The 70,244-nt window shown below is 46.5% G+C and overlaps 6 protein-coding genes across 6 annotated transcripts; 2 read left to right on the forward strand and 4 right to left on the reverse strand.

Annotated features, from left to right (window-relative positions):
• Positions 1-6,437: 6,437 nt before the first annotated feature.
• On the reverse strand, positions 6,438-11,786 carry LOC119236741 (L-amino-acid oxidase-like). Its single transcript, XM_037500722.1, has 9 exons — positions 11,737-11,786; positions 11,504-11,561; positions 11,303-11,369; positions 9,504-9,718; positions 9,213-9,325; positions 8,571-8,772; positions 8,149-8,217; positions 7,801-7,937; positions 6,438-7,287 (listed from the first exon to the last, which is right to left on the reverse strand). Exons 1-9 carry the CDS (start codon positions 11,784-11,786, stop codon positions 6,438-6,440), a joined length of 1,761 nt encoding a protein of 586 aa, XP_037356619.1.
• Positions 11,787-21,585: 9,799 nt separating this feature from the next.
• Positions 21,586-22,533, forward strand: LOC119236742 (olfactory receptor 2D2-like). The gene has a single exon (XM_037500723.1). The coding sequence runs from the start codon at positions 21,586-21,588 to the stop codon at positions 22,531-22,533; it is 948 nt and encodes a 315-aa protein (XP_037356620.1).
• Positions 22,534-26,376: 3,843 nt separating this feature from the next.
• Positions 26,377-27,324, reverse strand: LOC119236643 (olfactory receptor 13-like). Its single transcript, XM_037500587.1, has one exon. The coding sequence runs from the start codon at positions 27,322-27,324 to the stop codon at positions 26,377-26,379; it is 948 nt and encodes a 315-aa protein (XP_037356484.1).
• Positions 27,325-35,309: 7,985 nt separating this feature from the next.
• LOC119236614 (olfactory receptor 2A5-like) lies at positions 35,310-36,257 on the reverse strand. The gene has a single exon (XM_037500552.1). The coding sequence runs from the start codon at positions 36,255-36,257 to the stop codon at positions 35,310-35,312; it is 948 nt and encodes a 315-aa protein (XP_037356449.1).
• A 10,765-nt stretch (positions 36,258-47,022) lies between these two features.
• LOC119237064 (olfactory receptor 2A12-like) lies at positions 47,023-47,961 on the reverse strand. Its single transcript, XM_037501043.1, has one exon. It carries the CDS (start codon positions 47,959-47,961, stop codon positions 47,023-47,025), a length of 939 nt encoding a protein of 312 aa, XP_037356940.1.
• Positions 47,962-56,685: 8,724 nt separating this feature from the next.
• LOC119236995 (olfactory receptor 2A12-like) lies at positions 56,686-57,633 on the forward strand. Its single transcript, XM_037500928.1, has one exon. The coding sequence runs from the start codon at positions 56,686-56,688 to the stop codon at positions 57,631-57,633; it is 948 nt and encodes a 315-aa protein (XP_037356825.1).
• Positions 57,634-70,244: the final 12,611 nt, after the last annotated feature.

The raw sequence follows: 70,244 nt of genomic DNA on the forward strand, positions 1-70,244 counted from the left end.
TTAAAGCAAAGAAGTAACATTCAGTTTCCTGTTTTAAGAAGATTAATTTGTGTTGAAAATAGATTGGAGCAGGGAGACCAATAAGTCGTGAGGTTACGGCAGCTGCCCAGGAGGGAGATGACGATGACGATGCCCTGACAAGGGTAACTGCTATAGACTCCTGCGACTTGGTGACTGATGGGATGTGGGGAGGGGTGACTGATGGGGTTAAGGATGCTTCCCAGATATCCAACTCGAGCAGCATTTACCAAGGATAAAAACTAGAGGAGAGGCTGGTTTGTTAGAAAGATGTCAGTTTTTGATATTCTGAGTTAAGGGTCAGGAGGCACTTGAATGGAATGTCAAGCAGCTGGGTATTGTCTTTGGGGCTGGGAAGAAAGTTTGGGAGTGACATAGCCTGGGAAGTTAAAGCTGCAGGAACAATGAGATTGTCCAAAGTGTGGAGGGAGAAGAGCACCTCAGACTGATTCCCTAGAAATTCCAACATGGAAAGTTCTCAGTGAATCAGGAGAGCTGACGTGAGGCGCATTATTTAGGGTGGAGGGTCTTGTCTTGGGTTCACCCAGTCTGTGTAAGGTGGAGCTCATAGGTCTGCATTGTGGAAGTTCCGAGCTGGCACAACCCAAGTCAGACAGTCCCTCTCTGCTCACAGCTCCACTAGGGACACCTGTCTCCCCCTCTCCGCAGGAGAAAAACAGGCAGCCAGCAGAGGGCAACTGCAGGGGTTATGGCCCGTCCCAGGAGAGCCAGAATCCTCTTGTCTAATGTGGTTATTCTTTTTGTAACGTGGTTCTTTCCTTCATTTTCCAGGTATTTCTGTCTGTAATGAATTTCCTGAGATGGGCAAAAAGTCCTTAGAGCTTAAGGCAGTTTATGCTTTGAAGAGCTTTCCACTCACTTCTGCTGTTTTGAAAAATTGGCCACTAGGTGGCAGCAAATTCCTTGAGCACATGATTTGAGCTATAAAGTCTGATTGTTTATGGCCATAAATATTCCATTCATTTAGAAAAATAAAATTATAAAAAAGCCCTCTGTTAAATAGCCAAATATAAATAAAAAACATTGCCTGTCATATATAAATATGTTATTTTCAGAGCAAACATTTCAAATAAGTGACTAAATTATAATGATTTACTTATTGAGGTATATTATAATGGTAAGGATTTTGCTAAATACTGTATTTATATTTGTTGTTTTATTTTATAATTATAATATCATTGTCTCTATTTTATTGATGTGGATTTTGAGGCTTAGATTTTATATATTATTTTTGTATCAGGCGAGCTCACTAAATACTCAGTTTCAATATTTGTCCTGAATTTTTTATGTTAATGCTAATCGTTTTCCCAGTTTATTGTCCTACCTTAGATTCTCAGACTATTCAGATTATCTGCAAATAAGAGACAGTTTTTCCTACTATGTATACCTCTTGTTCTGGACTTACTGCATAGGCAAGGACATTCAGAAAAATACTGAATAAAACAGAGATTAAAAAACCTACGTAGACTTCTAGAAGGCTAAGTATTTTTATTTTTATTTATTTATTTTTTTTAAAGAAATGAATACTTTAAAGATTTATTTATTTATTTATTTATACAAGCACTGGGTACAGTCAGAAGCGCGGGAGGGTGAGAGAATTCACCAGAGCCAGAGCAGGGAGCAGAGCAGGCAGAAGGACCGAAGTACACTGCTGAGGGGAGCAGTGGGCGGCAGGAGAGGTCTGCGCGCCATGTGGGACCCTCCTCCGGTGGCTGGGGAGCAGCCGGGGATCGAACCTGCGCTGCAGGTTCGCGACCCAGCACTCAACCGCTGTGCCACCGGAGAGGCCCAGGCTAAGTATTTTTAAAAAATGGTATATAGTTTTATGGAGTGCTTTTTCAACAACTAAGGTAATCATAGTTTTTCTTTTTTCTTAAAGTTGAACAATCTTTGCAGTCCAGTAGTGGTAGCATGGTGATGATTATAATCTTGATAACTGACTATAAAGGTCAGGAAGACCACAGGGCAGGTTTTCTGATCCCATGCAGACCCGGTAAAGGAGGAGTCAGAGTCCTCAGTGGTTTTGCAGGTTTTTATTGGGATTACCAGGTACACGGCAGGCAGGAGTACTGAGGGGCTGAGGGGCTGGGAGGCTGGCAGGCCTCCCAGGCCCCAGCAGGTCTTCACTCTATGGGCTCTCCGGCCTTCTCTTGGCTTCTGCTTCTCTTGCTTTTCTCTAGGCTTCTGCTTCGGCTTCTGCTGGCGTCCCCGTGACGCCGCCCTTGAAAGTTCAGTCTCAGCCCAGGTGAATCCCATCTACCTATGCCCACACCCTCTTCCAGGTGCCCGCCATCAGGCATGCATTCGGGACCGCAAGGATCCGTCATCTATCCTGATGGCGGGAGGGCAGAAAAGCCTGACATTTTTCCTTACCTTACACTGACATTAAAGGTTTACTCTACATTAACAAATGTTCTCAAGTCTCTATGTTCTGCTCAGCACCGTGACATATGGTATAGCTGCTGCTGTATTATCACCATGTGGCTTTACACGTGAGGAAAATGTTTCTGCAAATGTGACCGCAAGACCAGAGTTCAGGCCACCTGTCATCAATGAATACCAATAAAGTAGAGACAGGAAATGAATCATTAAAGTGCACTTTAATGAGACAGCTGGCAATTGGAAAGATGGAGGTTAACACCCTAAAGACACCACCTTAACTTTTCATTTCCGGCTGCCTTTTTATAGTGAGTTGAGCAAAGACAGTTTAGCAGTAAGCAGCCTTCACCGCTGCCGGGAGATTGTGACGTCCGGCCCCGGGAACCCCTTATATATCGATAATTGTTATGCCACTGTTATAACGATCCATTTATCATTAACTGTTTTAAATTATAACTCCACAATGTTCTTGCTAAATTGGTAAAATTAACTACTCTCTTCTCTGTGTTTCAGTTTGTCCATTAGCAAGATGAGGCACAAAACAGTACCACCTGGTAGAATTATTGTGAGACTTAATTCATAAACACATATCGCTAGACATGATTTAGAAAATTGACTGAAAAATAGCACACTCAATAAAGCCTACTTGCAAAAATATATATTTATATTTGGTCCAGTGATTTCCTTGTGTTTTGGATTGCTCAGAGGGAACTGACTTAGTCTGAACTCAGTCACTTTCCATAACCTGAAGATCCTGGTGCCTTGAAGTGAATACTGAGAAAGGCAGACTCGGATCTGAACAGTGGATTCTGTTGTTAAATAAATGTGAATTTCCTTTCTCTTCTCTTTCTTTATTGTACTACTATAGCAGCTTGAATACAGAGTGTTCCATGTCAGTGTTTTTTTATTGATCTAATCATTGGCTCAATTTACAGAAACCTCTAAAGTCTTCTTTGTTTAAATGTTTCCTGGGGGCAAAACTCATTGCTTTGTTTAACATTTCCTAGAATTTAAATTGACCTCTGTGCTCAGTTCCTCTTAGAATTTTGATTAAAATAATGATCCTAGCTTTGGGATTAGATTTTGGAAGGCTCGAGGCAGGAAGTGAATTTGACGAGAATTGATTCCTTTCAACTGGGTGGTTCTTTGCATGTGGGTTTAATTTCAAATATTTCTGGAATGTATTTAAAACAGAGCAAAATACAGTAATGAATATAACAAGAGCATATCATCCTCAGCCAAACAACCAATTTTAATTTTCTGGCATATTTGTTTCAACCCAGGCATCCCCAGATGTAAGCACTATTTTGAAGCTGGAGTAGTTGTTCTGTTCCTGTTTAGTTTTTTATCCGATATGTATATCTGATAAAATATATCTATACAGATATGTATATTAAGAATAGTATATAGTATTCTTTTGTTCTTAAATTTAAAATATAATAATGTATATTTCATTTTTCCTATTTGCATTATTTGCTATTATTTTCAAAATGGCTTGTGATGATTTATGGGTCATTCTGCTGCTCCCATTTTCATTTCTGACATAGCTGTATCAGGAGTAGCGTCTCTCTATTCTCGTGCCCTTCACCTGCGTGCACATCCTGTCATTCCCTGGCGTCATGCCAGGAGCTGAGATAGCGGGGTTGGGAGCATGAACTTCAGAAAAAGACAGACGTAGGGTGAATCTTGGTCTCTGAAATGATGAGCAAATTTATTACCCCTTCCCGGCTTGGCCCATCCCTTTACCTTGACTGGCAGCACCAACACGATTGGGACACTGCTTTCTGCTTTCTGTGCCTGGGGAATCCTCCACAGCAGGCTTGATAGAAGCCAAAGTGCTGTGTGGTTACTAGCTTTCCCAGCTCCTGCAGCCAAGGGTGGGCACACACCTAGACTGCTCCACCTGGGGCTGAGTTGGGCAAATGACACAAAGAAGCAGTGCACAGCTGAGTGCTCATTCTGGTTGTCGTGGGTGCACCTCGTGGCCAGAGGTGGTGGGCCCAACAGCCACCCCCAGGACTCAGTGGCCACAGCACCATCTCAGGCTGCTCCTCTGGCAGGACCCTGGCTGTGGTTCAGCCCACTTCCCTTCCAGTTGTGGGGAAGGGTCAGGTGCTGGCCAGAGGCATGGGGTGAAAGATTTCACCAGAGACAGTAGAGAATAGAAAAGGTGGATTTATTGAAATACACTGCTAAGGGGAGCAGTGGGTGAGATGGGAGAGGTCTGTGCGGGAAGAAGAATTTGGGGCTCGCTTTTACGACCTGTTTTGGTGGACTTTTCATGACTGGGGTTGTTGGTCCCTGCTGGTTGTTATCTGCTGGGCCATCGGGTGTAGGTGGGCCTTCTGCACAGAAGGTGTCCTGCTGGGTTCCGTTTGCTCAGAATTCTTGCTAGCCACACATTGGTCAGGTGGACCCATGACCAGGTTCCCATGGCAATGCTATCAGTTCCTCTTCCTTATTTATTTTGTGTCTCCCAGCATTGTTCAGTTGAGCAAAGTACAAAGACTAAGTTTTAACTTTACTAAATGATACCTCCACACTTTCTGTCAGCTTTGTGAGCTCCTTGATATTCTTCCTTTATGTTCTCTTTGACTTAAGGTCATTTGGTTCCTATTACTTGTATTCAAGAACATGGAGACCCGAGTCCCCAGCAGTGTCCTCTGAATCTTCTTCTGCCCAATACTCCCACCCCAGTGTTGGAGTTATTTCCCTCCAATCACAGGTTGAGCCCAGCCTCTACCAACCCATCCTCCTTTCACCCTGTCCCTCCTCTCTGCTCAGTTGACTCCCTGCCCCTAATTTTGTATCCAGTGGACAGGGATGGGCAAAGAGCTGTTATTTCTGCTGGGCCTGTACATCTTTCTGAGCAGGAAAGGTCCTTAGTGTCCAAGAATTTGGGATAAAAAAACGAGCCAGATTTGGGACATGGGCCTTAGAAGTGTGAGGACACAGGTGGGTGCGGGTGCTTGATTCATTCAAATAATGCATCTCTCTCTTCATATCTGGATTTAGCACAGCACCCAACACAGGTAGATGCATGACAAATATTTATTAACAGACTGAAGGAATGGCGTATATTTAGTGGCTATTGAAGAAAACACAAAAAGGCAGGCGCACAAAATAAGATCCCAGCTCTTGTGCACTGTCAGTGTAATTGGGTAAAAGCTACAGCCACCAAGGAATGACACAACAGCAGAAGACCTGAAGTCTAAATGTCTGGGACTCCGGGGAGGATGGATGTTGAGTCAAAGAAGGGAGGCCCCTGGGGTTTGGGTATGTCCACTAAGGATTTGGGGAGGGAGAATAACTGAAGTTGGGCCTAGAAGGGCAGTTGAAGTTTTAAGAGCAGAGTTCAGAGGGGGCGTGTAGAATGAATGAGTATGGTGTCCCCTTGGGGTTGGGAGGGGGCCTGAGGACTGAATAGGCAGAGGTGGGGAGGGCGTTTCTGGTTGGGATGGGGAGGTGAGCGTGGGGAGGAAAGGCCTGCGGGTCATGAGACTATCGAGGAAGCCAGGGTTCTGCTCATACAAGTTCAAAGAAGTGCAGGCAAGAGCCCTGACCTCCTGTTCACCTGGTCTCCATCTGGGGCCAAGATGTGAGATTCCTGGCCCAGCAATTTGGGGTTGTCTGCTCCTTTGGGAGCGTTTGCTTGTAGATGATAGAAATTAGGGAGTGTTGACACTTTTCTCTTTGCCTCTCACTATTATGCAGAATGAAAGAGCCTGGTGACAACTGAGCAGGAGACAATTTCTTCCAAGCTAAAAACTGATTCTAGCATTTTCCCTCCTTGATTTTTGTTCGTATCCCTCCATATGCCCACCCTGCTGCTTCCTCCCTCAAGGGCTGACAGGGGAGAGAAGCAGGAAAGGGGTGGGGGTCGTTTCTTGTGGACTTGCTATGTGGATTCTTTGGCATTTGGGGGTTCCTGACTGTGTGCCAGGGACACTAATAGTGACCTCGCTCCTCAGTGTCTGCCCGCCACTTCCGCCTCCCAGCCCACTTGCTGGTATATTCTCTCAGGGATTTCTCTCCAGGGCTTTAGAAAGGATTGTGGGTGTTGGTGACGGTCTCTGTCTCCCGACAGCCTCCTGGTCTACAGTCGCCTGGATGTTTCTGGCTGCCCGGAGGCCAGACTTGATGGCAGTGTCTAACCAGGCATGGGGCAGGCAGGTGTGCTCGCCAGCAAAGTGGACCCGGCCCTCTGGCTGGAAGAGCTGCCTGGAATAGTCTGAAAACTGGTAGGGGGTGAACTCGGTGAAGGCGCCCATGGCCTGGGGGTCCAGAGCCCAGTGCTTGACCACCGAGGACGGGCACATGCGCTGCAGCTCCTCCTTGGGGATCTGGTGCACCGCCGCCAGGTCCTCCAGGACTACGTCCACCACCTGCTCGTGCTTCATGGACAGGAAGAAGAGGGAGTCGTCGTCCACGGTGTAGGAGGCCAGCAGGACGCCCTTGCCGCTGGGGAGGCGGTGGCTGGGGTAGTGGATGTAGCGCGAGGGCCGGTCGGTGACGGAGAAGCCGCCCCGGATGCCATCCCGCTCCCAGAAGGACTCGTTACAGGCCAGGACCACCTTGGTGGCGCTGGTGTAGTGCACGGAGCGCAGCCCGCGCAGCTTGGCCGCGGGGAGCGGGGGCTGGAAGGTGATGAGGCGCGTGGCCTTGGCGGAGGCGGAGATGACCACAAAGTCCGCGGCGAGGGTGCGCAGGCTTGAGTTAGTTTCGTTGTCCCTCCGGTAGGAAATCTGGACCTCAGGCCCAGCCCTCGCTACCGTGGTCACCTTGGAGCCCAGGTGGATGGTGCCGGGCTTCAAGCTGGCGCCCAGGGCTTGCGGGAGCTGGTCAAAGCCGCCGGTGATCTCGGAGAAGCTGCAGGGGTGAAGAGCGGGAGGGGGTGAGTGTGGGAGACAGCAGGCCAGCTCCTCCTGGTCTGAGGGAGGAAGCCAGCATCACGCAGCCTGCGCCGGGTACGCCCTATTCATCACCTTGACCAGTCTCTCTGAGGCAGGGGCCGCTTAGTGTTATAGTTTGGAAACGCACACGGGAGAAAAGGGACTCGCCCAGGATGATCTGTGTAGACGGCTCCAGAGCCCATGAATTTGGCTGCCTTCCCGGAGGAGTGTGCAGACCTGAGTCGGGGTTCAGGCGCCATCCTTGCCACATGGTGTGCTCTTGGGTAAGAGCCTTACCAGACTCACCTGTAAAATGGCTCTGAATGACAGTGCCTGCCTTCCTGCTGGCGGTAGGATTAGGTAGGACAATTCTTGGAAGGTGCTCAGCACAGTGCTTGGCACACAGTCACTACTCCTCGGTCAACTTCCCTCTCTCCCCTGCGAGTGTCGGTGGAGGGGCAGACTGAGTCCTGCCCAGGACCAGCCTTACCTGTCACTTTGGGAGAGGATGATGTCTATCCGCAGGGACTCCAGGAGGGACTTATAGTATCCAGCATCCTCGTTCATCACATCCCCAATCATCTCTACTGCCCCCCCGCTCAGCTGCCCTTCCTTCAGCAGGTAAGCCTGTGGGGAAGGCGGAAGGCCAGGTGAAGGGGCCTACCTTGTAGGAAGGGCTTCAGCAGGGGCCTGGGGCAGGCAAGGGATGGGACTTTCCAGGCAGGTGGAGGCTTTGACAGTGGGAAGAGAGGGTCCTGGGAGGCAGGGGGAAACCCCAGGGAGATAAGCTGAGCACAGACCCTCCCACCCTATTCTGGGTCTTCTTTGTCTCACGCACCTTGGTGGAGTAAGAATCATAAAACGACATCAGGTGGCTGCAGTTGAAGTTTTTCAGACTTTGTTTGAGCTGCAGAAGGGGAGGAACGAGGAACATCTTTAGATGAAAACCAAAGAGCCAGAGGCAGGACTCCTGGGTTCTCTGCTGTCCCGTTGAAGAGGGTGAGGGATGGAAGGACCAGGGTAAGGGTGCTTCCAGGTGCTCCACTGTTCAAACCACTGGCCCACTAGGGAGAGGGCAGGGAAGGGTTGGACATTAGGGTTGGGTGGCAGCGTTCTTAGGGGGTGTTATGTGGAAAGCAGACTAATCACAAGGGGACTGGCGAGGAGTTAGGTGATCTGAGTCGATCCACTAATTTGCCAGGTGACCTTAGGCCAGACTTGGCTCTTTCCCAGCCCTGAGAGGGGTAAAGCAGGAGGCACCTTGGCAATGGCCTGTTTGAAGAGATTCATGGCATTCTGGCCCTTCTCCCTGGAGTTCAGGGAATAGCCCAGGAGCTCTGGGTTGGCCTTGACCTCTCTGGCACGATTGCGTTGTCCATTGATGAGATACCAGGTGTTGCCATCGTATTGGACGAACTTGTTCAGCTTCAGGCCCAGCTTCTTGACATAGGCGTGGACCAGCCTGGAGCAGATACAGGCATAACATGTCACCCGACTCAGTGGGGCCTGCTAGCACCTTGTTCCTGTTGCTTTACAAGGGAAACCACTTCCAAGAAAGCCAGTTTCTTCATGTGCCCATGGAGCTCGAATGGGCTGCTTCCTCATTAATACTCTCATATTATTTACAGCTTAATATGGTATGAGAAAGTGCCCCTGTCTCAAGTACGGGGTTTGATGAGTTAATGGCAACTGTGACCTTTATTAGTTTGGGATCTACCTCTTTCGGTTTGACCTGGGCCATGAGCCTTTGTCCTCTGTGTCAGGCAGGACTCCTGTGTCAGTCCTGACCAGCAGGAAGGCATCTCATAGGACAGTAAGTCCTAAAGGACTACGACAAGGTCACAGAGGGGCCCCTCTCACCTCTTCCTTAGTCCTCAGCCTCTGTCTCTCACCAGGACTTACCTGTGGGACTTGGGGATTCGCATGGGCCCCAGATCATAGTACCAGCCCTCCTCCTCGTTCCTGAATGTAACCACTCTCCCCCCGATGTGGTCGCTGGCTTCCAGCACGGTTACCTGGGGGTTGGGAGGAGCTGCTGTTATTCCCAGGGCCATGCTCTCCTGTCCCCCACCCTCCACTCTCACCCCCACCTGGTCACAGGCTCTCGCTGGGATGCCCAGCAGGAAGTGTCTGAGAAGTGGTGGAGGGTCAAACTGGAGGCAAGTGATCGAAGTCCCTCCTGGCCCTGCTTACCTGGTGGCCAGCATCTTGGAGGGCCTTGGCCGCCGCCAGGCCTGACATGCCGGCTCCCACCACCACCACGCGCTTGGGCAGCGGGGAGATGTGGAGCCCCTTCTGGGCCGTGACAAGGATGGACTCGTATTCAGGGTCCTTGAAGCACTTGACCAGGTCCTCAAAGTAGCCAAAACAACTGGGGGTAGCCAAGAGCAGCCCCAAGATCAGGATCCCTGAGGAATAGTAAGCACCTGAGGGACTATGTCTGGGGCCTCGGCTCCCTGTGTACCCTGCTCTACTAGAGTGAGCTTGGCTGAATGAGCGAGTGGGTGGTCTGCATGGTGGGTGTTAAAGGTGTGGTTGTAAACATGCGAGCCTGAGGCTATGTCTGTGTGGGGGGCTTGAATTACGTGTGAGCTGTGCTAGAGTTTGTTGTGTGACTAGTGTAGGGTTGTGATGGCAAGTTCACATGCACGCCCATGATTGGACAACCAGGCTCGTGTGCAACTTTGTATTTGACTGTAAATGTGCTGCTTCTGCTGGTGAGTGTATGCTTGCTGTACCTCCCATGGCTGTGCGTGTGTGTGTGTGTGCTTGTTGCCATGTAGGCCCATGCATTTGTTGTGGTCGTATGTGAGGGGGTGTGCTTGGGGGACAGAGCGGGGTGTCCGAGCGAATGTGTGTGTGAGCCTGTATGGGAAGGCGAGAAGGGTGCAGAATGGGGTGTGTTGGTCTGGGTTTTGGGAGAGTGAGGATGATGTGTGTGCCTAAGCGACAGAGACTGGCTGCTGTGTTCTTGTGCGAGAACCTGTGTGTGCCTTCGAGCCTGGGGCTGGGCGGGAGAGCCTGAGGGTGTTTATACTCAGGAATGTGTGCATTTGCATGAGAGAGAGAGAGGGAGAGAGAGAGAGAGAGAGAGAGAGAGAGAGAAAGAGAGAGCGCTTCCTGTGGAGGAGACATGTGTGGGTACGGTAACTGGCTTCTCTGTGGCATTACTAGTGCCCTGTGAAACTTGGCCTTCCTGTCACTCTTCCCCAGCCTCATGGCATTTTTTTCAAGCCTCCAGGCTCTCTAGTGTACAGCCAAGGTTGGGGCCCATAGTTAATACCCAAGCAGTGACTTGTTTTTCTTTTCCATCACTAACAGGGCCCGAGACACGAGCCCATGCATTCTCCTTGTGGCTGGCTCTACAGGGACCAGCCACGCGCTGCGGCCTCTGTGCTCCCATAAATTAGCCGTTGGTTTTACAGGCAGGTGAGAAGCCCCTGAGTTCTGTCTTTGTGCAGCAGGACAACCAAAGACTGCAGAAGGCCAGGGGTCTTCAGGGCCACCCACTGAGGAGGGACAGGAGGCCCAGCTGGCTCCCAGTGCAGACCCTTCCCAATGTCAGGAGGCCCTTCTACAGGGGTAGCTCCTCAGAAGAGGATGGGGAACATGTCAGTGGGAGAGAGTCCCAAGCCACACCCATGGCCCATCCCCAGAGAATCCCTCCCCCCCCATCCATTCTCCACCCCTGACAAATGCTGCCTCTCCCATCTCACTACCCCCCACCCCTGTCCTTCCCTTGCTGGCCCTCAACCCACAGACTCATTCTCCAGACCCACATCCATTCTCTTGACTCACTTTCAACATGCCTGCCTAGCTGTAGCCCCTCATCAGTCCCTACCCCTCTTCCTTGCATGCCTCCCTAATCCCCACCACCCATTTCAACCTCCTTGGTCCATCCCCATCCCCTCAATCTAGCACTTCCTCCTATTTTAGGATCTAGCACCTCTGTCCTCAGGTTCTCTCAGACCTGGAGGGGGGACCCCACTTACCCCTCATCTTGGACATGGTCCTGTAGCTCAGGCTGAGCCCTGGGTGAGTCTCGCTTTTTATAAGGACCTGCCGGGGAGGAGCCTGGCCCGGGGCCCTGCAGCCGGGCCTAAGCACAGAAGCCCTGCCCTCTAGGATGGCTGTCAGGTGAGATGGTCGCTCTGATGCAGGTCCCTCCGTGGCCTCATCCCCTGTATTCTCACCTTCCCCGACCTGTCTTCCCTCCTTGTGAAAGCCTCCTCCCAGCTGAGAATCTGGGATCTGGGGGCCAATGAGGAAGAGGGGTTGGGGGAACCAGAGAGTTGTCCCCAACCAGCTGACCATGTCCCCAGAAGGGCGAGGACTGGGCCCAAGCCCCTGGCAACTCCAGTGTCTGGCCTCCCAGGAGCAGCAGGGCTCCTGCCTGCCCCCTCTAGGGAACATCCTGCTCTCTTGCTGTCCCTCCAGCAGCCCCTGCTCCACTGTGAGTCTGTCCACGCTGGGCATTTTGTCCTGAAGCTCCCATGGAGGGGTTTGCCCTCTCCATCCCCTTAGGGGCTCCCCGAGTAGTCTGTGTAGTGGTCTCTGGCCTGGTCATTTTCAGTGGGGAGTGATTTTCCCCCTTCCTCTGGGACCCCTGGTGCTGCCTGAGACCCAAGAGGGTTCTCTGGAATTCCTTCCCCGGGGAACAGGCCAGCTGGTTGTGGTGCCAAGTCAGCTCTTTGTTCTCTATGTACAGTGCAGGCAGAGGCAGGCTGGCTGGCTGGGCAGAGAAGTGGGCAGGAAGTGTGCACTGAGCTTGCTTATGGGGCCCTGGAGGGGGCAGGAGTAGAGGCAGGCTGTGGCACTCAGCAGTGGGGGCACAGAACTCATATTCTGGGTGCCAGGATGGCACAGGGAAAGGGCACCAGCAATGGAATCCAATGGAACTGGATTCGAATCCTGCCATGTCGTGTCATAGCTGTGGACATAGGGCTTCTACCTGTCTGGGCCTCAGTCAGATGATCTATAAAATGGGTCAATAATACTTTCTTCATATGGTATCTCGAGGATTATATGAGATGCTGTGTGCAAGAGCCTAGCATAGCACCTTACACTTGGTAGCCACCTCAGCCACATTTTTCTTTCCTTGTGGAGATAGAGTTTGAGTTGAGATATCTAATAGTTTTAAAACAGGTAATTCCTACATCACAGGGTTGCTGGTAGGATCGGATGGGTTTCATAGGGTTTCACTTGCAAGATCTTAACCTGCAAATAGAGATCATTTTATTTTCTTTGTAATTTTCTTTGTAATTTTATATCATTTTCTTGCCTCATTCCACTGGATAGAACATCTTGGTTGAATAGTAGTGGTTAGAATAGACAACTTTGTCTGTTCTGATCTTAGTGGGGAAGTACTCAGCCTCTTGCCATTAAGGATGCTAATTGTGGTGTTTTCAGATGCCATTATCAGATTAAAGAAATGCCTGTCTACTTGAATTTACAGTTTTGTTTTTATCACAAAGGGCTGTTTGCTTTTGTAAAATGCCTTTTCTCCATCTATTGTGTCAATCATGTGGTTTTTGTTCTTTATTCTGTTGATATGGTGCATTATATGAATTGATTTTCAAATGCTTAACTGTTCTTGTATTCCTGGGAGGTTGGTGACTCTTGTAGTTGTTATTGCTACTGACAAGGAGAAGAGGCTTCCCCACAGTTTGACAATGTCCAGGTAGGGAACCCTGGGCAGAGCCCAAGGTTACTCTGGGTCTCCTGTACCTGCTTTGTATACTTTCTGGATAACACAATCAGTGGGTAAATTAGGTTTATGCCAATAAGCTTACTGGGACCCTAACAGAATAGGAAAGGCCTTGGGGAGGAGGCTACTTGGGAGTCTCTGCCTGAAAAATGACTTCCCAAAGATATCTACTCCCTAATTCCTGGAATCCATGAATGTTACCTTACATGACAATAGGATTTTGCAGATGTGATTAAGTTAAGCATCTTGAGATGGGGATGTGATTCTGGATTATCCAACTGGGCTCTAAATATAGTCACAAGTATTCTTATAAGAAAGAAGCAAGCCAATCAAGGGGGAGATAGTGATGTGAACATAGAAGCAGAGACTGGAGTGATGTGACTACCAGCCAAGGAATGCTATAGCAGCCTCTAGACGCTGGAAGGTGCAAGGAACAGACCTTCCCCTGAAGACTCCAGGTAGACCTTAAGACTCATTTTGGATGTCTTAACTCTAGAATGATTAGAGATACATTCATGTTGTTTCAAGCCACAAAAATTGTGACTACTTGTTCCAGCAGCAACAAGAAGCTACCCCTTGGTTTTCAGGCAGCACAGGCCTGAGCATCAGAGAACTTCCTCAAACCCAGTTACAGCCAACTCCCCAGTGCTCTTGTCTCCCTGTTCATTCTGGTGCTACCTCTTGAGTCTCAACACAGTCCTGGTATGCTCCTGGTTGTCACCAACTGCTTTACAGGCATCCAGCCTGCTACAACAGGGACACAGCGACTATGCAGTCAGAGCTAAACCTTGTATCTGCTTCTCCGGAGCTGTGTGGGGAGAAAGTCACATCACTTTTTTGAGGCTCTGTTTCCCTAGGCATGAAGCTGAGCCTTCAATAAATGTGGGCTTCCTACTATTCTGTTAGGACACTGTGATTCAGCTGGGATGGTCCCTTCATTTGGAATCAGGAAACCTGGGTGCTATTTCTGGCTTATTTTCTGTGTGATGCAGGGTACGTTCTCTCCAGTCTTTCCCCAGCCACCCTGCCATCACCCAGGGGCTTGTGAACAAGGCAGCTTTGGTAGCAGAGGTAGAGGCTATACGTGAGCTCAGCAACTTGGATTTTGACTCACTGAACCTGGACTGGCTGCAAATAAGTCTTGATTTATTCATTGGTTGTTAAATTTTTAACATCAAATCATTTGTTAACTCTTAGACTGTCAGTTAGGACTTAGGATATTTGGCACATAACCAAATCTCTGACTCAGTTCCTGCATCTGCAAGGATAAAACCATCTATTTCATAGGGATAGTTTCACAGGGATTTGACAGTTTGACTATCAAATGGGTTGTTGTAAGTAAGGACTTAGTTAAATACCAGGGATAAGAAAACAATGCCCTGTAAAGTTTTGCTAGTATTAGTATTGGGTTGTCGGTAAAGTCATGACGTATTTTTCTATGTTTTTTAAAAAAATTTATTTATATATGCATACAAGAGCTGGGGTACAGGCCAGAGATGTGGGGGTGGGGGTGAGACGATTCACCAGAGACAGAGCGGGGAACAGAACAGGCAGACTGACTGAAATACACTGCTGAGGGGAGCAGCAGGCGAGGCAGAAGAGGTCTGCTGTGCCATGTGGGTTGCTCCCTGGCCAGCCAGGGATTGAACTCGTGCTGCAGAGGCTGCGGATTGCTTCATAGTGTGGTGCTTAACCCCTTGCGCCACCAGAGAGGCCCGGTTTTTCTTTGTTTTCTATGCAAAATTGCATCATGACTTTCCAACAACCCAATATTACCATCATCATTATTATTCTTGCTATTATCAGTTATTACTATCCTATTAGCTTGTCTGATCTATGTCTCCTTCATTGGCTCAGGCAGCATTTGCAGCCTGGGGAGATACAGACCCTCAGGACTGGTTGTGTTGAGGATGTGTGTGGTAAGAAAGCAGAGGGAGCCTGTGGACAACAGAAAGGGCCCATGGCTGGGAGACATGGTATGTAAGTTCTAGTCTCCTACGTTGACTCCTATAGGCCAGTGATTTTTCTTCTTTGCAGCTTATTTTTCATGGCTGTAGAAGATGAGTAGAGAGCTGGGCCTGCTGGTCTTGAAGGTCCCTTCGGATTCAGTATCAGTGTCTCCCCCAGGCTCTTGGAAATGCTCAGTAAGACTCTGTCATCATTGTTGACATCAGCTCTAAAATGAGGCCATATCACCTCCCTCCCAGGGGTTCTGGGAGGACCTGATGAGAAAATACACACAAAAGTGCTTGGTAAACCATCAAGTTTTATGACGAAGTCCCAAAGGACCATTAAGATGAACTTGATCATTAGTATTGTCACCACCTCCTGGAATTCCCTCAGTTCCCTCCCCAGACACAAACCCAGAAAACTTTCTCGGGCACCTCTGTAATCAAATGGGAGCCAGTCCCCACAGGGGCCCTCCCGGAGGTGTTCTGAGCCAGGGGCCAATTAGAGAGTCCCAGGCTGTTAGGACTGCAGTCCCAGCTCTCCTCTCCTCACGGGCCACCTTCTTGCCTTGAGGTCCATGCAGCTCAGAATGAAGCATCTGGTGTCCAGTCTTCCTCTTGCAACCCTCAGTGTGGCCTCCGTACCTCTGGCGATAATGACAGGTCTAGGGGCGGCAGGAGGGATTTCAGGTCCAGCCATTTAGCCTGGAACACATACTGATGTTCAGTTCCAGCCCAAGAGGCAAATGCAGAGTCTCTGCTGGCCCTACCGTTGTCCAGCTGCCTGGTCTTGACGAAACCCCTTCGCTCTTCCCAGTCACTTTTCATTTATCTGAGAGATAGAGGTTAGAATGATGGTTGGCAGCTTTTAAGTAATTTTGTCATTTAAAAGTCAGGATGGGGCCTTCCCGGTGGCACAGCAGTTGAGCGCTGGGTTGTGAAGCTGCCTGCAGCCTCTGCAGCGCTGGTTTGATCCCGGGCTACCAGGCGAGGGTCCCACATGGCGCGCAGACCTCTCCTGCTGTGCCCGCTGCTCCCTCAGCAGTGTACTTCATCTGTGTGCCCGTTCTGCTCGCCACTCTGGCTCTGGTGAATTCTCTCACTCTCCTACGCTTCTGACTGTACCCAGTGCTTGTATAAATAAATAAATAAATAAAAGAAGTAGAAAAGATAAATCTTATTAAAATTAAAAATAAATAAATAAATAAAAGTCAGGATGGCTTGACTATCATCCCATCTATGAGCCCAGAGTGCTCCTGACCTTGGACAAGCCACTGTGCCTCCCTGGGCCTCAGTTTCCTCATCCACCCAATGGGAGATTGATCCTGCCTTGCACTAGCTCTTCAGAGCTGGTGAAGGTCAATGACATGTGTGAGGGGAGTTAGGACTGCGCTCAAGGCAAGGGGGATGTCATTTGCTTTAAGGTTCTGCAAAGAGGATTCACAAGGTGAGATTTAACCTTCCCTGAGTTCAGGGCCCAAACTCCTGCCTCCCCCTGAATCTCTGGCCCATCAGGCTGTGTGTGTGAAGGAGGGGAGGAGTTGGGGTACAGAGGACGTCTCCGACAGGGCGTTCCTCTAAGACTATAGTTGAGTCTGAATAAGAGCTGAGGATTCAGGGAGTCGGGGCCACAGCTCCGTCCCCCTCACCTGCCCCTTACAAGGAACCATGAAGTACGAGATGGATCCTCTGGCACACCTGGGATGCATCCCCTTCCTGTCAGGTGGCACTAGAAACAGGGCATGGGAGAAAGGAGGTCAGAAGTAGCTATGGAGATGGGGTAGACACACAGGAAATCATTATGTGTCCAGTTTTAACAGCATGTTTGTCATCTCTAGCTCAGCCTCTAACGCTGGGAGAGACCAACCCCCAACCCCCCATTTTAGAGCAGTGAAGCTGAAGTTTGCTTCTGAAGACACACTGGATGTCTGGGCTCCCCCACTTTTCAGTCACGTGACCTTGGGCAAGTCTTCACTCTTTCTAGCACTGCTGGCCCATCTCACACATCCCTTCCTACCAAGGTTTGGTGCCACAGGTGCCGGGGCCTTTGCCCCTAAGCTGAGAGCCAGTGGGCCTGGGAGGTGGTCTGCACCCTGAAGAGCCAATCAGCAGAGTCTGGTCTGATCTCGTGCCTCACCTGTGGCTGGCCTTGCTGAGGCACGAGGGGCTAGCAAGGGTCCAGAGGAAAGGGGAGCAAGCCAGGGGTTGAACCAGGCTGTTAGGGAGCCTCCTTCTGGATCGGGCAGGGAGGCCTGGTCCAGGGATTAAGCTGCTGACTGTGCCCCTTCTGGGCCAGGGCTGCTCTCCAAGGGTCCTCCCAACCCCTGCCAACAGCAGAGGTGGCTGCCTCGGTGTCTGGATTCCTAGGACTCTCCACTGTTCCGTGGAGCGTGACAAATGCGAGTCAGCTCTGGAAGGAGAGGCAGGTGCTCTGCTGTTAGCCTTTGTGCGTGGTGCACACACACCCATGGAGTCACTTTAAGCTAAAATCACTACATCACGGAGCCTGAGGGGGACGGGTTGCACAGGGCCCAGCACGGGGAGGATTCCCCACACAAATCCAGTGGATGTGACCCCAGAACACAAGTAACAGAGTCTATATTTAGGAGTAATTAGGATGTAGGAGTCTTGAGCTTTTGTTTTTGGATTTTGCTTCCTTTTTAATTTTCTAAAAAGGATTTTTCTTTTCTTCTTCCCTATATTATTGAGGTACAACCGATATAAAACATGTCGGAAGCGTAAGGTGTGGCATGTGGTGACTGATAGCTCCATGTGGTGAGGTTTGCAGTCAGGCGACTCATCCTTCCATCACACTTGCAGGGCCGTGTGGGGTCAGGACACCTGCGTGCGCCTCTCAGAGCAGCGAGTGTCCACACCACCCTGTCAGTGGTGGCGGCTGGATGCTTGGTCCGCACCCCCCCCCTTCATCATGGGACCGGAAGTCTGCTCTGTGGACCGGCATCTCTCCCACCCGCTGCCCTCAGGCCGTGGCAACCACACTGGGTGCTCATGTCTACGAGCCTGACGTTTTCAGATTCCACCTTGTGGAGACCATCATCTTTGCCTTTCTCTGACTTGTTTGATTTAGCATAATGTGTGCAAGATTCATTGAGTTTTTGGAATGTAATTGATTTAAGTGTAGATTATGTCATTTAACCTCAATCATGTTGTCTAACACCCAGCTCACAACACTTCTGAAGAGTGAGGAATCAGCTCTGGTGGCATGTGTCTGACTAGGGAGGGCCTGGAGCCCCACCATCCTATTCTGAATAGACAGGGAATTGAGGTCCAGAAGGGAGGTGGGATGGGAGCCCACAGGCAGGTGGGCCTGGCCAGGACTTGGGTCAGGCCACTCAGCACATGATCTTCTTTAATTCTCCCAGCAAGTCAGAAGATTGGGGATATTAAGAGCTTATTATGATCATTTTATAGTGGAGAAAACTGAGGCAGAATAACAGTGAGGGTATGAGAACAAGCACTAGAATTTGATGGGTCCCAACTGACATGCTGGTTCTGCACTTCAAAGATGTAAGCCCTTGGGTAAGTCCCTCACTCATGAGCCTCGGCTCCCCTTTTGTAACAGGGGCTGATACTACTTAACTCTCCAGATGTTCTTCGCTGGGACCTGGCTCAAGACCTGCTATAAGGTAGATGCTCCATGGTCAACACTCATATATCATCAAAGAGGTTGAGTGACTTGTCCAATGGATTGTCCTGTTCTTGTCCAATGTTCTTGCCCAAGATCATTCAATAAGGACTAGAGATGTGACTCAAACATGATGTGATTGACAAGGTGAAAAACAGGGGGTTGGAAGAAAGAGGGGAATCAGAATGAACCTTCAGTTCTTGACATATCTACATGTGACCAAGTGCCAACCCTATCCCCACCCTGGGTTGGTCATGTTCCCTAGAAGGCGGAAAAAGGAAATTAGTCCCCCACTTCCGCCCCACATAGGTGTGTTTGATCCTGCTCTGTCCCCAAGGTTTTCTTCCTTGTGGGGTTTTTGTTAGCAATGCTCAGGGACTGCATCTGGCATCCCCACTAGGGACAGGGATGGTGGGGGCAGGCGGCAAGGGGATGTCCCTTCCACATTGCCCCCAGGACTTCTGGAAGAGAGGCAGGATCATAAAGCCTCATGTTGGCCCATAGGAGGAGCTTGGGATGACTGAGACTCCCTCCACCTGCACCCCAGGACCCTCCAGGAAGGCCTCCAGGAGCCAGGGCCGGGCTGGCTGCTGCAGAGGGCTGTGCGGTGGAGACAAGGCAGGGGCCTCCACCTCCCCATTCTAAGAATCTTCAGATTTTCCTGGAAACTAAATTGCTTGGAGTCCAGACTTGCTGGCTTCTGCTTCACAGGGGGCTTCTCACTGAATCCTTTTCCCTTAAGAGCAAGTAACCGCTTCTCTGAGAGTTGCTTCTGTGGATCTGAGGTGAGATGGTCTGGGATTTGGGGAGAAGGTGGACCTGGGCTTCTGTGGAGACCAGAGGTCATCAGAAGCCAGGTCACCCAGACCCTGGGTCCTCTGTGCCTGCACCCAACACCCTTCTTGCCCTCTTTCTTCATTTCTCAGTGTTCTTTCCTCACCCTGACCCCATATCTCAATTCCTTCCATTCCTACCTCCTTCCTAGAGTGCCACCCCTCTTTCATCTACTTCTTTAGTAATATTCACTCAGAGTTTCTCTGTGTCAGGCTATGTTCAAGGTGCTGGAGACTGAGAAGTGAATAATATAGTTTCCTGAATTTAAGGATCTCCAAGCCCAGTGAAGACGTATCCATGAAAGGACAATGCTCGTTGTCTTGGGGGTGCTCGGCTATGGTGCTGTGACCATTAGGTCCCATCGTCATGCTCTCTAGGGACCCAGGGCTTGTAAATTAGGGGGAAACTTCTGGGCTGAGAGAATTTTTGAAGATATGTATTTTTAACATAAGTGATGTCCACATCACGTGGATTTCAAGTTTATTGTTCTATTTAAGAAATCATTCCCTGCCCAAGGTGATATAGATATTTTTCTGTTTGAGCCTAAAATTTATTGTTTTATCTTTACCATTTACCATCTGAGACTACAAATATCTGGAATGGATTTTTTGTACCATGTGAGGTAGCAGTCAAGATTTTTGCCCATGTGAATATGTGTGATTCATCAGAAGATATTCCCCAGAAATGCAGAAGAGCATCCCTTCCCCATTTAATTGTAGGATCAACTTAGTCATGTGTCAGTTGGCAAAATAACATCCATGGCTCTCTCCTGGGCTTTTTTTCTGTTACATGGATTTATTTGTCTTTCTGCCAGCGTCATAGTTGCTTAATTTTTTTGCTTGCATAAGTCCTAATTGACCAGACCCTGTTTTTTTTTTTTCCAATATCCTTCAAAATTTCTATGTAAAATCATAACTGGTTTAAATATCTGCAGATAAATTTGACTGTAATTTGGGGATTTGACTGAAACTTAATTGAATATAATAGGCAATTTCACATCTTTATAATTCTAATTATGCAATCCATAAATGTGGTTTATTTCCCCATTTTCTTGGTTTCCTTAATTTCTTTTTCCTTAATTAATTTCCCTTCCTTAATTTATCTCAATGTTTTTCTATACATTATTTCATTAGCTTTATCACTAAACATTTGACTTTTAATTCTGGCCTTAAGATTTTATTTTCGGGTGTTGGTGTAGGGAAGTGCGTTTGATTTTTGTATACTTGCTTATTAATTTCAATTTCAGAAGAAAGTGAGAAAAAAACAGCTACAATCTCAGGGCTGAAGAGAGTACAAAGTGCAGGCACTAAGGATTTAGGGGTTCCCTCCTGCTGCAGTCATGCCGCAGCGCCCTCTACTGACAGACCTCGTATTGCCAGCTTGCCGGAGGGGTATCTCTGGGATGAAGAGAGACATCAGGAAAATGCTCTCTAATAAAAAAAAAAAAATTAACAGGCAACTAACTGTAAATCAGAGACATTCTGCAAGGGAGGGGAGGTAGAGGAATCAAAACAGGGGAGAGACGAGCACAAGGGACTATGGTGATGGTTCATGGGTGAACCGGTGGTGGGAATTTTACGGGGAATACACCTGAGAGGAGAAAGCATACAAGCATGCATTGTACAAAAAGGAACAATGATGTAAATACACATATATAATATTTATAAATATATAAATAAATATATTTGTATATATAAATAAAAAATAAAATGATGTCTAAGATGAAAGGCATCTTCACATATATCACGTGCTTATCTTGTCTCTTAATTGCATCATTTTTCCTGCTTTAATCTCATAGAGCTTTGTTCATCAAGGCTCCTAAGTATAAAATCCATTGCTGATACCTTCACAGAATGATGTCACTTACTGATGCTTTTCTGAAAGTGTCCCTGTCATTATGTGATAGGTCGTGGTACATTGCCCCTAATTCTCATAAAGCCTGAAGTGTGAGTATTAGTCACATTTCAAAATGAGGAGACTGAGGCCCCAAGAGTTTGTGTGACTTGTTCAAGATTACACAGCAGAGCAGTGGGGCCAGAATTACAATCCTCGGCTGCTGGCCCCTGGGGTAGACTATCTTGCTCGACAACTATACTTCAGATGACAGGTAATAAGTGTGATTCTCTTCTAGGCCCCACCATGTGGATGTCTCCACGGCAGAATCAAAGCGGGGTTTCTGAGTTCATCCTAGTTGGCTTCTCTGGTGACCCCATGTCCAGCTGGATCTTCTTTATTGTCTTCCTCATCCTCTACCTGAGCTCAGTCCTGGGGAATGGGCTCATCATCACTCTGATCTGCCTAGACACGCATCTCCACACTCCCATGTATTTCTTCCTCTGTATCCTCTCCCTGCTGGATATGGGATACGTCACCACTGCCACACCCCAGATGTTGGTGCATCTTCTTTCTCACTCTCAGACCATCTCTTTTGCTTGCTGTTGGCTGCAGATGTATGTGTTTAGTGCCCTGGGCATTACTGAATGCATATTTTTTGTAGTCATGGCTTATGATCGCTATGTGGCCATTTGTTACCCACTGCGCTATACTGTCATCCTTAGCTGGAGCCTGTGCATTAAGATGGCATCTGGGTGCTGGGTTTGTGGTTTTTTCTTCTCTCTCATCCATACCTACTTCACCATGAGGCTGCCATACTGTGGACCCAACATTGTCAACCACTATTTCTGTGATGGCCCTGCAGTTCGATGCTTGGCTTGCATGGACACCCACCTCATTGAATTGGTGGACCTGGTCATCAGCTTCTTTGTGAACGTTGTCCCAATCTCTCTCATTGTGGCTTCCTACACCCGTATTGCCCTGGCCATTCTCAAGATCAAGTCCACACGAGGCCGCTGCAAAGCTTTCTCCACCTGTGCTTCCCACCTGACCGTAGTCACCTTCTTCTATGTTCCAGCCACCTACATCTACTTGAGGCCTAACTCCAGCTATTCCCCTGAGCAGGACAAGCTGGTTGCACTGTTTTATAATGTTTTCACGGCCCTGCTCAATCCTGTGGTCTACAGTCTGCGGAACAAGGACATCAAGGAGGCTTTTCTTAAAGTGATGGGGTGGGGCAGGGTGGTCTTGTGAACTGGGAGGATCTGGGGTAGAAGGTCCAATGCCAACATAGTGCTTGGCTAGCACCACCAATGTGGACTATGAAAGCAACCTGGCTGTCTTGATCAACTTGCTCCATTGTTGTGGAAGTGGCAACCAACTTTATAATCTCAGTGGCTTACAAAGCAAAATTCACTTATTGTTACATTCCATGTCAGTTGTAAGTGGATTGTGGTTTTTGCCAATGGATTCTCAGATTCCACTTGGAGGAATAAGTCCTATCTAGAATATGCCATTCTTCTGATCATAATAAAGGAACAAGGGCCAAAAGACATGATGACTCTAAAAAAAAATGTTCATAATAACACAAATCTCTTCCTTCTAATCCTGTTGGTCAAAGGAAGTCATGTAGTCAACCCTGATGACAAAGGAGCAAGAGATCCTTCCCTCTCATAGAAAAGTAATGCAGACCACATGGTAACTGATAATGGTGTACAATACACACACACACACACACACACACACAGGAGAATAGCACACAATGTGGATGGTGATATAATCTACAATAATGGCTCTGAAACCAAGAGAATGCATGTGGCCAGCATGAAATATGGTAACTGTGATCCAGTCCATGGAATTAGCAGAGGATCAAGGTGGTGTTTGCAAAGTAAACAATATCTGTAGCCAATGGTGTACAGCACCAGTTTAGCCCACAGACCTGAGTTAGTGCTTGGAACCCATGTGGGTTGTGGGATTAACATGTGGATACTCTGCGCAATGGTATCGCAGGGCACACAGCTGAGTAGTGAGATACTTAGTAGTGTCTCGATTTCTAGTTCCCATCTTGTAACTAGTTCCCATCTTGTATGACTTTGGGCAATTTGTTATCCTTCTCTGGACATCACTCATCTATAAAATGATCACCTTAAATTTAATGGTCTCCAAGAACTCGTTGTGTCTAACATTCTATATCACAGTAGATGGAGTATGTAAAACTCAAGTGCTATGAACTTGTGACCAATCTGTGAACCAGAAAGTGATAAGGACGCCATAGAAGATGAAAAGTTGCTGCGTGCAAGTGGGCTCCTGCAGCCACAATAGGCAACACCCAAAAGTAACTCATACTCTTCTGAGAGACCTCAATGAAAAATGAGGTCTCTAGGAATCCTGGTACCGCAGAATTTACACAGCCTTCACTGGGGCTGCAGAGTTTACACATCCTTCCTTCAGGTGTCACCAGTGACCCAGTGATCGTAGAAATGAGTCAAGTAAGTTCTAATAGTTCTGGAGATCCACTGTGGCTAACCAGCATCAGGCCCAGCTATAGGGGATGTGATATCCCCAGAGGAATTTCAGGTTGAGGTTATTGGGAGAGATGGTGCTGACCATTGGACTGAAGTTGGCATAACACAGAGAGGGGTGCTGGGAGATAGGATAGCAGGGGGTTGGGGGCAATGATGATGTGAATGAAGAGATTACTGAGCAACCAACCTGGGGATGATGAATGACTATAGAGTTTAAAACTTTTGGTGGAGGGCCTCCCCGGTGGTGCAGCGGTTGAGCGCTGGGTTGTGAAGCTGCCCTCAGCCTCTGCAGCGCCGGTTCGATCCCCAGCTGCTCCCTGGCTACCAGAGGAGGGTCCCACATGGCGCGCAGCCCTCTCCTGCCGCCCGCTGCTCCCCTCAGCAGTGTACTTCGGTCCTTCTGCCTGCTCTGCTCCCCGCTCTGGCTCTGGTGAATTCTCTCACCCTCCCGCACTTCTGACTGTCCAGTGCTTGTATAAATAAATAAATAAATAAATAAATAAATAAATAAAAAAAAAATAAAAAAAAAATAAATCTTTAAAAAAAAATAAAACTTTTGGTGGAATAGATATTTTATCCCTATTACTTAGGTACAAAGTTCAGTATTGGTTTTGTCCTAAGGTATTTACTCAGACATGGAACAGGGCTGGGGAAGGCAGGAGATATGGTGGGTGGCACAGGTTCACCAATGGACTCTAATTCCAGGCAGCCATTCCAGAGGATTTTAGGGAGAAAGTGAAGGGTTCCATGGCTATTGGTGTGTTCCCTTCTTCATCTGTGCGAGGGTAGGACAGTGTGGCTGGTGGAGGGGACTTGCCAACTGATGAGCATTTCCTGCTTCTGATTTTGTGGGGAAGGGGCTGTCTGGATAATGTGGGGGTGGTCTTCCCAGCTATCGGTGTCTGTATTGAATCAGTGATACCCATTTGATGGTTCATTGGAACCATCGCTACCTTAATGAGGACTTTTAGTTATTGAAATTGTTATAATTTTGATGCAGAGGCGGCTAATACTAACCACAGGAGGCCTATTAGATTTAAATTACCTTGATGTTCAAAGCCAGAACCTGCCAGTGTTGCCCCATGGCCGCATTTCCTTGAGTAACCTGTCATGTGACATTGATAAAAGATCAATGGTGACTTTGATTTTAAAATTCAAAGTCCAGTTTGAAGCAGGAAGATCTGGAATGGGTCTGTGGACTGAGGGTTGTCAGAATGATGAGAAGGATAAAATGAATGCCAGAAATTCCTGTCTCTTTTTCCCTTGATGATGAAAGAGTGAAGGCAAAACTTGGAGGTGTTTCTGCGAAGGTGAGTAGGTGCCCCTGATGAAAACTTGCCTCTCTGACTTAGTGTTGCTGCATTTCTTGGTATGACAGGTGTCATGAAGGCACACTTCATGAGATTCTTGGAGCTACTTGTCTGTGCCTTCTCCAAGGTCCTGGGGACCTTACACCCAGGGGCAAAATGTTCTGAGCGTGGTGAGAAGAGCCAGCACCAGCATGATCAGCTGAACCCGCCATGCTCGTCTGTATCTTTTGAACTAAGTACTGTATTAACACCACTATTACTCAACTGAGATTTGTTTATTCAAAATTCTCATATGTGGGATTATTGATAAAGGTATCTTTGAAGAGTGTTGACTTATTGTAATTAGAATCTGTTCATTTGATAACTTGAGAAGAGTCATACTTTTTTAATGTTTTGCGAACATAATATTTTTATGTTCATGAGCTTCTTGGTGACAGACCCAGGCTTGCTAACTCCACTCTACTTTTCATGATCATGTTCTCTCTTTTCAGAGAGCAGAGCTTTTCTAAGCTGAAGTGATCTCAGTTGTTTTCTTGTTGATTGTAGTGGTAGGAAAGAGAAGGAGAATGTAATAAGAGGAACGGCAGTGTTTAGCTATAACATGCAAAATGTCAAACACTGTTTTGAGAACTTTACCTACTTAACCTCCAGTAACATTCCTGTGAGGTGTTCACTTGCTGCAAAGTGTCATCTCTGACCCACTATAGTTTATCATAGCGGCTCACCTCGCTAAGGACAAGATGGACTGTGTACCCTGGGATCCACCCTGCCAGGGCAGTGTTTGTGGGGCGTGATGAGCAGTCCCTGAACCCTAGTCCTAAAATCACCTTTCCTTTCTCCCAGACTGTGTGTCTTTAGATCTGTCCATGTTCCTGACTGAGATGAAATAAAGTAGCTAATCTGGGTGCTGTGAGTCATCGGTCTCAACCATCCTGAGTTGATTTAATCCTGAATCCTCTTGCATTTAATCACTCAACTAGCAAAGGTTAATGAAGCTTTGTTTGTGCCAGATCCTTTGCTGTGCCTTGGGAAACAAAAATTTAATCAGACAGAGGTCCTGCCTTGGTACTCTCTCTACAGTTGGGTCTTTAAATGTCTGAACATAGGCCAGCTGTTGGAACCATTAACAAGTCCCACCCAGGTACCAATCTTCACATATCATACTCCTTAACTATCAGTCAGTGGTTCCTGCCTTTCCATTGGGTGATAGGAGATAAAGTGGAAGGACCACAGAACCTATAGTTTTGGGTTTGGTGCTGACTTCACTCAGGGGCCTTGCCCCAGCCTGTTAACTTAAGGAATGCCCTCTTCACATCTTTGTTCCTGAGGCTGTAGATGATGGGGTTGAGAAAGGCAGAGATGACATTGTAGAACAGGGCCAGCTTCTTGTCCCGCTCTGGAGAGGCATTGGCCCCTGGGTTCATGTACATAAACATGGCAGGTCCACAGAACATGGTGACGACAGTGATGTGGGAGGCACAAGTGGAAAAGGCCTTGAGTCGACCTTGAGCTGAGCGGATTTTCAAGATGGTGGCAAAGATGCACACATAAGAGGCCAGGATGAAGGATAGGGGTACCAGCAGAAGGATGAAGCCCAGGATGAAATCTACTCGGTCATTGAGAGATGTGTCCGCACAAGCCAGCTTCAGAACAGCAGGGACTTCACAGAAGAAGTGGTTGATTTCATTGGGGCCACAGTAAGGCAGACGCATTGTGAAGACAGTGTAGACGAGGGAACAGCTGACACCCCACAATCCACAAAATATCACCATTGCCCCACACAGCCACGGGCTCATGATAACCTTGTACCTGAGTGGGTGACAGATGGCTACATATCTATCATAGGCCATGATGGAGAATAGCCAGCCCTCAGTGATGCCCAACACCAGGAAGATGTACATCTGGGCCACGCACCCAGCATAAGAGATAGTTTTCTTCTGGGACACCAGATGCACCAACATCTGAGGTACCGTGGTAGTAACATAGCTCATGTCCAACATGGAGAGAACGCTGAGAAAGAAGTACATGGGTGTATGGAGGCGGGAGTCCAGGAATATCAAGGTGACAATGAGCCCATTGCCTGCAAGCGTGGAGAGGTAGAGGAGCAGGAAGACATTGAAGAGGATGACATTCACCTGGGAATCTCTGGAGAAACCCAGAAGGATGAATTCAGACACAAAGCTGTGGTTGTTCCAAGGGACGCCCGGCATCTTCCTTCAGCTGCAGGGAGAGAAATTGATCCATGAGTGGCCCGGCATGGGCTACATACTCACATACTATGACTATTCATGGGCTAGAAAGGCCAGTGGTTATTGGGGTACTATTTGGCACTAATAGGTTGGAGACTGAGGTCTCGCTGGAATGAGGCTAAATTTGGGGGAAGGGAGGAAAATCTACTTTGAGTTTTTTGTGCCTGTGGCCCAGATCTTTTCTCAAGACCTCCAGGGCCTCACTTCATTCCTTCTCTCAGCCCCAGCAAGGCCACCTGCTTTCCTCTCCTCCAGGGGCCATCACACATGACGTGTTGCTGAGGCTTTTCTCCTCTCATCCTGGCTGGAGAATGGGTTGATGGAAAATTGAAGATCTCCCCTCTTATTACTCCCAAAGCAATCACTCAAACCCTTTCCTTTGGTACTTTAAACTTCTGAGGTTTATATATACATGCACACACATATATAGGGCAAATTAGAAATGTGGGGAGACATACCACCCCAGAAATGTTAAACATTTAAAAAAATTTATCCATGCCTGTACTTCTTGAATTTGTCAGGAAGCATCCTCACATCTGATTTTATTTTAGATTGAGTTGCTCGTCAATGCCTCTTCTGGGTTCCTCCAGGGAAGGCTCTTCCAGTGTGATCCTAAAAGTATGATTGAGGCAAAAATGCTTTTTGGGTTGTTGTTTAAAAGCAGGTTTGGCATCTTTGGATCCCACCAGTTAGCAGCATTATCCTTACCAATGCTGACCTGCCCCTTGGCATCTCTTTCTCTGCTGGAATTGATATTTTTGATGGATTGATTCCTCGTAGTGCTCTGGGAGGTGGTGTGTTCTTGTGGAGGAGCATAGGATTTGGAATCAGAAGACCTGAGTCCAAGTCTTGGTACTTCTACTGGGTCCTGATCAAGTAGTTTAATCTGTCTGAGCCTCAGTGTTGTTCTCTGCAAAATGGTCTTAATACCTACCAGGAAGAGATTGTTTGAGAAGTAACCTATGATATGAGTGAAGTGCACTGTGAACAGCAGAGAGCAGGAGCCCAATGTTAGTCCCCATCAAATCCTCTTCTTCATAATGTCATTCATCGGTCAACAATGATTGCGCACCTATCACCTCTGTACTAGAGCTGGTGTTCTAGGCTCTGTACCAGGGGCTGGAACTACAAGGACAAAGTATATTCCCAATTCTCAAGGACCATACAGTCCCACTGGGGAAACAGGAAGAGACACAAGTGGCATTGCAATGCATTTAGCACTATATGAAAATATATACTGGCTGTCAAAACTCTGGATTAAGCACTAGGGATCCAGAAAGAAAATTCTACCTCCTAGCAGCACACACAGGGAGGAGACAGATAGTAATGAGTGGCAGTCAAGTGATAAAAACTGTGACAGGAGCAGAGCTAGGTGTCACAGGAGCTCATTAAAGGAGCACTTGGACCAGCCTTTGGGAGCTAGACTTCTTCAAGAGGACATGTGATATGAAAAGATGAGCAGGAATTAACAGAAAAAGACTCAAGGATGAATTTTACTTGCCAATGGAGTAGCAGGTGCAAATGAGCATCACCAAGGGAAAGCTTCTTGTAACCAGGGAGCCACGACAAAAAAGTCTGAGTGCAAGTTAATTTGCACAGAGTAGGAAGGAAACAATTATAAAGGCTTTGGCAGTCCTTGACAAGGAGCATGGACTTGGTCATATAGGTCATGGCAAATCACAGAGGAGTTTTAAGCTAAGAAGTAACTTTTTCAGGGTTAGGTTTTAGAAACATCAATACTTGGGTGGAAATTAGGAGAAGGCATTAGAAATTAGGAAGACCAGTTGAAGAGCATGGAGAAAAGATAGAAAGCTAGTTGAAGACAATGAAGAGAGATTAGAAAAAGGTGCAGGAAATTGAATCAACAGGACCTGGTAACAGAGATGCAGGAGGTGAGAAAGAGGACTTGAAGTATCAGGCTTGGGAGCCTAAGATGACAGCAGGACCACTTCAAGACAAAATGTGTGAAGGTGGAGGAGGAAGAGATGGGTGGGGTAGGAAATGCCTTCTAGGTGATAATAATTCTATATATGGGGTCTCCACGAGGAGCTGAAATATGGGGTCTCCACGAGGAGCTGAAATATGGGGTCTCCACGAGAAGCTGAACACCAGAGAGCTGGACATGTAGCCATAGAGCTCAGAAACATCAAAATTTGGAGAGTAATTAAGGCACTGAATGGATGAGAACTCTCAGGGACAGTTCAGAAAGCAAACAGATCCTCCAAAAATGCATCTTGGGCACATGAGTGGGGAGAGATGGAGCTTGAACAGCACCTCCCCAGAGGCAGAAGAGGGTGTGTTGCCCACCCAGGCAGCACAGCAGGGAGGAGTGCCAGAGGGTTAAACACTACAGAGAGGGCAAGAGGAATAAAAACTGCTCCCAAAATGTCACGGTGCAGAAGCTATTCTCGGCTTGGAGGTAGGAAATTTCTGTTGAGTGATGAGGGCAGAAATCAGATGTGAGTGGGTGATAAGGAGTGAAGTGGGCTGCAAAGAGGAGCGACAGCAGGGGAGGGGCGGGAGAGGGATCAAAACAGGGGAGCGGAAAAACAAAACAAAACAAAACAAAACAGGGGAGGGAATGTGTTCTTACACAAGGGGCTGTGGTGATGGTGCACGGGTGAATTGGTGACGGGAATTTTGCAGGGACTATACCTGACAGGAGAAAGCATGCACTGTGCAACAAGGAAGAAGGATGTATTCTCCTTCCAGCTCCACCTGGACCTGAAGCCTGGGCTGTTGCACGAGTCTCTTAGAAGACACCCACTCCCAGCCCCTGTTCCTTACCAGCCGCCAGAATATGGTGTAGAATTGAGGAGAGGAGGGAAGTGCAGAGGCAAGAGGGAGAGAAGAGGCAAATGAATGGGGGTTCTAGGCCCACTATGAGCTTCCTCTCTGGTCTCCCAGGGCCTGGCGAGGACTGAGCCAGAGAGGAATGCCATGACCTGAGTGGAGGCAGCTACTCTTCCCAGATGAAGGATCACAGTGGTCCCCAGTTCTAACCTCTCCTTCCAGGTCTCTGAATCCCCTGAACCTTCAAGGCTCTCCCCCCTATAACTTGTCACCCCTCCCTTATCTCTCCTGCCAGTGCCTGGCCCTGTATCCTCAGGGGCTGCAGAGAGCCAGCTCAGCTGCCTGGGCATCTTGGTGACAGCCTTCACTTCCTCCATCCACTGTTGTCCCCCTTAGCATGGAGCACACACGCAAAAGACAAGGAGGCTCGAGAGGCAGGCAAAGAGGCAGATCAATCGCGAAATAGAGAAAAACCAATGACAGAGGACAGAGGTCTGAGAGCAGAGTAGGCAGCCAGGTGTGGAGGCCCTGGTGTGGATGGGAGGAGGTGAAGGCAGCAGGGGCCCAGAAGCCAGCCAGGACAGGTGGGGAGCCTTCAGCAGGGGTGCTCTGGCGGGAGTGCCCTTCAGGCTCCCGCCTCTGCCCGTCCTCCCCTTACCTGGCACGGGGTTCAGTGAGGCATAAGCCAGCAGTCCACTGGGTCCTGCTTTAATATTCTGCTCCAGATCCTCAGGGGCCAGAAATCAGACAGCTTCTTAATGAGCCTCTGCGCAGTGGGCTTCTCCAGGCCCCAGAGCAGCTCCCCTGAGCACACATTTCACCATCCGGGCTGCCTCCCTGTGCCACACACCCAGCCCCCCTAGCCTCCCAGCCGCGCCCCTCCCCCCAGGCCTCTCCCTACCCTCTCCCAGTTCAAGGGGACAGTGTGTGGACATCAATTGGAGCAAAGGCATGGACTGGGAACTGCAAGGGCCAAGGCTGGGTGGGCATATCAAGGAAGGGTCCATGGACCATACAGAATGAACGGGTTTGGGGGAGTTAGGGTGGCAGGGAAACACTGCCCTCTGATCTCAGCACCCAGGCCCCTGCCCCACTCCCTCCATCATACTCTGCTGGGTTCTCCCTTGCACGCGTCTTGCATGTGTCCTGACGTCTTGTGACCCCAAAGATGGTGACTTCCGGCAGGGAAGGGAATGTCCCCAAGCAACTGTGAGACCCTTCATGGAACCTGGCTCAGGAGGAAGCAACTGATGAACCTCCACCTGGAATCAAGCCCCGAGCCATCAGAAGGTCTGATGTCAAGTCCGGCTCTGCCGCTTACCAGTGGGGAGGACTGTGCAGATCAGCCTCCCTGAACTTCAGTTTTCTTTGTCCTTAAAATGGGGCCGTAACATACAGGGTGCCTGTGGGGTTAAATATGACGGGCTACAGAGTAGAGGTAGCAAAGTGTGATATAGCTCATTTTATGCTCTACCTGACTCCCCAGTGTATGCCAGATGGTTGATCTGTTTTGTTTGTCCCATGAATGTTTATTTTCAAAATAAGACTCAGAGCACTGATAGTACAGCAGTGAGCATAGCTGACTTCCTAAGACTCAGAGGGATCAGGAAATACAGCTTCTTTGCCCCCCCCTTCCCACCGCCCCGCACAGGGCAGACAGCATCAGTCCCAAGGATAGAGGAGGGACAGAACCCCTGGGCTGGTAGGATGTGAGAAGTGTGAAGTAGCTTTCCTTGACTTGAAGCTTCCGTCCCTGGGGGCAAGTATGTTATTTAGAGATGGCGAATAGAGTTCTCTTATTTTTAAACTTTGGTTGGTAGTGACTGCCTGGAGGCCGAGTTGTGACAGGTTGAGCCCTGCTTTTTTTTTTTTTTTTTTTTAAAGATTTATTTATTTATTTATACAAGCACTGGGTACAGTCAGAAGCGCGGGAGGGCGAGACAATTCACCAGAGCCAGAGCGGGGAGCAGAGCAGGCAGAAGGACCGAAGTCCACTGCTGAGGGGAGCAGCGGGCAGCAGGAGAGGTCTGCGCGCCATGCGGGACCCTCCTCCGGTGGCCGGGGAGCAGCCGGGGAGCAGCCGGGGATTGAACCAGCGCCGCAGAGACTGCGGGAAGCTTCGCAACCCAGCGCTCAACCGCTGCGCCACCGGGGAGGCCTGAGCCCTGCTCTTAATTCAGTTCAATCCAACATTCACTGATGCCTACTCCGTATCACATTTTATGCAGGGATCATTGGTACAAGGGCTGTGCCCGCTATGAGCTCATCATCGGCTGAGGACTAGTGAGAACAGGTACACAGTGGTGAAGGCTGAATTGGGGCAAGCTAGGAGGACTGATAAGCTGTGGCTGGGGGCTTTTTGTAAGGGAAGCTAGATCTTGTTAAATGGAATGTATGCTAAGTTTCATCAATTGTTTTTTCAATATCCACAATATATCAAAATATATAGGCCCTTTAATCTGCTAACATAGCAAAACGGCGTGCACATCTGAGACATTTATTTCTTTCGTTAATAGGCAACACTTTAGTTAATTGATGTAAATGATGTTTTTCCATGGTTTTAGCTTGTTGAAAAAACTGTTCTTTCCCCCACTGATTTACCTCTTTTGAAGATCAGTTTATTGATAGCATATGTAAGGACTTAGCTCTAGACTTTTAATTCTACGGCAATGCTTCCTTTGTACTATTTTTACAATGCTGACCATGGAAGTGTGTATTTATTTCCGGATTCACAATTCCATATATTCTAGATACTGATTGTTTGTCAGATATGTAATTTGCAAATATTTTCTCTATCTGTGGCTTGTTTTTTAATCTCTTAACAGGGTTTTTTTAGAAAGTTCATTATATTAGTTTTTGATTTTGTGGATTTTTTTTAGTATAATGTGTAAAAAGTTGTCTTCTGGCCCTAGTTCACAAAGATTTTCTCCTATGCTTTCCCAAAAGTTTGGTAGTTTTACACTTTGCCCTTAGACATGTGATCCAGTTTTAGCCAGCATTTGGATAAGATGTATTTTTTTCTTATGTATGTTCAAAGGTTCCATCACATGTGTTGAAAACACTATCATTTCTTCATTCATTGCTTTTTCAGTTTGGCCATGCTTCTGTGACCTATTTTTGAACTATTTTAATTTATTGATATATATGTATGTCTGTTCACCAATACCATGCTGTCTTGGTATTGCTTATAATAGCCATATATCTTACAATTGGATAATGATTCTTGCAGCTTCATGTCTTTTTTCTCAAAATTACTTTAGTTCATCTAGTTACTTTACCTTTTTTTTTTGCAAACATTTTCAGGTCAGCTTATCCACATCAACAAAAATTCCTGCTGGAATTTTGACAGGAATTGCATTAAATAGTCGAAAATTTTGAGAGAACTGGCATCTTTACTATGTGGGTGTTTCAACCCAAGAACACAAAATGTCTCTTTATTTATTAACTTCTTTGACTCCTTTTATCAGTGTCTTGCAGTTCAGCACACAGATACTGTACTTGTTTTGTTGATTTATACCCAAGTTTTCATTTTTAACGGAGCTATTGCAAATAATATTATAGATAATATTAACTTCTTTTTTTAAATTTTTGTGTAGAAGAACTGGGGTGGGGTGTGTGTGTGAGAGAATTCACAAAGACAGAGAGGGTAGCAAAACAGACAGATCTACTGAAATATACTGCTGAGGAGAGCAGTGGGCAAGACAGGAGAAGTCTGCTGCACCATGTGGGTATCTGCCTGGCCGGGGATCGAACTTGTGCTGCAGTGACTGACAAAAACTTGATAGCTGAGACTTTAACTCCTGTGCCACCAGTGAGGCCCACATTTTGTTTTGTTTTTTAACATACACAGTTATGTTACCTGAAAATAGAACAGTTTTAATCCTTTCTTTGCTGTCTTCTCATTCCTTGCCGCATTGCACTGGCTAGAATGTCCAGTGCTGTTCTGAGTAGGAGCACTGGAAGAAAGCATGCTTATTTTGGTCTGATTTTAGGGGAAGACAATCTTTCACCACTCTGTGTGATTTCAGCCAGAGATTTTTTTTTTTGGTCAATGTGTTTGGTCAGAGTAAAGAAATTTCTTTTTTTCCTAGTGTGCTGAGGTTTTTTCCCCTCAAATCATGAATGAGAGAAAGAACATTCCAAACCACATGCATTTGTGCTGTACGCTAATATATTTGAAGTGACATGTGAGTCATTCTTGGTATCAGAGTCACTCAAGGTCAAGATAAGTGTTGCACTCTAAGAACTCTTTCCACGCGGTGCTTCTGAGGCCAGAGTCAAGGCTTAGTTGGTGGTGCTAAGAGTTCCAGGAGAAGAGAAATCTCACCCACCTGAAAGAATTTGGGGAACTTCCTGAAGAAGAGATCTGTGTGAGGCCTTCAAGGATGAGAAAGGAGATATTGCAACCAGTCCCAGCTCCTCAGGCCCTTGCAGGGGCTGCTCACCTGGAGAGCCTGGTACCCACCTGCCTACAGACCCCTTCCTGCTGTGGTCTCCGCTGCTCTGAGGGCTCTAAGGAGGAGCCCCATTTGTTCCAGCAGATGATCCTCACAAAATCCCAATAATGACCCCAGAGCAATTTTCCTAACAAGCCCCCAAGAAACACAATCAACACTTCTTGCTGACAATTCATTTTTCTCTGGAAAAATCAAGGCTTCTCTATTTCTCCAGGGGTCCCCTCCTCAGAGACTGCGGCCTTCAGGCAGGAAACCCTGGTGCTCAGATCCTCCTCACAGTTCCACATCACTTAGACTCATATTCTTCCAATGCTTGGAGAAGGCTGAAAGTTCTCTAGGCTGCCAACTGCCAGAATTTATCTTCTTCATATGTCTCTGTTCCAGTGTCTCCTCCAGTATTTCTCCCTCCAGCCTTCTTTCCCAAGTCCTTTTTAGCTCCCTGCTCAACTCTATCCTTCCTTAAGGCGGGCAGGGAACCAGGCAATTACACTTTTCTATGGGGATTACACTGTTGAAAACCTCGAAAGCAGTTCTCTCTGCATCCTTTCCTAATATTTCCAGTGGTCAAATTAATGCAGAAGTGTTTTGTTCTAGATGTCACCTTCATTCTAGGCTCCTATTAAGTCCAAAAACTTCAGTGAAAGTGTGCATGGGCAGACAGAGACCGGAGATCTTGTAGACCGTGCTAATCCATGGCTATTGAGTGTCCTCACTCTTTCCAATGAACTTAAGGAAAGCCCTCTTCACATCCTTGTTCCGAAGACTGTAAATGATGGGGTTAAGAAAGGCAGAGATGACATTGTAGAACAGCGCCAATTTCTTGTCCTCCTCAGGTGAGGCCTCCGAGCCAGGCCTCATGTACATGATCATGCATGGAATACAGAACATGGTGACCACAGTGATGTGGGAGGCACAGGTAGAGAAGGCCTTGATTCGTCCCTGCGTGGAGCGAATCTTTAGAATGGCCATAAAGATGCGAACATATGATGCTAAGATGAGGGATAATGGGATCAGGAGCAAGATGAAGCCCAAAATAAAGTCCACTTGATCATTAAGGGATGTGTCTGCACAGGCCAACTTCAAGACAGCAGGAATTTCACAAAAGAAGTGGTTGATCTCATTGGGACCACAGTAGGGAAGTTTCATTGCAAAGACTGTATAGATAAGGGCACAGGTGAGACCACAAAGGGCTGAACTGACTACCAGGAGTACGCACAAGGTTTGACTCATCTTGACCCCATAGTGGAGTGGAAAGCATATAGCGACATATCTGTCATAGGCCATGGCTGCAAAAATCCAGGTCTCAGTGATGCCTAAAGTCAGGAAAATGAACATCTGGACCACACACCCAACATAGGAGATGGACTTGTTCTTGCTTACTAGATGGACCAGCATCTGGGGCACTGTGGTGGTGGCATAGCTGAGGTCCAGCAGAGAGAGGATGCTGAGGAAGAAGTACATGGGCGTGTGGAGACGCGCATCTGCTCTGATCAGGGTGATGATGCACCCATTTCCTAGGACTGTAAATAAGTAGAGGAAGAAGAAGAGAAAGAAAAGGATCCAGTTGGTCCTGGGGTTTCTGGAGAAGCCCAAGAGGATAAATTCAGTTACTGAGCTGTGATTTCTCCAGCCTTGACTATGCATGGCCTTCCTTCTGAGGAAAGAAGAGAACATATGTATTCTGGAACTCTTTGCAGGCTCACTGAGAGAATGCCTCTGAGATCCACAGTTGCAGGGACCAAAGGCATCTCAGAGCTAAACAATCAAATCAACATATCTACCTCCACACCCAGGGAACATTCTATGTAAATGGGCTTATCATTTATCCAGGCAGTTAGTTGAGATTCTGTAAATACTTGTCTGCCTAACAAACTAGTTCTGTTAAAATTCAAGGACTCTGTGGGAGGAGTTGTGCATGGCAAAAGCCTTATTTTGAAAACATACACACCATAAACCCAAGTGAGGAGGGTAGGGAAATACACAGTTTTCCAGTAAATCAAAAAGTTCAAGAGCTCTCTGCAGTTTCTCAAGCCATTTCCCCCCCCCCAAACATCAAGACTCACAGGTGTTGCAAAGGACGGTATAAATGTGAAACAAAAACCCTAGCTGATCTTCAACCTTCTTCCTCTCTGATGCTGTACCTTTGAAAACCCACACACCATAAATTTCCATGAAAAGAAGGAATTTCAAACAAACTTTTTAGGGGAGAAAACTCTTTTCCTTAGAGTCATTATCCCCCTCACCCCCATCTTTCCTTCCCTCCCCAAAGTGGTTTCAACTGTAAAGAACAACTGTCATGTAAAGATGGCCAGAGACTCCACCACTGCAACCTAGAGAAAATGTAAGTGCATTTCTCATGAAAAGGAAGTATAGTTATTCAGGTGTTAGGTGCTTTGTGACTGCAAGATTTCCAGACCAGTAGGGGTTTCTCCACAGTTGTGCTACTCACAGAAGAAACTTGAGCAGTGGGTGGCAAAGACCATCAGTTCTGGATTCAGTCCTCCGCCCTGCCTTGGACAAAGTCTGAATATCTTTTCTCTTAATCCCAGTGTGAATGACTATGACAGAACATTATCACCTGGATATGTACCGTTTCCAGACCCCAAAGAAGGAAATAGTCATTTATAAAATGGCAGTCTGTAAAATGTTCTAGTAAATGTGATCTCAATAGGTTATCACCACAGTCCACAGAGGTCAGTATCACTATGGTCATTTCATAAAATCAGCCATCCACGGTAAGACAGAGAGTAAGTCGTGGAGCCAGGACTCAGCTTCCAAGCTATGTGCTCTTACCACCACCATCAGCTGAACTGTGCCCTCAGACAGCTAAGCCCCATGCATGGTTTAACAAGTCACAGAACATAAAATAGGTCCACTTTTGGTTCATTGTGAGACAAAACTGACCTGTGTATTAACACAGAAGAGAGAAATTTCATATTGCACAGCATTGCAAATTGCCAGGTTTTTTAATAGAAAATCCCAAAACCATGGAATATAAATATCAATACCTACAAGATTGTGTTGTAGTGAAAATAGTTATCCATTTGGATTAAAATAACACCACATAAGCGCATGAATGGGACTCAAGCTGAGGTGAATGAGGAAGAAATGATATTAATACTCAAGTTAATGTTAGAGCAGTTTGCATTGGTATAGGAATTAGCAGAATCTGAAGTTGATCTTCATTGTGCTGTGTCCTGAGTCTAAAATATTAGTATATGCTGATAACCCAAAGTATTTACTTAAGCTGGATCTCACATCTTCATCTATCCAATTGCTTACTTGAAGTTTATCTTCATTTGGTAGACATGTTAAACTTAACGTTTGCTAAAATCAAACTTCCAATCCCCTGTAAATTTGCTCTACTGACAACATCCTCAGTTCAGCTCATGGCACATCCATCCTTTGAATCTGGGCAGGCTAAGGAAAAAGAAACCCAGTCTTTCTAATTTTTCTCCCACACCCCATGTGCAATACATTATAGAAAATACCGCCAGTTCCCTCTAAAAGATGGATTTTCCCCAAAGATTTACTTCTTCTCCATTACTACTCTGGTCCAAATCATCATCTTTTCTTGCAATATCCCCTAACTCGTTCTACCACTCCCACTCTCCCCACAGTCCACTTTTAGCATAGTAACTAGAGTGATCCTAATAAATTGTAGGGTGGATCATTTAAACATTATGTAAACCCTCTTATCAAAACCCTCCAGTGGTTTCTTGTAGCAATTGGAAGAAAAACCAAAATCCTGATGAGGGCTCCAAGGGCCCTCCATCACCTCCCTGGCCTCATCTCCTACCTCTCACTTCTCATTCTGTCTTCTCCAGCCATACAGCCTTTTGCTGCTTCTCATTCAAGACATTTTCCTACCTCAGAGCTTTTGCATTTACTGTACCCACTACTAAAAACTCTCTTTCCAGATCTTTGTGATCCATGCCCTCACCTCCTTCAAGGATGTGTTCAAATGTCATATTCTCTAGGAGTACTTGAGTCTTTCCTGACCACCCTATTTAAAACTGAGGCCCGCATCCCACTCTCCAGGTCAAAATTTCTTCTTAGTAGTTAGCATTTTCTAATGTACTATGTAATTTTTAATTGTCATTTTCCTTCACAAGAATTTAAGGATATTTATCTCCTTGTTTCATTGTATATCATCTGATTATAGAGCAGTGTCTGGCATGTAGTAGGCATTATAAACGTTGGTTGCATGAGTGGAATGAATCTGAGCTGGACGGCTGAGGGAGAAGCCACTGCTTTTAACCTGTGATGGAGCTATCCTTGGTGCTGAAGTTTGCCTAACCATTGTGCGGACGTCATTCTGGAACTCTGGGATTTTTTATCAGATGCTATTATTACCAGTATTGTTAAATCACTCCTTAGTTGAAATGCCATTCTTTGCTTTCTTCTCTTAGTAAAATAATAATCATGGAAGTCTTCTGTGATTCCCATTATACTCCTCCTTCTCCCATTTTACTCTCCTTTTGATAACACCTTTAATGTCATTACTCTCCATACCTATGCTGGTACAGACACTGGAGGAGTTTCTGAAAGATGAAGAACCATGCCTTACCCCTGTATCTCCAAATTTAGTAGAAGACATGGGTATTGGTTAATGCATATTGTATTAATGACTTTATGGAGTTATGACAATGGTTTTAAAGAGTTTGTTGCAAAAAAAAAAAAAATAGATTCCCAGTCCAGTTCTTCTATTACTTTCTCTCTCAAAACAACTATCAAGGTTTTCTTCCTTGAGGAATTCTACCCAGGTTATCCACTCCCAGAATAAACAAATTTCTTTTCTTGGCAATTTTTTTAACTGAAAAGAGCAAAGTCAAATAGAAAGCAGGATAAATGAAACCAAGCACACGTGGATAGACATTGTATTATATTCCTCAAAGACACTTCTATTCTATTCTGTGCAACTTGAAATGGCATTAAAGTGAGTAATAAGGAAGGTATAGAAAATATTTTTATGTAGCACTTAACATGGATCGGTGACTTTACATCTAAGATAGGATGGATGTAAGAACATGGATGTTAAGAGCATGGGAACTAGAATCTGGCCTGGGTTCTAGCCCTCACTCCATCTCTAAATAAAAGTAACCTTGGGAAAGTTGCCTAAACTTTGTGTATCTATGTCTTCTTCTAGAAACCAGTGATAAAAGAAGTAATTTATACTGATGATTAATTAGGATATTACATGCAAACTTACTTAACACTGTGCCTTCAGAGCAGTCAGCCCTCAAAAACCAGTACTATTATTGCTATATTATTTTATCCTCATAGTCCTTTTTCAAAAATTCTGAATTTCTAAAAAAAAAAATTGGGACCTGATGTTGCATAGTATTAAAGGATACAACCCAAATCTGTCTTTCTCCAAGGACTTCTTCACTGGACTCATTGCTTCTGCACCATCCATAGATAGCAATGCCCCAGAGCTGGACTAACAGCAATTTGGTGGGGGTATCCTTCCTAGGCTCCTGGACTAGCCCTTCATGCTCCTTTCTGATCCTTCCATTGGACCCTTCTGATCCAATGCCCAGTACTCACCCCTCATCCACACCTATGTCTCACAATTGCCTTGGGCACCTCCAGCATACATACAGTGGTCTCTAAGAAGGTCTTATTTCAGCTATTCTCCAGAAGCCACTGCATTTCAGCAATTCCCTGGGGGAAAACAGATTGGTGCTTTAATGAGGCCCCTGGGTGTCATGGATCAAGAAGTACTTCCTCGGGGTACAAAGAGATCCCGGTCACCTCAGGAACCTTCCTGTCCTGAGGGATCCCATTATTCTAGAGAAGGTTAAGCAATGGGAAGAAATCAGGATTGAGAGAAGAGCTGTATGTATCCCAAAGGAATCCTAGGGTTATAGCAAATACTGTTGGTTCCCTTTAAAAGATGGATTCTCCCAAAAGATTGACTTCTCCTCCATTACTACTCTGGTTCACATCATCATCTTTTCTTGCAATATACCCTAACTAGTTCTACCACTTCCATTCTCCCCATAGTCATAGTCATAATACAATGTCCATCTCTGTCTCTTACTACCTTTTTTAACTGGAAAATATTTTATCTGATATAAGTATAGTTATTCCTCTGGTATCCCTGCTTTTGCTCACCTGGTTTTTTTTGTTTGTTTGTTTGTTTTTGCTTTTTTACAAGAATGATTATAACTTTTACCTTCAATTCTCCATCATGCAGTTTGTGCAATTCTGCTAGATTGAGATTTCTTTCAGGATTTTTTGTTCCATCATTTGTGGAATGTTCCTCTGTCTCTTCTTTTTTAGTTTTTGGGGGTTAAGGGTTAGTTTTCTTTTCTTGTCTTGATGAATTGGCTTTATATTATGTTCACGATTGCAGGATACAATCCTAGGTTATTTACCCGGTATACTTAAGTGTTTATCACTTCACAGAGTGAAGCCTCTGTCCCTGCTCAGATGACCAGAGCACTGGCACCAGCAGGGGGTAGGAGCCAGGAGCCAGTGAAGCAGGATACCAGGAGGTTGTTACCAGTAAATATCAAGAGTTCAAGCCTCCTAAGACGCTGTGGGTACTGGAGTTGGGGACATACACTCACCCCCATCTCTTAAGCCAATTCTTCGGTTAAAATACCCCAAATAATTGCCTGTTAGCTTTAACATCTTAACTGTGGTTCATCTCTGGTGCATGTGGCCAGCTAATAGATGTAGCATTTGGAGGAGGCATGGGTACTGTAGAATCATGGGCTAGGGTTTGTTCCCTTCACCTGAGCCTTATGTCTGTTGCCAGTGCCTAGATGCTTTGAATTCTGGCTACTGGCACTACACCATTTAGTCATTATCTTGGCTTTGGCCTTGTAGAGGTAAGGCAGGTGTTTCACACAACATAGTCTACAGCTGATGATAACTGCCTTGTCTATGGGGAGACAGAGGTGAGTCTATTTAGCTCTTCCCACTAGTTCAGATTCTAGATATTTGTGTCTGAGTAGTTACCCCAAGTTCAACTGACATTCACCACCTTATAAGACCCCATGCTGGCAGTCCACTGTCCTTGAGCTCCCCTATTCAGGGATGCCTAATTGCTCTCTGGCAGTATAACATCTGCATTTGTAGTCGTCAGTCTACTGTTCCAGAGTTCTACTAAGGGTCTCTTCACCCCTACTCCTACAGTCCTCCCGAGGCTGGCCTGTCCTGCACACAGACTCCATGAGCCCCTCTCTCTGCCATAGCCCCCATGTTCTGAAGTTCCATATTTGGGTGTGAATCTTTTATTCAACAATGGCAGAGAGACTTTACATAATTATCACTCTTCCTTCTCTTGAAAAAGGAGTCCTAGTACATTGTTGGTGGGCATATAAAATGGCCCAGCCATTATGGAAAATTTAACAAAATACAGAGATACCATGTGATCCAGCATTCCCACTTTTAGGTATCTATATGAAGAATATGAACTCATCAACTAAAAAAAATAATGTTTACTACAGCGTTATTTACATAGCTAGAATTTGGAAACAACCTAAGTGCCCAAGGACAGAGTATTGGATAACAATGTGGTACGTATATACAATGAAATACTGCGCAGGTATAAGGAAAGATGAAAAGTTACTATTTACAGCAAAAATGGAAGGAATTCAAGGAAACTATGTGTAGAAAAGTAAGTCAGAAGCTAAAGTCATAAAGATAAATATTGGATGATTTCACATACAAGAGTAAAGTAAGGACTCAAAGCAGATGAAATGAAAAATAATTATAAACTAGCAGACGTTGATAACCAAAGTAAAGTTTCTGAGGCTGAGAGGGAGGGTGCAGGAGAAAGGGCCAAAAAGATAGATGGAGGGAGGGGGGATATAAAATACAATATAGATTCTTAAAATATTAAGTCATTCAACACAACTAGGCTTTATTAAAACAAAAATGAAAATGGGATAGAAGTTAAAAAATATAACATAAGGTTTATGGGCAGATTAATAAAGAATTCCCACAAACAATTTTCATGTTCTTCACATGTGCTCTTAAATAACTCCTTCATTGCTCAGAACCTCCTCTTACTCATAAAACTAATAACAGGATTGTAACTGGATTTGGGGGGGTACCTTCTTTTTTTTTAAGATTTATGTATTTATTTATACAAGCACTGGGGTACAGTCAGAAGCGGGGGGGGGGGGTGACAGAGTTCACCAGAGCCAGAGTGGAGAGCAGAACAGGCAGACTGAAGAAGTACACTGCTGAGGGGAGCAGAGGGCGGCAGGATCGAACTGGCGCTGCAGAGGCTGCGGGCCGCTTTGCAACCCAGCGCTCAACCGCTGTGCCACTGGGGAGGCCCATACCTTGATTCTTGACTGTGGCCAGGAAAGTACACTTTTCAAGTGATTCTACTGGCAGAGTCCATGGAAAAACAACTGCACAGAATGGTGGCAGTGTTCTGGCTTAAATGGGGTGCAGGGGGCTGCCCATCTACTCCTTATCTGGAGTTTACTGTGAAGGTATTCCTAGGTTTACTGGTTTCTTGGTCTTGGCAGGAGTTTCTAAATCATTCCCCCTTCTACTGCACTCCCGTGGTGTGCTTTTATCAGCCTCTGCAGCAGGTAGGGGTGTGGGACTGCCTTCCCCGCTCTGGGCATTTCTTGCCTCTCCCCTAACTTAATCAGCTCTGACAAGTGTTTCCAGGAGCCCTGGATATATTGGCCATTAATTTTCTTTAGGTATTGCTCTCTCTGCCCTAACTGCCTAAGAGAATCTCCTTCATGATTGTGAGAATTAAGTGAGTTATGAGTTAATTTACTACAAAGCTCTGAGCACAGGCACTCCATAAATGTTAGTTATTACTATAATATCCATCACAGTTATTGCTGAATAGATTTGGAAAGTGACCGGGAGCGACACCCCTGAGTACTGAGCCCTAGGTGATCTGGGCCAGCTGCAGCAGGGGCGCTTTGTGCTGGGGTTCCTGTGGGCCTGTGACTTGTTGTGTTGAAAATGGACCCAAATTTGTACCTGAAACTACCAGAACAGCACAGGTCATTCTCGGGTGGCCTTAGAGAAACCTTTCTAAGAGTTTCTCTGCCGAACTAGGAAATCTGATGTGAGAATTCTGCTAGGTCTGAGTAGAAAACAAGTCTTCCATTGAGTTAAGCTAAATAATTTCTAGCCTGCCCTGCCCCTGGCTTATCTCTTAAGTCTGGATTTTCTTTTTCTTTTTTTTTAAGATTTATTAATGTAATATGCATACAAGAATTGGGGTATAGGCTGGTGGTGTGGGGGGTGAGAAGATTCACCAGAGACAGACTGGGGAGCAGAACAGGCAAATCTACTGAAATCCACTGCTAAGGGGAGCAGCTAGCGAGACAGGAGAGGTCTGCTGCACCATGTGGGTCACCTCCCTGGCCGGGGATTGAACTCATGTTGCAGTAGCTGTGGATAGCTTCATAGTGCTGACACTTAACACCTTGCGCCACCAGGGAGGCCCCTTAAGTCTGCATTTTCTTTTCCAGCACTGAAACTGTCCTGTTTGCTGAACAATATTTAAATTTTTTAATCCCCTCTCCTTTTTATACCTGTTTTTTTTTTAAGAGGCATGTATTTTTATTTATTTATTTGTTTGTTTTGGTTTTTTTTTTTGTTTATTTGTCTGTTTATACATGCACTGGGTACAGTCAGAAGCGCGGGAGGGTGAGAGAATTCACCAGAGCCAGAGTGGGGAGCAGAACAGGCAGAAGGACCGAAGTACACTGCTGAGGGGAGCAGCGGGCGGCAGGAGAGGTCTGCGTGCCATGTGGGACCCTCCTCTGGTGGCCGGGGAGCAGCCGGGGATCGAACCGGTGCCGCAGAGGCTGCGGGCAGCTTCGCAACCCAGCGCTCAACCACCGTGCCACCGGGGAGGCCCCTCCTTTTTATACCTGTTAATCCTAATTCACTAACTCCCCACTCCCATGTCCCTTTCTAACTTTTCCCACGGAATGTGTATTTCTTCACCAGAGTGTGTATTTCAGGCCAGTATGTAGGCAGCATGGCTATATCCTAAGGACACAGCTATCAACTGCATAGTTATGTTCCTTGCCTTTTGGGACTTGCTATCTAGCAGTGATCTCAAACGTTTCGCCACATACCTTTGACATTGTAAGACTGGAGTATAAGGTGGTTGGAGGCTAAGAAGTTGCAATATAAGGCAAAACTCACAGATGAACAAGAGTTAATAGCTACATGAGGAAGGATGGAGGTGTTGTAGGGATAAGAGCGAGGACAGAAGGAATAACACATGTGGGAACCCTGAATAGGAGGGATTATGGCATATTGAAGGCAAAGCATGAGAAGGAAGAGCAGAGTGACTGGAGCCTCTGGGAAGGTGAGTGGGGTCAGATCATACCTGTCCTCCAGCCATCCCACCTTGTCTTGGATCTGCTTTCTGAAACAAGCACTCAAGCTTACAATGCCTTGTAAGCTCAGTCCCCCTTGTCCAGCCAGGATTCTCCAAGGTCAGTTCTCTTACCCTCTCTTCAGCTAACCTAATACCAGGTGTGTGGTTTCCAGGGTAATGACCTTTCTCAAGATTTACCCACAAGGAATGCGCCTTAGCCCATTCTCAGTGTTACAAAGATTTTAATGGCTCAGACATCTCTTTGTTAACCACTGAGACTCTAGAACAAAAGGCTAATAAAAGAAAAATGTGTCCAGAGGCATTTCTTTTTTTAGTTTCAAATTTTATTTTGATAACTTAAAAGGTGAACAAAACTTGTAATTAAAATCTTATCAAACTCATTGATTTGAAATATGTTTACATAGAGGACAGATACAGGAATTAAGTAACTTATGGTAGAGTCCATGTTCATTTAAAAATATTCTTCTTTCTTCCACCAAAAAAAACCTCTGTATTGGAATGCAATTAGCATTTTCTTTTATACTGCACTTCCCCTTTTTTTTAGTTTAGGTATCATTTCTGTTGCATACATTACTGACTTAAATGATGGGAACTGTACAAGATGGAGGCTGAACCTTCTTGCTTGAGCTGAACCCACAATCTGCCCCTGTACTGAACATCATGATTGCGTTCTCTAAAGTACATTTTATTTTTCTTAAGAAATACATGAAGTCCACAATAACAAAAACAAAGAGAAACCCCACCAACTGGGAGAACATTTTTGCACCCAACACTAATGATAAAGGACTGATCACAAAAATCTGCAAAGAGCTGATGAGACTCAGCAACAACAAAGAAAATAATCCAGTCAAAAAATGGGCAGAAGAGCTAAAAAGAAACTTCTCTGAAGAGGAAATGCAAATGGCCAACAGACATATGAAAAAATGTTCAACATCACTTGTAATCAGGGAAATGCAAATCAAAACTACCATGAGATACCATCTCACACCAGTGAGAATGGCACATATTAAAAAAACTAGCAACAACAAATGTTGGCGAGGATGTGGAGAAAAAGGAACTCTTGTGCACTGTTGGTGGGAGTGCAAACTGGTCCAACCACTATGGAGAGCTGTGTGGAGATTTCTGGACCTACTAAACATAGAGCTTCCATATGATCCAGCAATTCCACTCCTAGGTATTTACCCAAAGGACACAGAAACATCAATTCCAAAGAGCACCTGCACTCCTATGTTTATAGCAGCACTGTTTACAATAGCTAAGCTTTGGAAACAACCCAAATGCCCAAAAATAGATGACTGGATCAAGAAGATGTGGTACATATATACCATGGAATATTACTCAGCATTCAAAAAAGATAAACACATGCAATTTGCAGCAACATGGATGGCACTGGAAGGGATCATGCTCAGCGAAATAAGCCAAAAAGAAAAAGAAAAATACCGGATGGTCTCACTCATAGCAGGAATCTAGAAAACTTAAATAAGGGACCAGGAAAATGAATATAAGAAAGTGAAAATCAAAATCAACAAAAAAACTATGAACCAGAGACACTTTTTGGGGGGTGGGGGGGCGGGAGGGGAAGGATTGGGGTCAGAATGGGGCGTTTGCAATTGTATGGGGGAATATAAAAATAAAATTTAATATTTAAAAAAAAAAAAAAAAAAAGAAATACATGAAGTCCAACTGCTGAACATACCTCTTGAATCTCTGTGGCTGTAGACTTCATAACAGACTTATTTATGGGAATTTGCCTCCCTTCCAGATGGTCTTCTTGTTACAGCATATGTGGGAACCCTTAAGTAAGCAGGATATATACAAATGAATCCATCCTGGTGGACTGGAGTGCAGGTCCTCTTTCTTGGGGCGCTCACTGCTCACCAATCCATGTAGGTCGTACCTGGAGACATTTCAAGGCAACAGATCTGTCAGTCAATCCGGTGCTGTCCCCCACTGGCCTGTGTATAGGTGAGACTCGGGAGCATGTCCAGGTCCTGCTGGGTCATGTGAATGAGTGTTTAGGCCACTTTATGTGTCCCCAGCTATCCTTCCAGGGCCTTATTCTGGGGCCTTGCCCCAGCCTGTCACCTTGACAAAAGCTTTCTTCACATCCTTATTCCGGAGACTGTAGATGATGGGATTAAAGAACGCAGAGATGACGTTATAGAACAGCGCCAACTTCTTGTCCTCCTCTGGGGAAGACTCAGAGCCAGGCTTCATATACATGATCATGGCCGGCACGCAGAACATGGTGACCACAGTGATGTGGGAAGCACACGTGGAAAAGGCCTTGAGTCGCCCTTGAGTCGAACGGATCCTCAAGATGGCAATGAAGATGTTGATGTAAATGACAAAGATGAGGGAAAGTGGGACCAGGATGACACAAAAACCGAGAACGAAGTCTACCCGGTCATTGATTGAGGTGTCTGCACAAGCCAGCTTTAAGACGGCAGGGATTTCACAGAAGAAGTGGTTGATCTTGTTGGGGCCACAGTAGGGCAGACGCATGGCAAAATAAGTGTAGACAATAGCAGAGACGACACCCCAGAGTCCACAGAAAATGGCCATTGCCCCACATACCCATGGTTTCATGATGACCTTGTACCGCAGTGGGTGGCAGATGGCCACATACCTGTCTATAGACATGATGGCAAAGAGCCAGGACTCAGTGATGCCTAGCACCAAGAAAATGTACATTTGAGTTACACAGCTGGCAAAAGAAATGGTCTTCTTCTGGCTAACCAAATGTGCCAACATCTGGGGCACAGTTGTCGTGGTGTAGCCCAGATCTAACATGGAAAGAATGCCAATAAAGAAATACATGGGTGTGTGAAGACGTGAGTCCAGGCAGATGAGGGTGGAGATCAAACTGTTGCCCAGAATAATCAATGCATAGATTATCAGAAAGGCTGAGAAGAGCAGAGGAGTCTTCCTGGGGTTGAAGGAGAAGCCCTGAAGGATGAATTCAGTCACAGAGGACTGGTTCAGCTCTTGCATTGTGTTCTACCTACCTCTCAATGAAAAAGAAAGACACCAAATTCAGACAGAAGACTAGCTAAGCCAGGCACCATGGCAAGGAAGGGCTTGGGGTAGTGGTCAGTGCCCTGTTATGTTGAAACACCAGGAGACCCAACAGGATAGCCCATTTTGTCTGCCCTTGTCCACTGTCACCATTCCCAGGACAATGATGATACAGAAAGGACTGCCAACATCTGACCCAGACTCTGTCTCTGAGCCAATAGTAATTACCCATTTCAGCCTCAGTTTCCTCAGCTGTAAAACAAAACTATGCTAACTACTTTATGCAGAGTACATTATGCAAATCTCTACTTCTGCTTAGTAAGGTTGACAGATGTTTAGAGATAAATTTTGAGTACAGACTATGAAACTTGGCTATAGTGAGAGAACCAACGTGGTCCTGTTGAAGACACTGTACTATCCACTTTTATTTTACCCTCAGCAAGTCCGTGGGCCATGGCAGCTCTGACTAACCACCCACCCACTCCAGGGCAAGCTATATCTTGGCTTTATATTGTGTTGGGTGAATGACCTTGAGTGAACCTCTCATCCCTACCCTACCTCTTTGAAACGACTTCATCCAATACAAATGAGAATTGTCTCCTAGGAACAGGTTAACTGCAAGGACTGAATGATGTTTTGCCATGAGATGCATCACAGAAGACCTACCTTAAAAGTTACTGTACTTCTGGTGGGTTCTTTATTCCCAAGATGGAGATTCAGGTCCAAAACATGCAAGTGAGGGCCTCCCTGGTGGCACAAGAGGTTAGGATGCAACCTATGAAACTGTCCACAACCACTGCAGCACGAGTTCAATCCCCGTGGAGCAGCAGACCTCTCCTGGCTCGCCCACTGCTCCCCTCAGCAGTGCACTTCAGTTTGCCTGTTCTGTCCCCATTCTGACTCTGGTGAATCCTCTCACCCCCCACACCTCTGGCCTGTACCCCAGCTCTTATATACATACATACATACATACATACATACATACATACATACATCTTAAAAAAAAAACAACCATGCACATGAACATCCTGAGAATTTCCCTGATGCATTTGATGTTCACCATCAATTTTCACTTTCCCCACAGAAGTCAGCATTTCAGCATTGTTTCACTTCTTTCTCAATTTAACCTCCCTGAACCTCGGCCACTTCATGGAAAACAAAGGACAACATCATTATCTATCATGATGAACCTGGCCTCTCTGCCCCCATTTGGCTCAAAAATATAGAATTCAGCTTTGGGGCTGTTCCTTTCAAAGTACCCAGGCATTCTTTCTCCCTTGGAGTTCCATGATGATTTGGAGATGCATGTGGTAGGGATCATTATCTACATCTCAACAATGGGGAAACTGAGGCTCAGAGAAGGATTATATGGGAGACATTGAATCTAATCATCCCTCAGCAACAGGAAAGATTCCCATGAGCAACCTAACTTCAGCTAACCAGAACTCAACAAATCGGAATCCTTAACTCACTGAAAAATTTCTTTCCTTGATTCTCAGGGGGAGGCAGGGAAGAGGGACCCATGCCCAGCCCATTCTGTGCACCAGCCTTTAGGGCACTCTTTTTTTTTTAAAGATTTATGTATTTATTCATACAAGAACTGGGGTATGGGGCGGGGTGGTGGTGAGAGGATTCATCAGAAAGAGTGGGAAGCAGAACAGGCAGACTGAGTGAAATACACTGCTGAGGGGAGCAGCAGGCAAGACAGGAGAGGTCTGCTGCTCCATGTGGGTTGCTCCCTGGCCGGGCATCGAACTTGTTCTGCAGTGGCTGCACATAGCTTCATAGGTTTCGTCTTAACCCATTGCACCACCTGGGAGACCCCTTTAGGGCACTCTTTCTAAAGCAAAAACCTTGCTAGGCTATTTCACTGATCCTTCGATGACCCCTGTGTGAGGAACACCCGAAGAGAGTTAGACCAATATTCTGGTCTTACTCTTTAAAGTCACATGACTTTTGGTCACGAATCTCCAAGGCTAGTGGGTGAGTGCAGACAGTTTAGAGCGCTCTATAGCTGCTGCAAGGGCTGAAACAGAAAGCATCAGCCACCACGGCCCAAAGTTCTGCAAGCTGTGTCCCAGGTCACAGTGGGGGTTTGTCAAAGTTGACACTAGGACCCGGAACTCCTAGGTATCAACTGGTCAGCAACTTGGACTCATTCCCAGATCTAGGCAAGTCAAACCCAACTTGGAAATTCTGCAGGTCAGATAAATCCCCATTGGCTTCATGTTGCAAAATTTTATTGTTTCCTACTATAAGTTCATGACTTAACACAGTGCATGACACATAGTAAGACCCAATAAATATTTACTAAATGCTCAACAGATTGGGAGGCCCAAGAAGCCAGAAAAAAAAGATTATAGGTTTTCTTTCTCTCCCTATATCTTTTCCATCCAATCCTTAGAGATCCAGAGAAAATTACCTGTGTCTGGAGGTCATGAGTGCCCCAGGGAAATCAAGGTACAAGTTGGTTCAGGGGGGACAATTGGGAGAATTGGCACCAAATACTATGAATCTTTCTACCATTTCTCACACTCTTATTCCAGCCATTAAAATTATTATTATTATTATAGCAAAAAGAACATGCTATGTTATTATAATGTTACATATGCTGGGCACATTTCATGCATTACTTTATTTTATCCCCATAACAAGAGTGACAATTGCAAGATTTAACATTAAATATGGGCACCCTCCAATCAGAATATACCCACATGAGAAACAAGCAAACCTGCAGCAGCATGCCCACAAGCTGAACATGAGCCTGGCACCCAGTCTGTGGGGTGGGCATTTTGACTGTACCCATTTTATATGTAAGAGGTGTCCAGGGTCACACTCAGAGTCAACTCCAGAGTCTGTGCTCGTGAGCACCAGCCTCTCTTACATCCGAGACAATAATGTGGAGGTCGTCCCGGGTCCCCACCATGTACTCACTCACTTGCTCTGTCATTTCCTGTCTCCTGGGGAAGCAGCTGATATGAAGAGGGCAGGAGGAGCAGAAACACTGGCCAAAACCCAGGGCAAGTGAAGCTGGTGAGTAGCTAGATGCTCAGGTCAACCGGACCCAGGAAGGCAGCACCCCAGGCTGCAGGCACCTCTCCCTGCACACAGTGACACAGCCTCTTGCTGGTCCCTCTTGAGCCCCAGGTACCCCTCTGCCTTCTGCATCATGGTCTCTGCCTTCCCAGAGAGCTGCATGAGGGGGTGGGCATCATGATGGGAGGTGAGATCCCAGGCAGGTGATGCCAGAACTAGCCTCTCCACATGTCCTCCTCGTGCTGTGTCCAACAGCCCCTGGAATCCTCAGTGTATCTGGGGAGGAGAGAATAGGCTGGCTGTGGGCACAGTGGTATTGAGGGCATAGCCTTCTCTGAGGGCCTGGGATGTGCTATGGCAGGGGAAAGATGGGCTGAGTCATGGGAACCAGGGAGGATTTGGAGTATCCTGGGAGATGGAAGAGAAAGCAAATGTGAAAGAGGCATCTGAGCTGGCATCTCACAGGAGACCCGGAATGAGCAGAACAGAGACAGTGCCGCCAACAAGGATCAGTGTACACAGGGAGACAAATGAGGGGTCGGAGAACCACAGAGGCAGGGGAGAGCAAAGGGATGGAAACTAAAGACAGAACCAGTGGTCACAGAGGAGCTGGAGCCAGGCCGCGGGAGCAAGCTCTGACTCTCAGGACCCTGCGGGCTGAAATGAGGTGGCTGGCATTCACTCGCCCACACCTTCAGAGCCCACTTCTCATGGGTGCCCAGAACTGCGGCTCCCTAACCACTATGGGGGAAACGCTGCCTTCCAGGGAAGACCCTGCCCCCGCTGGGCAGCCCAGGCCTAGACCTGGTGTCCTAGCCGAGGAGGATGACCACCACCCTCAGAGACTGTGACTGCCCAGGGTCTGTGCCCGCAGTTGGCAAGGATGCACTGCAGGTGGGCTTGGGCGGAGTCCTCGGTGAGCAAGCTCTGGGTCTTGCTTTTATACCCTCTGGGCTGTAGGTCTCTCCCTGAGCCCTCAGCTGCTGCCCAGGATCACTTAGGAAGCTTCAGAGAGTCTCCAAACCTGGGGCTGAGGCACTCTTGGAGAAGCCTGTCCTTAGCAGAGGCTGAGCACACATCCTTGCAGTCCCTTTGCAAAAGAAGCTCCAACTCCTGTTCACATCCTCCCAGGGACAGGAGGCTCCACGCCTTCAAGGCAGCTTAGGTAGCCTTGGCTCTGCCCTTCATAATCCTTTCTCATACATAAGCTTAGAGCAAGCACCTGTCCCTTCGGTGATCAACGGCGTGTTCTCCCACCTCTCACCACACTCTCCTCTCTCTTCCAGAAGTCTCGGTCCCCATGACTAGCACTTACCTGGCCTGCCTTTTTTTTGAAGGTATGTAGGGCTGTCTGGGTCACCTTCTCTCCTCTTGATAAGCCCTTGTGCCCTGGTCCCTCCCATTTCCCCTGGTTGGATCCCTGCCCACATCCAGTGTGTCATGCCAGGCAGCAGCCCCAGCAGACACGTGGCACTGAAGGCACAGAGGTGGCCCCGCCCCTCCGCTCAACCACTGAAGGCACCAAAGAACAACCTCCAGGCAAGTAACTGGTGCACAGACCACCCAGGGATTTGTCATCAGACAGACTTGGTCACTGTGACCTGGCCAAGTCACTGAGTGTCCCTGCTCCGTAAAATGGGGCTGTGTTCCCTCTGTCCTAAAAGTACTTGATACTGGGTTTTTTGGGTAGCCATTTTGGGCAAGACAAGAGATATGTCTGGTGTCTGTAGTGATATATGTACAATGGTGTGTACGTGGAGTGTGTGCATGCACATATACTACGTATAAGCATGTATGAGGTAGAGGATATGCTCATGCACACACACTAAATGGCTGCAGCATTATTGTCCCCATGTGACAGATAACAGAAATGGAAACTCAAGGCATTAAGTGACCTGTGCAGAGCTGAGCGTGACTTTGTCTGACCAACCAGATGTCCTCCTAACCTTTCCTGCACCCAGTGTTGTGACTTGAGACAGGCCAGACCTGAGGCAGGGAGCCAGACCTCTCTGCTGAGAAGACAGTCAGTTGTTGATATGAAGTGAGGGCTGCTGGCTGAGCACTCTCCCGGGAGCAGAGACTTCTGAGGGCGGTGGGCTCCTGCTTTGCACATACTCTCGGGGTGTCAGGGAGGAAAGCAGGAAGGGGTCAGCATTTACTAATACCTTCTATTTCATTCTATTCTATTCTATTTCATTCTATTCTTCTATTTCATTCTTCTATTCTATTTCATTCTCCAGCAACTCTGTGAGAGAAGCCGACTTTGCACTCAAGAAGACACTGAAGATTAGAGAGGTGAACGAAGGACTTGTCTGAGGTAAGACAGTGTGGGAAGCAACCAACATCCCAGCCTGCCTCACTGTGGGGAGCTTCTGCCTCACTGGGCTTGGGGCTGGAAGGGTGACCGCAGGGACTACCCGAGTCTCCATTCTCAGCTTTCTGACTCTTCCTAGATGAACCCCAGTCTTCAGGAATCCTGAGGCCTCTACCTCAACTGCAAGGTGGGAATAGAGGATCCCAATGCTCAGTTCAGGGGCCATTCCATGGTGGAGCTAGCTCCAGGGGCAACGCCCAAAATGTCCTGGGAGCATTAAACTTCCTGGCTGTGTCTTTCCTCCAGCCCAGGGCTCCACACTCTGTTTACCAGCTTGGTCAGGGGGGAGCCCACAAGGGCTTTTCTGGATTGGAAATGTACCCTTAAACCTCACTCCCATATGAAGAGGACTCCTGGGTCTGCCGGGCAAGCCCCTCCCTCCAGGGCTGCTGTGCACCCCACACACTTAAAAGAGATGCAGATCTCCCCAGCAGGGCCGCCTGCTAAGAAGGGGTGCACTGCCTTCTGTGCACCTCGAGAGAGTGGGAGAAACCAGACTGACGCTGCAGAAGAGAAGGAGCCCTACAAGCAGAACTTGCCGCTGGGCACCTGTAGGTGGGAATCAGGCCGCTGGTAGGGTTTCCTTTCCTGGGCACTGCCCCCCTCCCCAGCTCCCAGGCTTCTCTGCCCCACACACTGGGGGAGCAGACCAGCACACTTGCCCTCACTGATCAGCAGTGGGGTGTTACTTTCGTGGTCCCTTTCTGGAGCAACCTCCCACACCCAGAACTTGTTCTGGAAGCCCCTGACAGCCCTGACAGGAATCCTGTCCTGCTACTCCCCCAGAAGAGCAGAGGCTGAGGCGGAACATAAAGCACGGGCAGGTGGAGGAGAGTGACTATAATACAGTGTTTTCCTTGTGTGAAGGCTTTAACCATCTCTTCCCAGGGCCTTGGAGAGAGACAGTAAAGCGCGGTGCTCAAGAGTCTGGCAGGCGCTGTAGCCAGAGACCAGGATTTAGACCTGGTCCTGCCACTTGTTAGCTTGGTGAGGGCAGAGCAGAATCTGGTGTTAAGCAAGCAGGGAAAACAAGCAGCGGAACGGAGCTCTGGAAGCAGCCTGCCCATCTCTACCAGGTAATGTGGAGAGAGCTAAGGAACACAGCATCTGCGGACGACCTGGGTCTTGGGGGGCGGGGAGTGGTGGGGTCTGGGTGGCAGAGTGCAGACACGGAGAAGGCCAAGTGGTGAGGGGAACTGTGGCTCGGAGGGGAGGGCGCCCCAGCCGCCCAGACTGGGATCCTTTTGGTAGCGATGCTATTTATATCCTGGCTCTAGAGTCTCCCTGAGGCACTGGTGAATTGGAAATTAGTTAGAAACATTAGATAGATTTGAAAATTAGAACCAGACAAGAAAGTCATTACATTCTGGTGTAAAGTGTGAGAAAGAGCGTGACTGATGACACAGAATCCTCTGGGGCTGGGGAGGGTGAATCGGGAAGGGAAGCCACTGAAAAAGTGCAGGTCTGGGCAGGAAGGCGGGCATGAGCTCCTCTTTATTCACAGCCCTCATCTTCCTGGGCTCAGGGTGCGCCATTTGCACTAACCGAACCCTATTTTGGAAGTTTCCCTTCCCAGTATCCAGGATTCAGAACTTCATAGCTCTCCTCCTGCCTTCACAGACATTTCTGGTCTGGGGCATTTTTAGTCTTCATCCAATTACTGACATTCCCTAAAGCGCAACACACAGACATCACACCATCTTTTCTGGACCGTAGTCTGGATACCATCTTCTGAAGCTGGGCCATATCCAGACAGTATTGCTATCTTCCAGAACTTCACCATCATCCTGTAGCAATCAGTCCTCAGTCATGTTTCTCTCCTGTCTTCTGGATATTTAGATGAAATGAAAATGCCACAAGAGCTCCTCTCTCCTCTCTCCGGGCCTCCTTCTACCCAGCTTCCTATTATCTAAATGTCTACCATTTATTGAACACTTTCTAGAAACCAGGAATATATTCTATAATTGGGGAGATATTACTCCTATTACTTTGAGGACTGTGGGACTCAAAGTTTAAGCGACTTGGGAGTAGGCAAAGAGGCTACAAGATACAAGGGTGTTGATTTCCAAGGCTGTACTCTATATACCCTGCTATAGCCTCATCTCCTGTCTCCAATTCCCAGAAGGAATCTCCTGTTAACACAGTCCTATTCAGCTAACTCGGCCCTTCCTTTGGTGCTCATGACACCGATGTAATCACAGGTTTCCAGCCTGGTGTTCCTGGTATCAAAGAATACCAGAGCTGATTCTTTGGAGAGGCCAAGGGCAAAAGTTTCATTTAAAGATAGGCCCTGGAGCTGCCCAAGATCACACAGCGAATCAGGAGCACAGTCAGGACTAGCACGCAACTCTTCTGATTTTCAGACTCACTCCATTTATATTAACCCCTTTTATCTGTCTAGTGCTTTGTATTTTGCACAATGTCTTGACATACAGTATCTCACATGCTCTTTGCCATAACCCTGTGCACAGATGTCTCAGCTCTATCTAACAGATGGGGGACTAAGTTCAGTGGAGGTGAAGGGACGTGTCCAAAGTCACACAGTTGGGTGAAAACAATGGAACGATCAGGAAGAGTTCAATTTAAAATGTGGTCATGGAATGGTAATTGTAAGGATTTGACAGAAAATCTCACAGCTACCCAAACACAAGAAACAAAGTACAGACAAACTCCAGGAGTTCTGGGGTTAGCAAGTCAGGAACCAGAATCACTGTCTCAGTTGCTCAGAGCTGTGAGGGCTCTCCTCTCTTCTCAGCACATCTGCTCTGTTGTCATTTCTACAAGGTCTCCCATTTTCTTTTTCATAGTGTCAGCTCCCCTGTGGGTTACCGCCACACCAGCTCTGGGTTGAGAGGACCCCACCGCCCACAGACAGAGGCTTTCAGTGTCATCATTTTAAATTCTCAGCAAAGAATTGTCCCCCAGGTTGAGATAAATGGATGCCTTTGGTGGAATTCAGCGTGGCCAGGGCTTTGGGTACATCCCCTACTACAAACACGGCTACCTAATGCCTTACGTGCTATGAGTGAGGGTGGTCTCAATACAAGCCCTATGTGGACATTAAGCCCTTCTGTATTCTTTTACAGGTATGAGTCCAGACCTTCTGACTTATTTCCCAGAGCTGACCTAGCTTTCTTTCCCTTTTCATCCTACTCAACAAAGGTTTGACCAAATCCAAACCACGTAAGTGTTGTGTGTGTGTGTTCCAGCTTCAGTCAACTCTGTTCTTCCTCCTCCAAGGCCAAGGAGAGGACAGGGAAGTCCTTGTCTTTCTTTAATAGGGAGGCACCATGCAGAGCCTTGGCAAGGAGAACCACAGCTCTGTGTCTGAGTTCATCCTCCTTGGCTTCTCCAGCGAGTCCCAGGTCAGAATGGCCCTGTTCATCTTCTTCCTCCTCCTCTACCTCATTACCCTTCTGGGTAATGGACTCATTGTCACCCTGATTTACCTGGATTCAAACCTCCATACACCCATGTACTTCTTTCTCAGTATCCTCTCTTTGGTGGACATGAGCTATGTCACCACTACCGTGCCCCAGATGTTGGTTAATATGTTATGTCCAAGGATGACTATCTCCTGGGGAGCTTGTGTGGCCCAGATGTTCATTTTCTTGGTTCTAGGCATTGCTGAGTGTGTTCTCTATGCCATAATGGCCTATGATAGGTATGTGGCCATTTGTTTCCCCCTTCATTATACCCTCCTCATGAGCCGTCTTATTTGTGTCAAGATGGTCATAGTCTGTTGGATCATTGGTGTAGCTGGGGCCCTGATCTACACTGTCTTCACCATGCATCTGCCTTATTGTGGCCCTTACAAGATTAACCACTTCTTCTGTGAGGTCCCTGCTGTCCTGAAGTTGGCCTGTGCAGATACATCCTTCAATGACAGATTGGACTTCATCTTGGGTTTCATTCTACTTTTGGTTCCACTCTCCCTCATCTTGGCCTCTTATGTTCGCATCTTTGTTTCCATCTTAAGAATCCACTCAACCCAGGGGAGGCTCAAGTCCTTCTCTACGTGTGCTTCACACGTCACTGTAGTCACCATGTTCTATGGACCAGCGATAATGATGTACATGAGACCTGGCTCCTGGTATGATCCAGAGCGGGACAAGAAGCTGGCCTTGTTCTACAATGTTGTCTCTGCCTTCCTCAACCCCATCATCTACAGCCTCAGGAACAAAGACGTAAAGGGAGCCTTTCTAAAAGTAGTTGGCGACCGAAGGACAGCTCAATGACCCAAAAAGCACCTCAGAGCTGTTCAGAGTCCCAGTCAGACTTGATGGGGCTCACATGGTATCATAAATTACATCTATCCTGACCACCCTTGGCCTCCCTGGGATGTGAGCAGCCAGAAAACATGTAGGCATCCACAAACTGAAGTTCTCACTGTTGGTTAGAGAACATTCAACTGCCACCACCCAAAGACTCAGTTGAGTAATAAAAGCAAAGGATTTCTTCTGTGAAGACTGAATTTATGGTCACGGCTCTATTGTTTTTCCCGGGCTCTCTGCTCATCTGAGTTTCACATGATCAGTCAAGAGTTTCACATGATCAGTCAAGTGTTTAACACACACACATGCTTTTGTACAATGTAAAGGATTTGGGGGTGAAAATGAAATAAAAAGTAGAGAGATTATGCAGAAACACAGTCTTGCATTGCTGTCTGGATACACTTACAAGTAATAACTAAAATTGCTTTTTTGCACTAGGTGCAAAATCTAAGCTAGGATTAATATAAACTCCAAACTAGAATTAATTTAAACATGTATGTGCAACAATCTGACTAATGATTAGTCTGGTCCAGGCTCAGATTGTGAGACTTTCACTTAGTTTTACATTTTAAATGTCACTGTATTTTGAGAAAATAAATGTTTCATAAAAGAAATTTATATATGTTTATATGCATATCTATCTCTGTATATCTTTATATCTCTCCATATGTATAATTTTTCTGTTTCATTTGTAATTCTCTGTTTGCTAGTGAATTTCGCATATTTTCATAGGATTGGTGGTGGTATCATCTAGTGTGGGAGACTCTCGAATTGGGGGGACATATAGGTACAGATATATATATATATATATATGTACACACACACATACACAGAAAGATATACACACACACAGAGAGATATTATAGAAATGATGTAATATATTCCATTTTCTTAAATTCAAAATAAATACTTGTCAATATTTTGTCATATTTAGTCTGAGTCTTCTTTTCTTTTTTAAAAATTGAAGCGGGGGTGGAACACAATAGACTATGGTGGAGGACTATGGATATTTGGTGGTGAGTGTGGTATGGCAACAATACCTGAACATGGAGAGCCTCGACCTATAAAACACAAATGATATTATAAACCAAATTTATCTCAAAAATTAAATTAAAAAATAATAATAAATAAAAAACAATTAATACGCAGATAAAGATGAAGTGCCCTTTGAATATTCCTAGCTCCCCTGAAATTAATCACAATCATTAAGCTGAAGTCTACTCACAATGTTTTTGAAACTTTTGCTAATATCCAGTCATCTCCGTGAGCTATATATAGAACTGTTCTTATATGAGTTTAAAAATTTTTATGGTGGCATGATATCAGAATCGTTCTGAAAAAAATTTACTTCAACCTCATGCCTCTCATATTTGCCTATTTGACAATTTTAGGCTTAAAATATTCTATTTAATGAGTATTTGAATATGCCACATTTAGTTTATCTAATTTTCTATTACTGACCATTTGTTTATTTCCATTTTTTTCACTATTTAAACAATTCTGCAACAAATGTCTTTGGACACATCTCCACATACAATTTTTTTCTAGGATTCATGTGTAGAGTGGACTTGTGAAATTGTAGAATCAAAGAAATTTCAAATTTGCTAGATATTCCTGTTATTCTTCCAAGCAGTTATTTCAGGCTATAACCTCTAGTTTTCATAAGCACTTGATACTGTTTCTCTAGCTCAAACATTCAAATGTCCCCATCTTTCTCATGAGTGGAAATTAGTAGCATTGTTGTTTTGTTTCGTTTGTAATCTGCTGGTGCTGGTGATAGTGGCAGTGCCTACAAGGGAGGCTATGGAATCAGACTTCTGTGTACTAATCTCAGCTCTACCCTTTACCAACGCAGTGATGATGGGCAAGCTACTTAACTTCTCTTGTTGTAGAAATGAATTCTAGCCTTTTACCCAGGCAGAGGAAGAACAAGAGGTACTTCAGGAATGGTGAGGTCAGGAGAAGCTTTATTACTCATGCATGAGGTCCCAGACGTGGGTAGCCCATAAGGTCTGAGCACCTGTTTAAAGACCAAAGATTCCTTTTATACACAACTCTGCCCATATCTGTTACATTGATAACATCGTTTTTCATCAGGCACAACCATTGCTGCAAAGTCCCCAGACAAGGGGGGCAAGGCAAGGGGGAAAGATGCAGGCATTCGGGGATGGCCTTAGAGAGAGAGAGACCAGCTTGGTCGGCTGCCCGACCTTGTAGATAAGAGTGCTGAGGCCCTGGCCATGAATCTTGAAAGGAAAGGAGCTGTAAGTAAGCAAACTTGTTGATTATGCCTGTGCTGGAGTGTTCATTGCACCTGGGCTGGAAGTTTTGCTGGAATCTTTATTATATTTATTTGCTCAATAATATATTTTCGCTTCACTCTGAGTCTCAGTTTCCTCATCTGTTCATGAGAGGAAAATAGCATAAATCTCAGAAAATTTCTGGAAGGATGAAACGAGATAATAGATATACAGCAATACAAGTTATATTATAATGAAAAATAAATAGTAGGTGTTCAAAGAATACGAAATATTGTTTGCCTTTAATTGATTTGTAGCTTATTACACACTTTGGATATCCAGTCTTTTTCTATTACATGCATTAAAAATATCTTCTCTCAGTTTGTTACCGAAGTAGTACATGTTAATTCTTAAAATTTAATAAAATAGAGGTGAACAAAAAGAAAATGAACATCATTCTCAACCTTAGACCTGGAATAGTAATTATTGTTAATATTTCAGTGTCTACATTTCAGGTATTGAAAGTTTATATTGCCTTTATTAATGTTTTTAAGAAATATAGTATAATTCTTAATTTACTATTTATGTAATATTAAAAATGAATTCTACAGTATATATTCTTTTAAAACTTGATTTAATCATTTAACAATAGACTTTGGCACTTATTCATGTTGATTTGTTCTCATCAGAAGAGTATTCTTTTCATCTTCTTTTGATGAATAGAAAAAAATAACGGTTTCTAATGAATAGAATTCATTAGAATGAATGGATTTTTCCCTTATGATTTTTCTTAAATGAACACATGTCAGATTTCACTGAGCTTATTAATTCATGAACCAGTAAGATGTCAGGACTGGTTCAAAGGAGAATTTCCCTTTGAGAAAGTCACATTCTCTACTGGATAAATTTCATTTGTATTGCTATGAATTGAAATCATTTACATTAGTATGGACAAAGAGCATTCGCTTTGTTAACCATTTTCTATAATTTAACGGTTACCCCTGCAGAGTTGTAAAATATCCTAATACATAGACAGCCAGTTAAAGGACTATATACCTCTATAAAGCCAGATAATCCTCAGAGGAGCTGGACAATACCCAGAATTATACTGAAAAGTCACCAAGAAATTCCTTTTGCATTTGTGCAATCTTAGATGATTTTATTCTTGACAATATCTGCCATTGTGATTTTAAATAATGCTCAGAGATTATTCTGGATGATAAAACAAGATGGGTCCCTTGTTCGCCTCACAGTTTACAGGGTAAAACAAGAACATCACCCACATGGGTCTTCTCCAGTCTGCTTTGCAAACCCAGAGACACACAATGTTCAGCGATTCTGAAGGTCACAGAACTAACGTCCACCTGGAGTTTTCATAAGGACTCTCAAATTGTAATTCTAAGTCCCTCTATTACTCATAGACAGAGACTGGAAAGCTGAACCCAAGAAATTCCATCATATTTTGCCCACACTACCTATTAATTTGGGTGAAATCCTCTACTACAAAGGCCCCCAAATTTGCTAAGGCTCCTGCTGGCCAGGGAGTGCTGTTTCTTACCATCTGTGAGATTGGGATCTTGTAAACCAGATCCCAGGAGAATTTTCCCTGGAGGGCTTTTTGGAGATTGACTTTGCCTGCAAAGCCAACCCTAGCTATTCAACAGCAGCTTGCTGTGCCTGATTAAAAGACAATAATTCTCAAAGACATTCCTTGTGATGCAATCAACTTGGCCAAGTACATCCTGGGTTAAAGGAAAATGCATTCTTATTGAACCTAATTGAACTTGCTCTGTGGAGTCTTGGGTAGGCAGTCAATGTTAAGGAGTTTGCTCTCTCCCACGATCCGCTGGCAGGACTCAGTTCCTCAAAGCCATTGGCACAAAGTTTGCATTCCCTTGATGGTTGTTGGCTGGTGGCCATCCTCAGTTTCTTGCCCCATGGGCCTCTCCACAGGGAACTTAACAAGTTTACTTATTTCATCAGAGCAAGTAATTGAGAAGAGCTGGAGAGAGAGAGAGAGAGAAAGGGAGAGAAAGAGAGAGAGAGAGAGAGAGAGAGAGAGAGAGAGAGAGAGAGAGAGAGAGAGAGAAGAGAGAGAGAGAGAACTCAAATAAAATGGAAGTCATGGTCTCTTCTAATTAAATCTCATAAGTGGTATCACTTTTATTCTATTTTGTCTATTAAAAGACCAGCATCAGGTCTGGCCAAGGGGAGGTCACCCAGTGGTGTGACCACTGGAAGGTAAGGGTCACCTGGGGTCAGCTAAGAACGCTGCCTGGCCAGGAGGTGCATGAATGGGGATGGACAGGAAACACCACTTTGGTGACCATCAACACGCTTGGGAAGCCTGATGATTAGATGAGATTAACCAGGGGAGGCACATGCTCATTGACCTCTAGGTTCTTTATCTCATTCTCACAAGAACCCTGGTAGAGAAAATGACCTTATTTTCTAAATCACACAGGCACAGGAGATAAACTGATTTGTTTCCCACTCAGCAAAGGGCAAAACTTGTCTGTCTGGCTTGGAAGCTTGTGTTCAGCCTCTGGAGAAGATGATTCCCTCGCAGCCTGTCCTAGCAAGTCCCACCAGGCTGCAGACTGACATTGACCAAAGATGCCCTGAAGGTCTTCAGTTGCTCTTGTCCACCTTGTCCTTTCTTCCTGTGTGGACAGAAACGATTTCTCCTTGGTTTTCCAGCACTGCTTGGGTCATTTTATACTTTTTAAGACAGAATATTGTTATGTGTACACTAGGATGAATTTAATTTGTAAAACATTTCCTATTTTGTTAGCTCACATTCTGCCTCCTTCCAAAAAGGAGTTGAAGCAGCTGTTTCCCACAGATGTAAATTTGCTAGCCAGAAAAAAAAAAGTTGTCAAGTCCTTTATCTGGGTTTTGGGGAGGATATTAAGTTTGTGGCCCTTATGGGACTTGCCTTTGGTGAGTGTGTTGCTGCAGGCGGAGATCTGGGGATGGACTATGAGCCAGCAGTGTGCCCACAGGAGGGCACACAGCACTGGGAGCCTTCTAGAATTGGAGATCTAGCTAGCTAAACCCAAACACAAACCCGTCCTCCCCTACCCTCCCCGCCCCTAGCCACCCCACCATAAGCAACTTCTCTGAAGCTCTGGGCTGCTTTCCATCCTCCAAATGCACCATTTGTTCAACTTAGTCAGTCCTCTCTGTCCAGCCCTGTGCCAGGCACTAGCAACGCAGACAAAGGTGACACTGTGACCTGAAGGGGGGACTTTGTGGTCATCTTTCTTCATTTGTGTCTTTGCATACTCTGTTCCCTATACCTGGACAGTCCTTCTCTGTCTCTCAAGCTCCTATTATCTTTTGAGACCCAATTCAAATATCACCTCTTCTGTGAACTCAGGGTGGGCGGCCAGAAGAGGGCCTCCTTGGCTAAGTCAGGGAAGGCTGGAAAAGAAACAGCCCTCCGAAGTGTGAGGAGACCCCTGGGTGGGAGCTTCCCGGTGGGGCCAAGGCTTCCAGCCCTAGGGGTCTCGGAGAGAGACAAAGTCAGATTTAGCTGGAAGTGGACACCACCAAGTCCTGAACTCAGCTGGGGAAAGAGGGGTAGTCAGAGCTGCATGGACTCCGTGCTGGGGGCAGGGGCAAGGGGACGAACAGCAGAGACCCTGTCATTGAGGAGGAGGTGCCCAGACTTCAATGTGGCCACAGGAGTGGCCAAATAAGGAGGCGAGAGGGAGGAGGACTTCTTGTGGGGGTGCAGGGTGCAGAGAGGCTCCAGGGCTCCAGGCTCTCCTTCCACTGCCTGCAGCACCCAGGAGGCAGGCTACTGTGACCCCAGTGGCCCAACGGAAGGAGCCCTCCAGTCCCAGAAGCTCAGGCCCTTGGGCTCTGCTCTCAACACCATCTCATCATCTCCTCTGCCCCGTGTGGCTCCCGCTTCCTGCCCAAGCCCCAGCCTGACTCCTTCAGGGGGGAGCATATCGGGCCAAGTTCCAAATGTAACTCCAGTCCCCCTGGGCTGTCTGTGAGCAACTGGGCTTCTCAGGCTGAGAAAGGATGGAGGACCACAATCTCCCTGCCCTTTGACCAGGGGCAGCGAGTGGCCCAGCTCTCTGCTGGGCCCTCACTGCGACTGTGTCTCGGACTGGCAGGAAGCAAGACCTTTCTGTTGGCATCTCAAGCCTCTGTGCTGCAGGCCTGGTCTCTTCTGCTTGAGAAAATCCTCTCAACTAGTGATCTGCAAAGCCAGCACACACCCGCCTGGGCTACGCCCTGAAGGACCCCTGGGCAGTTTAAGGCCTCCCTGGGCTTTGTAGGGTACACAGCGCATGTATCTTTGTCTACAAGAAATAGAATAAACAGATCGCTCACTCTCTTCTATGACAGCTCAGTGAGTTGCAGCTGATTAACTGGTACGATGTTGTATTTAAGTCACTTAAACCTAGTTTTTTTTTTTTTTTCCAGGATCCCTACTTTTTAGTCAATAATCTTACCTTTCCAGTCTCCAGCAAGTGTAGACTAGAAAGCTCAGGGACCCTAGGCACTGCCTACAGTGCTAGGGGTGGAGCTGCCCCGGGGACACCACCTGGCAGGAGGAGAGGACAATTTCATGGCCTGCATCACTCCAGACCTCCCAGGGTGCCTCATTTTTTTTTTTTCCTGGGGAAGGAGGAAAGGGCTGCCCTCAGGGCCCTGCCTGAGCCCAGCACACACACTCCCCAGCATCCGCCCTGCGGTCCCCAGCTGAGCCTCACCCGCCCCAAGCCCAATCTGGGCCTCCAGAAGGGCAAGGCTGGAGCCTGAGCATCCTTGGGGAGTACAGAGGCACAGGGGGAACCCAGGGCTTCCTCCCTAGACCAGGAGGTGCTGCAGAAACTGTCCTGCTACATCCCTGGGGCCCCATGTCACTCAGCAGCGGCCGGGAGTCTGAGGGAGCCCAGCCCACAACCCCTTTCCTTGCAGAGTTATAAGCCCAGGACCACTGTGCCCCCAACCATTCTGGAGAGGAAGTGAGGCTACCGGCTGCCCCCCATGCCCAGCTTGGGGGGGCTCTGGGTGGGAGCTCAGCCTGGTCTGCAGTTCCGCCTGTCTCTCCCTGCGCCGTCTCTTTCCCATGTCTGTGTGAACGTGTGCACCCGCTTGTCTGCATGAGCGCGTCTGCGCACGTACACGCACTCCTTTCTCTTTCTTTACGTCTGTTATTATCTCTCTCTGCTTTCTTGCTTTCCATCCATCCATCCATCTCTGTCTCTGTTTTCTGTCCCACAGCTCCTTCCTTTCTGCTGTTCTTTGACTGAGTCATCCCCTTATCTGCCTTTCTTTGTCTCCTGACATCTCTTTATTGCTCACTCTGCCTCTGGATTTGCCTGCAGCACCGTGTCCCTCTAGCCATCCCTGAGCCTCACCAGTATCCTCAGGCTGGAGCTGCCTCTGATTCACAAGTGTTTCTCCCTAGTGTTTCTCTGGGCCTCCCTCTTGATCTCGTTCCCCAATCTATCCCTCTGCCACTGTCAGGAATCTCTCTTCCCTCTCGTCTCCAGCTCTTCCCTTTTCTCAGTCACCCCATCTTCTTGTTCCTGGCCTCCCTTTCCAGCTCTTTCTTCTCTCTGGGAGATTGCATCCCTCCATATCCCCTGTCCTATTGCCTCTGCCTCTGCCTCTGTGGGTCCAACAGCCTCTTCCCAGCCATGCGGTGTCTCTGACTCAGCCCTTGCTCACACCTCACCTGCCCAGCAGCGCAGACATTCTTCAGCCTTCTCCTTTGTCCCCTGCCTTTTCCCCCTTTTGTGTCTGGTTTTGCCCCTCTGACTCTGCCCCACTGGGTCTGCACATCTCTCTGCCTCTTTCCCCTCGTCTCCGTTCCTCTTCTTCCACAAAGAATAAACCTCTTCCACCTTCCTCCCCCTGAGCTGCGCTCTCAGCTGCAGTTTCTCTCTCGCCTTGACTGGGCCCCAGTTTCTGGTTTTCTAGTCACTGGGGTTCATCTCTCTCTCCCTTCTGAGGCCTCTCTGACTTCTTTCATAATTTTCTCCACTTTTGTTGCTTTCTAGTTTTACCTGTTTCTCTGGCTCATTTGTAGCCTCTGCACGTCTGTGCAGATCCAAGGGGGAGAGGGTGGGGGGAAGGAGAGAGAGACGGAACAGGAGCAGGGGGCGGGCGGAAGGGCTGCAAAAGGGAAGGGGAAACCATACAGCTTAAGAACCTGACTTAATAGATATTATTGCAATAAATCTCCCTTTTTCACAGATACAAAATAATTACTTGCTCAGTCACGCTGGTAAATTGCAAAAGTAAACATTCAAAACTGCCTTGAGTTGTTCCTCTCCTGGCCTGTGCTGCAAGGGAGTAGATGTGGGAGGAGAAGATAAATATAAGGGTCCAGGGAGAAAAAGCAAACAAGTTTTCTCTGATTTCCACTATATCCTGCCATGGGACCAAGGCTGGCACGCCCCACCCCAAGTTCCAGTCAACTTGGGGACTAGAGACTCCCCCTGCCCGGACCTGGCCATTCATAACCCATTCCTGTCTTCTCACTGGCAACAGGTTGTCAAATCTAGCGGTGACAGAGTCGGAACCTGAGGCTCAGAGAGGCCAAGCAACTGACCCCAAGACACGCAGCAGACCAGTCAAGGAAAGTGAGACTAGAAAGCAGCCTCAGGCTCAGTTCTGGACAAAGACAAAAACTCGTGGAAGGACGAGGGATCCTGGAGGTAGAGGTCTGTCACACATATTTCCTCTGTTTCCTCTGCCCTCCACCTACAGGCACAAGCTGGAGGTAAGAACTGGGTAATCTCTCATCACTGTGATCCTTTTTTAAGTGTTTCTCTATCCTAAGAGCTGGGATGTAGTTTGCAGCCTCCCTCCTTCTCCAGGTCCTGTGTTGTGGCTCATGGCTCACCTCCAAGACCAGCACTTGGCATCGTCAGAGCCTGGACTAGGGGTAAAGCCACTTGGGTGCTCACTCTACTTCAGACACTGTAGCTGTGTGACCTGAGCCCAGTTGCTTCCCCTCTCTGGGCTTTGGGAAGATGAGAGGACTGTACAAGAGGTGTCCAAATTGAGTTTCAAGGAGCCTCTAAGTAGAGCCACCAGGAGCCAAGTGTGTCTGGATGAGGAGGGTGTGAATAGAGTGGATTCTGAGCACTTGCAGAAATCTGCCTTGACAGAAAGATTCAAGGATTTTTAAAAACTAGAAAATGTCTAACTCTGAAATCATAAGACCCCAAGTTCTGCTTGCCAATGCCCACACAGTCCAACACCCATTTCCAATCCTGTCCTCAGAGTGGACATTCCAGAGGAGGGTTCTGCCTCAACCACACATGCCTCCCCTCCTATTTCTGCCTTGACTGTCCCTCTTGGAGGCTGTTTGACCTCAGGCTAACCTAGCACCTGGGGACAGGTGGGACTGTGGGCCTCCTTGGCTGGTGCGGTAGCTGGGTAGCCCCACTCCCTGGCCCCAGTCACCTCCCAACCGAGGCATAAGTAGAAAGGTGCCTCAGAGGAGCAGTCACTGTGCTTCCTGTTACAGATGAGACCGTGAGGGTCAAGGAGGCAAGGTGACTTCCCAAAAACAGGCAGCAAACTAGTGCTCCGGGGAACACAGAGGCATGGGGCTTTGATGGGGCAATGTGGTCACTGGTGTGAAAGTTGGCAGTGTCCAAACGTGAGAAGCCTGGTGCGCTGTTAAGAATTCTGGTTTACTTTATTATGATGATTTTATAATGATAAATGATGATAAATGACTTTCCTGCCCCCACTGACTGGCCAGAGAACATTATTAGCTGTGGATATTAGCTGTGGCCAGAGAACAGTGTCTTTCTGGACTTGCGCACGCCCTGGACCACCTGCAGCAGGCGGCACCTCTGTGAGGGCAGCTCAGGTCCCTGCAGCCCTAACCGAGGCGCCCTCCCCAGGGCATCGCCTCCCTCCTCTGTGGGCTCAACACTCACAGGAAGTTTAGGAGGCAGAAAAGTGTCCCTGCCTTTGTGTTCCCACCTCCTGTGCTGGCTCAGGCAGAGAACCCGACAAACCCTTGTGCTGATTTGGTATTTGCTCACTGGCCTGAACCCAGGACTAGGTTTGTCCACGTGGTAGGATTCCCCCACACAGACACGGCTGCAAGGTTCAGAGAGGCAGAGTGATTTGCAAGGGTTATGCAACATAAGTGATCAGCAAATCTGCCCCCGGAACCCAGCTGTGCTGACCCAGGTTGCTTCCTCGACACTGCCTCAGGCCACAGCGGCCCATTCTTTTTGATTGCCAGTCCTAGCAGCCTCCCTGCCTTGGGCATCTAGAATCAACCCTTAGTCTTTACTGACACATTCTTCCCCTCTGTGAGCTGCTCACCTCCCATCCTGGACACAGTCTTTCTAGCTTGGATTACCAATCTGCCCCTCAACCTAACTTCACCTGATCCGAGTCAACCTAGGCATTCACCTCTTGGAAATCGCTGAATCAGAGAAGGCGAGGACACTGGAGAAGTCCTTTCTTCCCTGCGCTGGGTTCCTGAGAAGTTGTTTCCGCCCTGCCTTCTCCGCCTGATCTTCTCCCACAACACACACTTTATTGTCATCCACTAGTCTGAATGAAGACACCCAAACCCTATTTATTTCATCTTCAGAGTATCATTTTGAATGTTCTTTCTTAATGCAACAGTGGTCCATAAAATGCAAAATAAAAATATTGTGGAAAAATTGGGTAGTTCAGAGAGCATCGACAAATATCACCTATAAATCTAATCACCAAAACAGTCTACTGATAACATTTTGGTATATTCCTTTCCATTTTTTTGTCTGTGCATATACCTATATAGCTGTACACTATAACGATTAGGCAATTATACAGTTTCATATTATGCTTTTTTAACTTAAAAATCTATTGGACCATTTCCCTGTAATATGAAATTGTCTCTAAAATGAGTTGTTAAAAGCTCCAGGTATTCAGTCTTATGAATAGAGCATAATTTATTCCACCAATCCCTATTTTTATAAGAGAGTTAGGTTATCTCCAGTTATCTCCTATTATTCCTAATAGGAATAACATGCAGCTAATATCCCAGATGAAAATCTTTCCCACATATCTAATTTTTTCCCTACCCAAATTCTTAAAAATGAAATTACAAACTGCCAGATTTTCCTGCAGGCTGGAGTAATTTATTTCCCATAGCAACATGTAGGAAAATCCCCGTTTTACAGTTCATTGGGCAATGCTGGGCTTCCTCATTTTTCAAGATTATTTTTTGACAATTTTTATAGGCTAAAAGCCAATATTTTGTTGATGCTTTAATTTGCAATCTCTAATATTAGAGGTCAAACCTTTCTGTGGGTTTACTGGCCTTTCTGTGGGTTTACTGTAAATTGACTATTCATATCTCACTAATGATTATTAGTTTACTTTGTTTTAGAAGAGATCTTATTCTAATGACATTAACTACTTATCTTCCGCATATGTCAGCACTCTATTAAACAGGAATTTTTTTTAATATAGCCAAATATTCATCTTTTGCTTTACTATTTCTTCCTTTGTCTTTATCTTATGAAAAGGAAGAAAACACTGGCATTTAGGTGGGGGGAGTGGAGCAGCTGGGGCATATTAAGGGCACAGGGATATTGAGAGAAAGGGAGTGAACTTTCTCTGCACAATTAAATAAATCAGTGGTTCTCAAAGTGTGGACCCCAACTGGCAGGCAGCATCAGAAACTTACTGTCAAATAACAAATTATTGGGCTCCAGCCCAGAGGGACTGAACATGAGATTCTGAATATGGAGGCATCAGCGATGGTTCAGCAAGTCCTCCAGGTGATTCTGACCACTGTTAATTTTGAAAGCACTAATAGAGAAATGTGGGCTTGTGGCTCATGCCCAGGGGAGTAAGGATTCCTAGAACATGGGGACCAGAGATGATGGGAGGAGGTTCCAGGAAGCTAGTGATAGAACAGCTGACTGAAAAGACCCCACTACAGAGATGCCTTAGGGACTTACAACAGTAAATATTCCATTTTAAAATTCAATGTTCTGTGCTGCATCGTAAGTCACCTTTATTTGGCCCCCGCCTTCAGGACAGCTCTCTTAAGTGACAGCATTGTGTTCATGAGGTCTGGGAGCAGGAAGGAGAAAGAACAGGGATGAGCTGCTGAAGAGGTCAGCATCCTCACAGGAACAGCCACGAGGAGGGATCAAGAATTTAACAAGAATAGGGAGTTTTAGAACAAACTCCCAGGATATACAAGGAACTCTCCCAAATATTGAAGAAAATACTGGACTTCTTAGAGCAGAGCAGATGAGGAACTGTGTTGCTTTATTTGCTTAGTGAAGGGAGAGGGGCATCACCCTGAAGCTGAAGGAAGTGGCAGCT

This window comes from Talpa occidentalis, unplaced genomic scaffold, assembly GCF_014898055.3.
Source record: "Talpa occidentalis isolate TD23 unplaced genomic scaffold, MPIMG_talOcc4v2.1 talOcc4.9, whole genome shotgun sequence".
In the NCBI taxonomy this organism is placed as follows: domain Eukaryota; kingdom Metazoa; phylum Chordata; class Mammalia; order Eulipotyphla; family Talpidae; genus Talpa; species Talpa occidentalis.

What these genes read in the sequence shown, in the direction of transcription:
- LOC119236741 (XM_037500722.1), bottom strand. Translation starts at nt 11,786, where the DNA reads ATGCCCAGCGTGGACAGACTCACAGTGGAGCAGGGGCTGCTGGAGGGA. An exon ending in CGAATCCCCAAGTCCCACAG is followed by an intron (nt 8,773 to 9,212) that starts GTAAGTCCTGGT and finishes TATCTGCTCCAG; the next exon opens with GCTGGTCCACGCCTATGTCA. An exon ending in ATCCTCTCCCAAAGTGACAG is followed by an intron (nt 7,288 to 7,800) that starts GTAAGGCTGGTC and finishes TCACCCCTGCAG; the next exon opens with CTTCTCCGAGATCACCGGCG.
- LOC119236742 (XM_037500723.1), top strand. Translation starts at nt 21,586, where the DNA reads ATGTGGATGTCTCCACGGCAGAATCAAAGCGGGGTTTCTGAGTTCATC.
- LOC119236643 (XM_037500587.1), bottom strand. Translation starts at nt 27,324, where the DNA reads ATGCCGGGCGTCCCTTGGAACAACCACAGCTTTGTGTCTGAATTCATC.
- LOC119236614 (XM_037500552.1), bottom strand. Translation starts at nt 36,257, where the DNA reads ATGCATAGTCAAGGCTGGAGAAATCACAGCTCAGTAACTGAATTTATC.
- LOC119237064 (XM_037501043.1), bottom strand. Translation starts at nt 47,961, where the DNA reads ATGCAAGAGCTGAACCAGTCCTCTGTGACTGAATTCATCCTTCAGGGC.
- LOC119236995 (XM_037500928.1), top strand. Translation starts at nt 56,686, where the DNA reads ATGCAGAGCCTTGGCAAGGAGAACCACAGCTCTGTGTCTGAGTTCATC.